Source organism: Urocitellus parryii, chromosome 11 (assembly GCF_045843805.1).
Source record: "Urocitellus parryii isolate mUroPar1 chromosome 11, mUroPar1.hap1, whole genome shotgun sequence".
NCBI classification, from domain to species: Eukaryota; Metazoa; Chordata; class Mammalia; order Rodentia; family Sciuridae; genus Urocitellus; species Urocitellus parryii.
This window is the reverse complement of record NC_135541.1, coordinates 98,803,144-98,875,232: the sequence shown is the minus strand read 5'-3', so window position 1 is coordinate 98,875,232 and position 72,089 is coordinate 98,803,144. Positions and strand designations below refer to the sequence as shown.

The 72,089-nt window shown below is 40.7% G+C and overlaps 1 pseudogene; it reads right to left on the bottom strand.

The window, feature by feature from the left end:
• Positions 1-33,503: 33,503 nt before the first annotated feature.
• Positions 33,504-36,546, bottom strand: LOC144249347 (transcription factor JunD-like; annotated as a pseudogene).
• Positions 36,547-72,089: the final 35,543 nt, after the last annotated feature.

The window sequence follows — 72,089 nt, the reverse complement described above, 5'->3', positions numbered from 1 at the left end:
TTATGTTAAGTGTAATAAGCCTATTGCAGAAAGACAAACACCACAGGTTCCCAATCATTTGTAGAAAACAATAAGTAAATATAGTAGAACAGGATGGAATAGTGATCACAAGAGAATGGGAAGTGTAGAAATGGACAGATTGAAACAGTTCATTGAGAAGCACAAAGACCAAAATGGAGGAATCACTCCTGGTACTTCTATGGCATGGTTGGGTAACTATTATTGAAAATAACTTAAAAATGTGTTTCAAAATAAAATTTACACCTGGCAGGTGGCACATGCCTGTAATCACACTGACTTCACAGACTGAGGCAGGAAGATCTTGAGTTCAAAATTAGCTTCAGCAATCCTGTCTCAAAATAAAATAACAAAAGTGGGCTGGAGGAGTGGCTCAGTACCACTGAATTCTAACCCAAGCAACAATAAGTAAGTAAGTAAGTAAATAAATAAATAAATAAATAAATTTACAAAATATAAAGATAATTAACATTTAAGGAGATGAAAATAATTATTTTTATACTATGATTATGATATATGTATATATATATATATATATATATATATATACACACACACACACACACATACATACTGAATTATCATAAGTTTTATTATTTTACTCCATAAAATGCATATATAAAATATATATTAAAAAGTTTCCAGTAACTTCATGAATCGTTATGAAAATGTTTCCCAAAACTAACAAAAGAGATTATCTGTCATGATTCTAAAGATGTCAACATAAAAGGTATATACATTCTGACAATTTTGAAGCATTTTAGTGGATTGGGTCCAAATCTTTTTTTTTCCCTCTCACAAATTACACCCAGTGATAAATAACCATTGAGCCACACTCCCATTTATTTATTTATTTGAAACGGGGTCTCCTTAAGTTGCGTACAGTCTTGCTAGGTTGTTACAGAATGGGCTCAAACTTTTGATTCTCCTGCCTCAATCTCCCAAGTAACAGAGATTACAGGTGTGTTTCACATTGCAATTCATCCAAATAAGGAATAGGAGTTCTTGCTATGGATCCAATTAAGCATCAGTACATGCTGCTCACTCTTTCAAGGGTATGTTGCCTTAAGTAGCAGCAGTTTCTTCATTTTCTGCATGATATGTTTCACAAGAAATCAAAATATAAAATTCAAACAGTAGAGAAATATATGAAAAATGTCTAGCCTTAATAATTTATGCCATGAATATTATGGATTTATAGTATTATTTTAATAAAGAAAAGAAAAATATTAAAGTTGCATTTCTAAATAGATGTCAGTATTTTACGTCACTTAATACATCAAAATATGTACTGTGGTAAATGTTGAAATATTATATATCTTTTTATTTTTTTTTCAAGAATCAGCACCTGAGGAAGAAAGAGCTTCTTTAACTCGTCCTTCCTTATAATTGGCAGCCATTACCATGAATACAATTAGTAAAATGTTCTCTCTTTGAAATGTAAATATCCCTATGAAGCTCCTGGCCCAAGGACAAAGACTTTGTTACAATAATTTATCTATATTACCATCTATCTTATCATACTCTGCATTTTCAAACACAGCCCACTCCCAACACATAAAACTGATGTAATATTTCACGGACAAAGATAATTTTATTAGAAATTCATAATACAGTGAGGTTTCAGTACCATGAAAGAACAAAAATCAATAAAATATTTGTGAGCTCATCATTAGAATTAATCATGAGCAAGTTTCATTTTTCCAGATGTTGAAAGTTGAACACCTTAAAATGCTGAGGAAAGTGTAAAAAGCAAGTTTTTTTTAAAGGATAGAACAGAGATACACTTCTCTAGAACAGACATAGAACTCTCCTGAAATAAGAAGTCCCAGGAAAGGGTATCCAAGGGTGTGGGATATTTTACTCCTTATATTCATTTTAGAATTCCTTTGTACTCATGGTCCATTATCTCCAATTCTGCCTAGGTGACAAGTGGCCAAAAGATGGGCCAATGGTGGAGTGATCCAGACAGGAATGTAGGCATTAATTAACAACTCCTTTAATACCCTGCAGGGAGAAACAATTTCATGGAGGCTGGTCACGTTTGCAACAGATTGAGGAGGAGGAAGTGTTCTAACAGTGTCAGCATTTTATTTCTTCCTGAATCTGTGCCCCATGATTTTTATCCAATCATTTATTACCTATGTTGATTGTCTTTGCCAGAGTTGCTTTGAGGAGGACAATAAGAGTAATATAACTTTACCCAGGTGATCACCCTCCAACAAGCCAGGACATAATGGCACCAAAAGAGATATCTTCCATCCTGTCTCCCCAGGGTGAAGAACCAGAGAATGAAACTAGTCTCTATCTGGTCTCAAGTAGAAAACAGGTCCTTCCGTTGTATTTTTTTTTTTTTTTTTTTTTTGGAAAGCAAGGATGCAAAAAAATCACAAAATGGTGGAAGGCCAAGATCTTCAATAAAGCACCTAGAGACAAGTTATCCACATACCCAACAATAAATGAATTCTTTCGTAGAATTCTACAGAAATGCATAAATAACTCAATTATGTATGACCTGAAGAGATTATTTTCTTAGGGAAGATGTACAGAAAGCAAAAATGCAATGTTGCTGCTCTATATGAGCAGATACGCAGGGATATGCATATAAAAAACATGAGTAATGTGCTAATCAAACTTGATTAATGAATCTGTCCTGTCACAGTGTTAGGTGGCAGATAAGCATGGGGAATGACTAGGGTTCCTCAGCCCCACCTACATTCTTTCTTTGAGGGAAACCTAAGCAATTTATGGGCTAAAGGGAGGAATCAGGATGACCAAAATGGGAAATCAAGACCATGAAGGAGTGGTTTACCATTTTGGACATTTCATTAGCCCAAAGAATGAAGGTAAGGTTAACTTGTTGCTACTTAAAATATCATGAGTGCTGTGGATTTCTCCCACTAAATGTTTCCCTGGGCTTTGAGTAAAAACTTTATGCATGGACACTAGAGAAAAAATGATGTTAAATTCAGCTGTAAACACAGGTGCCAAGTAATGACAGGTACACCCAGATAAGAATGAGAAGAACTAGTGCCACCCAATAAAATCAAACTCCACTGTATATGCAGAAGGGTCCTTGAGCTACTTTGCAGCTCAGTCCATTCTGCTCTTACAGAGTATATCCTTTTACTTTCAGTAAACGTATGGTTTTCCTGCCAAACTCTTGTACCTTCTTCAACTGTTTGTTCAGAATGTAAAAACTCTAGACAAGAAACTCCCTAGGGACACTCGGCCCACATGAGGTAGCAATAACACCTCATTGTAGCCCACAAATATATATAAATATATTTTGTCAATAAAAGAACAAATAATAAAACCCATAATGATATATAATCTCATACTCACTAGGAGGCTATCAAAGAATAAATAAAAACAAATGATGAAGCTTAATAGAGAAAATATGGGGAATTTTAATAATTGTATAATGTTGGTGGAAATTTAAAATAGAGCAGCCTAGCCCCTTCAGAATATGTGTATAAAAATAAACTGTAATCAAGATTTATAGAGAATAATAGGCATTCCAGACTCATGACAGCATAACCCCGAATAGGCAAGATGTAAATATTCCTAACATTCACAATGGAAGACAGAAGAACATGTAACAAATTATTCAGACTTTAAACATAGTGTAAAATGGCAATAAAAATAAATGGGAGCTTATTAGCTAAGGAAAAATATTGAGCCAAAGAAGGACACAGTTTAGAAGATCTACCAATAAAGAAGCTTCCAAAAGAGTCAAACTCAGGAAATCAGAGCATAGTACAGTACTGGTTACTAGAGGCTATTGCAGAATGGGACTCTGGTCAATGTATATAACATTTCAGTTTACTTCTAAAAATTTCATGTATATCATTAGGCCTAGAGTTGTCAATGTTGTAGCACTTAAAAGTTTGATAAGAGGGTGTATTTCATGGGAAATATTCTTTTTTGAAAGAGAGAGAGAGAGAGAGAGAGAGAGAGAGAGAGAGAGAGAGAGAGAGACTAAAGCTAGTTGCATGGGTGTTTACACATGGCTCCATGCTCAGAGGGTCCTTATGCAATTATTAATTCATCTTTGTGCTTATGTTTTATAGGTGAAGTGCAACAAGAAATGAGATGGTAAGCATAAAATATACATGGAAATGTATCTGCTGCCATTTTTTGTAGCCTTTTGTATATAACATTCATTATCCTCTTGCAAGGTCCTTATGTTTAAGCTGATCCTGGGATCTTGTGTTAAAAAGCATGCTTTGCTTAATTCAATTTTCTTTAAATAAAATTGTTATTTTGTTTATAAATTTTCCTTGAACTTGGCTTTTATCATTATCCCCATAACAAAACCAGACAACTACACAAGAAAATTTCAGTTCAAAACCCCTGATGAGAATACATGCAACATTTCTCAACAAAATACAAACAAGTTGAACCTAACAGCACATAAAACATATTATACACTCTAACTAAATGAAATTGACTGTAAGAATGCAAGGATGGTTGTTACACATAAACAAATCAATAATGTAAAGTACTATATAAAAAGAATGACAGACAAAAACCATTGGAATATCTCAATAATAGACATTCAATATAACTCAAGATCTCTTGATAATATAACTTCTTAAAACAGATATAGAGCAATGCAAAATGCTACCTACATAAGAAAAAACCACATAGTCAACATTATACTGGGGAAATGCTGAATAAGAAATGCTGAAATCATTTTCTTTAAGATCACAAATAAGCCAAGGTGACTAGTTTCAATCACTCTTATTCAGTGTACCATTGGAAATTCTACTCAGAGCAGTAACAGACAGAAAAAAAGGCACCTGCATAGGAAAAAAGGAAACTGAATCATCCCTGTTTACACAATGTGTATTTTTATGTACAAAATGTTGAAGACACCAGACGCAGCAGACCATCTGTTTGCACATAGCCAGGAAGAAAGCAGCTAATCCTGTGGCTTTCTGGGTCTGTGTGCACAGCTGGGTCACCCTGCAATGAATATCAACTATCAAACTGAGGCAGAGTCAACTTACACCACTTGGACTTAAATAACATCTTGTTTCTAGATTAACTGTGTAATAATTTGTTCCACTGACTTTTTCCATGCCCAGGTTTACTTGTCTAGTAGATAGAGGGCATGAGTACCCAATGAACAGACAGAGGTTTGTTGTTTTTTGCTTTTTTGTTTGTTTGTTTTGGGGAAGAGTGCATAAACTACTTAGTATTTAGTGCTTAAATAATGTGAACATAAGCAATGTACTCAGGTTTCCACATATAAATAAGAGTAGAATATACCTACATCACACAAAGTAGACTTTAAGTCAAAAACTATCTCTCAGTCTGGGGTTGAAGCTCAATGGTAGAGTGTTTGCCTCACATGAGTTTGAAACTCAGCACATAAAAATAAATAAGGTAGAGGTATTGTGGTCATCCACAACTAAAATATATATTTAAAAATCTCTCTAGAGACAAGGTCATTACATAATGTTAATAGGATCCACTTACTATTGTTTAACTGTGAAAGCCTACATTAAATTGAAGAAAAATATCAAAATAATAATATTTTATACCTCAAGGAATTTTAAAAATAGAGGCAAATGAACCCAATTTTAGCCAAAGGAAGAAAATAGTAAAGATTACAGTAGAGAGAAATAACACAGGTAGAAAAAAAAACTGAAAAGGAAAAGCACAAAACCAAAATTAAACTCTTTGAAAATGTCAGCCAAGTTTATGAAATTTTACCTAAACACACTGGAACAAAAAGACAGATGCAAATAAACTAAAATCAGAAATGAATAAAAGGACATTGCCCTAGAAAGATGTAAATTACCAAAATTGACTTTTAGAAAAAAAATAATAAATTGAGCAAGAATCTGTGGTACACACTTGTAATTGCAGCAACTAAGGAAGCTAAGACAGGAGGATGGGAAGATTCAGGACATCTTTGACAGCTTAGTGAAACCCTGTCTCAAAATTAAAAATTAAAATGGCTTGTTTGAAGCTCAGTGGTAAAATGATCCTGATCTCAATACCCATTATGCTCTAAGTTATGTGAAAAAAAATCTAAAAAATCTGAACAGATATGTAAGAATTGTAAAAATCCAAAAAAATTTCAATAAATTTCTAAAAAAAAAAGAGTCCAATACTGCATGGGTTTATTGGTCAAACCTATTAAACATTGGAAGAATTAACATCAACGCTTCTCAAACTCGTTCAAATGAAAAGTAGTAGGGTATAATTTCTATTTGATCTTATAAAGCAGAATTAGTCTGATACTGAAGTAAGAAAAAGATAATATAATTATATGTTTTCCAAAATTCATAAAATATTCAAAACCAAGATTAATGTGAACTATAAAATTTGAGAAATAAATATTTACCAAATGAAATTTATTCTATTAATGCAATGATCATAAAATATTAGAACATCAATAAATGTAATGTACTAAATTAATGTACAAAAAAACCCCTCAACAATCATTTCAATTGATATGGAAAAGGTATTTGAAAAAATTAAAGACTTGTTAATAATTACTTTTTAAGAAACTTAGAAACCTAGATAAAGAAAAGGACCTTCTCAACATAATAAAGCACACTTATAAAAAACCCACAGCTGACATCTTCCTGAATGATGACAAACTATAATCTTTCCCCTAATACAAGGAAGAGGATAGGTATACCCCACTTCCCTTGTGCTGTGCAACATTGTACTGAAAATTCTAGGTAGATCAATTAGGCAAGAAAAAGAAACAGAGGAGAAATTAAAATGTGATAGAGAGTAGTAAAACTATCCCTGTTTGCAGGTGACATGATCCCACATATAAAATATCCCAAAGTATCTGAGTAAAAAAAAAAATACCACTACCAGATCCTATAGGATCATTATATATAATGAATTATATTATATAATCATTATATATAATGAATTCATCATTATATATAATGAATTCAGCAAAATTACAGATTATGAGATAAATACTAATAAGATCATCTCTTATATAACCATTAATGAGCAAATAAACATAATTTTTTAATAATTTTATTTTAATTTGCATGTAAAAATAAAATGCATAGGAATAATTTAACCAAAGAGAACTAAGATCTGTTTTCTATAATCAATAACCACACCACCCCTCAAAAAAAAAAAAAAAAATCCAAGGTTTCTTGCTTTGCAAAACGAGAGCTACACACACACACACACACACACACACACACAAAAAATGTTTTTATCCAGATGGGGCTTATTTACCATTGCATGATGATGGAAGAAGTAGGTTTTGTTTTGTTTTGTTTATTCTTTGAGGCCACATTCTTTAACTACTCCAAGACAGGTACTGTCAGACTTCAGATGCATCACCAACACTACCAGTCTACTAAGTCATCAGTTAACTCTGTGTGTTTCATGATACCTCATCTTGGAAGCCTCAGCTCCAAATATGAGTGGAAGAGAAGGCAAAGAAGGCCTCTAGTTAGGGGCTTAAGGAAGAAATTTTTATAATATTATAAGTATTATTATCTTACATAAATGATTTTCAAAGTATACAAATTCTTGAGGAATAATAATTCAACAGCCAGTTATTTTTACCTTCACATAAATTTCTAGAACTTAAAATGTTTCAAATCCTTCTTTGGCAATTTATAGTCTCAAAGATATACCTCCTTAAACTTCTACATAATATGATATTATTTTTACTTCTAACTTCACATAAAATATGTAGTATATTTACATGAAGCTAATGACATTTTATTGTTTTGTAATATTCCAAGGTAGATTATATTGGAATTACTTTATCTTTCTCTCAATACAATATGTGTATATATATCTATATCTATCTATCTATATATATATATATATATATATATATATATATATATATATATATAATTTATTCACCTTTATGCTTATTCAAAAATGTCCCAAGGCTGGGAAATATGAAACAGGCCAGTCATTCTAGCCATTCTGGAGGGTAAGGCAGGAGGATTAGAAGTTTGAGACCAATCTCAACACTTAGCCAGCCTCTAAGCATCATACTGGGAATTTGCATCAATTTAGAAAATAAAAACAGGAAATGGGAATGGAGCTCATAGGCATATAACCCCAGAATTAAATATCAGCTATAAAAAAAAAAAATTAGTCAAAAAACAGGGATGTGGAGAAGTAGATAGTAAATTTTAAGGATAAATTTAAACTTTTAACCAAATAAAATATATTATTTTTCTGTGCTGTGGTAGAATGACATTAATATAGAAAACTGAGACATGTCTTCCCACAGTTCATATCTCCATATATATAAGAAATCATCTTTTCATGACACTTTACAAAATTCTGGAATTTCCATCTTCTCTCAGCTGTTCCTTTATTTTAGAGTAATTTATTACTAGTGCATTATTATGGGAAAAAGATATAAATTTAATACCAGGATTTTGCATACCTTGTAACTCTTTAAATAGTAAAGTTATTGGGCTTCTATAACACTACTAAAATCTTTATAAATAAAAACAATTATTCCTTTGCTAGAATATCACTATATTTAAATAAATATGAACAATTTATTATAGAAAAATCAGTATTTTAAAAATTTTTTCTTGTAAGATTTCTCACTAATCCTTCCTGTCAAATCTCAAATGAAGATTATCTCAATTGAAAGCCTTCTTCACAGGGCTGGTATTGTGGCTCAGGGGGAGAGCATGTGCCTCGCATGCATAAGGCACTGGATTTAATCCTCAGAACCATATAAAGATAAAAATATAAAGTTATTGTGTTCACCTATAAACTAAAAAATAAATTAAAAAAAATAGAAAAGAAAACCTCTTTTGCAAAAATATTATTCAGGTACAATACCAAGCCAGTCATGAAATATTCACAGACTTCATATTTTGGTGCTTATATAAGGTAAGTCAAGAATTGCCTTCATGACATAGTGTGAATTTGAAGGAATAGCAAATGGTAAGTGGATTATAGTAGTGAGAGATATTTCTCAGTGTGGTTCCCAAATATCTAAATTCAGGCTTTCATGGAAGGATGTCTTAAGTTTGGGAAACAGGGAGAGTTTCCCCATAGGAGACTCAGTGGCTGAGTGGCTATCCCTGAACACTCATGTGTCTTTCAGCACCTCTGTGAATATGTTTTAAGATGAGTCTGAGGTAGTGAATATTGTACCATCATCCAAAAAATAGCCACAAGTCTAATATGATTTCCAGGTTTTCTAAACCTTACTCATGGTGGACTGCCTCTTTTCATCCTCAGTCATGTATATGCCAACAGCACCTTAAAAAGTTGAAATTTGGTCCTTCTACCAAAGTGTGAATTATATATTTCCCTTGAATCAAATATTTAATTGCATTTACAGAGTGTAGTGGAACTTATTTGCATCAGCTATCTACTCAGAGGCAAGTGAACTGATGAGTTTTTTTTTTTTGGTTAAAGTTGTACTTTTTTGATTTCTACTTAAACATCCTGAGATCCCCCATTTGGGTTTTAACCTCATCTTCACCTGGTATTTATGACAGCAATCCTTCTAATTTTTTATGTCCTAATCTGCAGTACTCTTTGTTGTTTCCTCACTTCAGAAAACACACAAACACCCTAGATAGTAGCTCAACACCAAAAAATAATGTTAGCTCACTTATCATTGAATACAGCTTCAAATTCATCACTGAACACAACTTAAATATCAATATCTCCTGCTTTTTATCCTGCTCAGGTGGTACTTGTTTTGTATCCATGCAGGGACTCTGGACTTCCTGGGGCTGAGACCACTGTGTTTCTCTGTATTTCTTTCTATAGCTTTGCCCTGGTTTATGAATTTTTGTCAAGAATAGAGACTCTTAATTACTCTGCCTTCAATTAGAAATATATTTGGGTAAAATAAGACAGTAGATCATAAAAATCATTAATTCTGTGTTTCTTACTTTCCATGTCAAATCTCTTCACAGTTTTGACCACTTCCATAGTGTTTTTACAAATCAAAACATTTAGGGCATTCATTAAAGATATTAAGAAAAGTGTCTGAATTGGTGTCATGACCCTGTTATTTAGTGTGATTTTCACCATGTACATGCAGTTCTCTGAGGTCTACATATAAAAGATGACCTGAAGGAGTTCTGAAAATAGAAGTTCTTACCTCTAGTTAGCTAAACAAATTTTAGAGCATGAGGGATGGTTTCTGTAAATAATGACCCAGATTCATTTAGATGATGGAGCTATTTTATCTATTACACAAGTGAGAAATAATGTAAACATAAAATGTTCATTTTAGTACTACTGTTAATGGAGAAGGAGGTCATAGCAGCTGTAGTATATTTTTTCTGGAAAGTATTGAAAACATCTGAAAGTACTTCTTGATGGAATTGAAAGACTGAAAAAAATCTCAATTAGATTTTGTATTCAATGAATAATATGTGCAAAAGATATTAGTGTTAAAGATTGTTTCTGTAAGATGTGAAATCTTTATTTATTATAAGAATTCTCCCAAGTTAGAGTTATATACTAATAAATCACATATGAATAATTAACAATTCTGTACTGTGTTAAATTATGTCAATCATTTTCTAAATTCTTTCTTATGTTCACTTGCTTACTCCAACAATGCTATGAAAAAAAAATGATTATCATTATTCAATTTTATCCACAATGTTAATGAGATAAAAGTAGTTACTCATAGGGAGAAAGATATATACTAATAAATTCCTGACAATTCTTATTTGAATCAATAAACAATGAGATTTGGGGCTCCTGATATGGTTTACCTAGAAGGCTATTATTTCCACAGGTCTAACATGGAAACCAACAGTCCTAATTAACCAATGTGTCTGTTCTGGAATCTGAACATACAAATTCAGATAGAAAAGTGTCTTCCCTTGTAGAAAGCCTTCATGAAAAACAAATAAAGTCAAATAAATGATACCAATTAAATTAGATAATTTATAATATAAAAGAAAGCAAAGTTGGTACTACAAGTTTGCAACTCAGCTGAGATACAAAATCTTGATTTGGAGGAATAAGTGAAGCTGAGTGGAATTGTTTTTTTTTTTTTTTTTTTTTTTTTTTTTTTACTAATTTAATTACTTCAGTGCTGTCATGACAGCAGGGCTTCCTGAATTCTAGCCCAGTCCTCTGCCACTAGCCAAAACCCATACCTTGACTTGACATTGAAGAGGGAAATCACTGCCTGTCCAATTGAAATAAAAATATCTAAGTAAAATGTTCTAGTGACTTTAAAGGGTGAGATGAAGACAGGAAACATGTTAATAAAAATGTTAGTAATGTCAAACGCTCCAGATTTTTTTTTCTAAAAACAAATCATTTGCTCCAACATTGCCATGAAGATGAGCCAATGTTTCAGTTTTATTGCCATAAGAAATGATGCCTTCTATACCCAAGCTTACTTTAGAATCACAGCAAACAAATTTCTGCTTTGCCTCCATATTCCCTAAGTCCTTTTTTGCTACAAGGCCAGGCTCAGCGACCTCCCCACACACATCCTCATGCTCCTAACAATAGGGCTTTTTGTATTTAAAGATACTTGGGAAGTACAGGCATTCCAGGTGACTTCAAATGCAAAGCACTTGTCTTTGTATCCTCTACATGCTTCAGGCTATCACCATCAGACCCACTTTCTCAGTTTGGCCCTATCACCATCAGACCCACTTTCTCAGCTTGGCCGACTTCAAGTTTAAATCCATAAACACCATCCTGTGGTTAATTGTTTCCTTATGGATCCTCACCATGTCCACTTATAAGCACCTCCTTTTCTATATTGTAGCCACACCCAATAAGATCCAGCCTGGTATTCTCTTTTTCAATGATTAATGTACTTTTCTACCATGAATTACATCCACAGAAGCCTCTATCTCATTATGATGTTTTTAAGAGTTATTTTCTTTGTGGACCTTATGGTTCTTTCCAGTGGATACATGATATTTCTCTTATAGAGGCATAAACAATTATGCATGTCCCTTCATAGCTCTAGGTTTTCTCTAAGCAGCTCCTCAGAAAAAAATAAATAGCTACTCTAACCATCCTGCTGTTCATTAGCTGTTTTGACATCCTGTACTGTACATATAGAATCACGCCATTGTTCATAAGAATGATGTGGAGAAATGACCCCATCTTTGTGAGCATCCACAATTTTGTCACCAATGGCGATGGCATGCTCAGTCATGTAGTGCTGATCAATGCAGACACTCAAATAATAAAAGTTTCTCAAACCAAATGGAGAAACAAGTCTGCTTCTGTTATAATTGATCTAAAGCACCTTTTCTATTCTCATTAAAACAATTTTATCATATATATATATAATAAAATTATATATCCCTAAATGAAAAATATTTATTAAGTACTTTCATAGGCTTCCATTTTTTTTGTAAGTAATCTACATCACTAATAAGGACATGTGTACAATTTTACCATATATCTATATCAGTGTCTTGATTTGCATATATGAATTTTTACAGTTTTTTTTAATTTTATATTTCAGACATTAATACTTTTTTTCCCTATGTTTTTTCTTAAAATTATTTTTAAATAAAGGTCTACTTCAGGTAGAACTTTTTGTCTATAGTCATTTCACAATTTATTGTAGCAACCAGGCATCTGGAGCACACCTGTAGGTCAAGCTACTCAGCAGCCTGAGGCAGGAACACTGTAAGTTTGAGGTTACTCTGGGTAATTTAGCAAGACCCTGTCCCAAAGGAAAAACAAAAAAAGGCTGGGGATGCAGTTCTGTGTTCAACCCACTTTAAATTTATTTTCTTGTACAAAAAATAATGATTGTAAATAATAAAAAATTTTATATCAGATCACAGTAACCTCTATGGCTTTGAAGGGCCTTGTGAGTTATTTCTTCCTTTGTCTTCATCTTGTTTGTGCCTTTATTCAGTTTCTACTTATTTTTTATGTGACACCAGTATGCTATAGTTGTTTTCTTTCTTCCTAATTTCAATTTCTTATTAATTCTTTTAGTGAAGTCCTATTTAAAGTACACTGTCATTTTTATTTTCAAAAAGTTGCTACATAGTGCCCTCTCTCTAAAAATATATCAGCAGTAATGTGTGCATGTGCCCCACCTATATCCTCAGTTGACTTGAGAAGCTAGGTCAGCAGAATTGCAAGTTGGTGGCCAACCCTCAAAATTTTGAGAGACTCTTTCTCAGGTAAAAAAAAAAACAAAAAACAAAAAAAAAAACAATGGGGAATATTCAGAAGTAAAGTGTCCCTGAGTCCACATCCCTATAGCCTTGTTTTCTGGTAGTAGGACTTGGAGACATAACCTGCCTGAAACATGCTAAGCATGTACTTTGCCACTCAGTTACATCCTCAGCTCCCTATGTAGCAAATAAAGAAATTGAAACAAGAGTGAGATATCACATTAAGCAAACCAGGACAGCTCAATTTAAGAAACAAATACAAAAATAAAATAAAATAATAACAGTTGGTGATAATTTAAAGAAATTGGCATTCCAATAAATTTCTGGGAAATGTAATATGGCATACAGTGTATACAGTATACAGTGTATACTGAAACTTTCAATGCTTCAGTAATTCACCATATAATTATCACATGACCTACCAAGTCTACTCTCAGTTATATACCTAAATGCCCTGAAAATGTACATACAAACACTTGCATATGATGTTTATGGCAGCACCATTTATGGTAGCCAAAAGTGAGAACAATCCAAATCCTTGAACCAAAGAGTGTTTTCTCAAGATGTGCTATGCATATATGTATATGCCATGTAAACTAAGCAATGTTGATACATGCTACAACATAGATAAATCTCAAAAACATTAAACTCAGTAAACAAAGCCGTGTGAATATATATATATATATATATATATATATATATATATATATATATATATATATAGCATAATTTCATTCAAGTGAACTATCAAGGATATGTAAACTCACAGACCCAAATGAAGTGCTGGTTTCCAGGCCTGCGAGGGCAGGAAGAAAAGTGTTTACTTAATGGATACATGGTTTGTTGTAGTGAAGAAAAAATTAGGAAGAAGATAAAAGTATTCAATGGCAATAATATGAATCACTATTATCAGACTATAAACTCAAAATCAAAGAAACAAATAAACAACAACAACAACAACAAAAAGCCCAGAAAATAGTGACAGAAAAAAAAGTCTACTTAATTGTAGAGAATACCAGCTCTTGGTGAAATAAAGGCACTGGGAATCTATACATTGCCTTATGTATTCTGTATCTCTGACTTAAATCTTGGCTGGTAACTCCAGGAATTTGAAGCCTACTATATATCAAGACCTATTCCAGTTTCTTTATATAATCCTTACCTTTCTCTAAGATCTGACATTATGCTCAGAGACATTCTCACTTTTTATATTAATTTACTATCAGTGATTGACCTATGGTTGCTTAACTAATAAGACAATCCAGAGCTCTTTATATTTTTCCCATTGATACGGCCTCTTGATAAGTTGTTCAGGGACTCACAAAGCTGCTGAGGCTGGCCTTGAACTTATCATTCTCCTGCCTCAGCCTCCTGAGCCACCTGAATTACAGTCCTGTGCCACCATGATAGGCAGAGTCATGCTTTTACTGATGACTAAATTAGGGAAGATTTTCCAAAGTCCACCCTCTATGGAGACCAGGGATATGAGTACTTATATAAATTCCAAATTATTCTTTCTTCTATGATGATAAAAATTTTATTCTGGGTTGTTTCTATATAAAGGAGGAAGAAAGAGGCAGGATTTCCAAAGGACACAAGGAACTCGTTGGATGTGATGTCAATGTTTACTGTCTTGATTGTGGTGATGGTTTTATGCAGATATAAATATACAAAAACTCAATGTATTGATAATTCAATGTATGTAGTTTATTGTATGTCATTTTTACTTATTTTTTTAATTAATGAAAGATCTGAGGAGATATACCAACAAATATAGATGGCAAATAAGAACAGGAAAACATGTTAAACATCATGGATCACACTGGATTGCAAGTAATGCACCCATAATAAGCATGGCTGAAATTCCAAAATCTGACAATACAAACTGTTGGGCAAAGGAAGAGGAACAAGAGCAACTCTTATTTATGGCTAAGGGAATCACAAAATTGTACAGCCAACCTGGAAAGAGAGTTTGGCAATTGCTTTAAGCTATATTCTTACCATATATCTACAGACATCATACTAGGAATTTATTTATTGGAGTTGAAAGCTGGAGTCCACACAAAATTCTGCATGCAAAGGTTGATGATTTTTTTTTGATTGGGAATGTGGCTCATTGGTAGAGCACTTGCCAAGCAAGCATGAGAACTCAGGTTTCATCCTCAGTATCATACACACACACACACACACACACACACACACACACACACACATGCTGTAATTTATTTATTGATATTTTGCAAGAACATAAAGCAATAAAGTTATCCTTCAGTAATTGTTTATATATTATTAATCAAAAAATGAACTCATCAATGAATTGAAACATAACTGAGCCAGAAAACATTAATAAGCAAACAAACATGGAAAGATGAGCAGGCATTTTAAACACACCTTGTTTAGGAAAACAGCTGGGAAAAAATGCCACATCTGTTATTCTGAGTATATAGCACTCTGGGTAAGGCTAAACAACAGACAATAACAAGATTTTTTATTGCTAGAGACTCAGGACAACTAGGAAAGTGTAAAAATTGGAGGTCTTTGGGGTACTGAATCTATCTTGTAACATGCTATAATGCTGGCTATTCTAGATTATGTTTTTCCAATACTTAAACAACTGCATAGCCTGGAATTATTGTGCACAAATGTTATTACAGCAGATTGGGAGGCTGATGGGAAACAGGAAGATCACATGTTCAAGGCTGGACTCAGCAACTTAGCAAGGTCCTAAGAAACTTGGAGAAACCCTACCTCCAAATCAACCACAACTACCTCATCTCTCATGAGTTCTTTCTTTTCTTCCTCATTTTCTCTTCTGCTTTCTTCTAACCTCCCACCATTGCTAACTTCCTGGCTTTGTTTCTAGGACTGCTGTGCCAACAGCAACCCAGGCTACTCTGATCTTAGAAAATGAGAGCTAGAAACAAAAAAAGTTTTCATCTAGATACTGCTTGTTACCCTTGTTTGATAATGAAAGGAATATTAATCTTTTATTTAGAAATTCCCTCTGAATAAGACAGGTTCTGTCAGACTTCAGATGAAATGTCAAAATTACCAGTCTACTAAGAGAAGAGCTAAAGCTCTCTCTCCCATATAACCTCATCTTGGAAGTCTCAGTTCCAAATCTGAGTGGAAGAGGAAGCAGTGGAGGCTCTGAAGGAATGCATTTTGACGTCTGACTTTTACTGCTTCATAAATGAGACACAGGTATTTATTCCTAATGTGCTACAGTACTTCTTTAGTACTACAGTACTTTCATAGTACAATAATTTATATGAATTCTCATTATATCATTTTAAATTGATAGTATTATTAAAATGTATAATATCTCAAATATTATTGTCTTACATGAATAATTTTTCCAGCATAAATATTCACAAGGTATAATAATTTAAAAGTTTGGTATTTTCTAGCTTTGCATTACTTTTTAGAACTAGAAATATTTCAAAACCTCTTTTGGCAATTCCCAAGCTCACAAACTCATCTGATAAAACTTCTGTCTAATATTATCTTATTTTGTGTAGTAACCTCATATAAAATGTGTAATATACATTTACATAAAATAAGTGACATTACATCCTTTAAAATGTTTTTTGGTTTACTATATAAAAATTACTTTACCTTGCTCTTTACTACAGCTTAGATATTCAATGGAGGTTAATTTAAATTTTAAAAAATATACTAGTCATGCAGGGAAACAGCAAAATAGTAGAATAAACTTAAGTTTGTAATAAAATAAAACATACTATTTTTTCATGGTTTGGCAAAGTGTTATTAGCATACACAACCATAGGCCAAGCATTCAGTTTAGTATTTCATATATCATAAAACGTTGTTTCTTTATATCCAACATCAATCTGGAATGCCAATATTTTAGTTGATCTTGTATTTTTAGAGTTCTACCTTATGAAGGCCTAATCCTTGAGAAAGAACACAGAATTTGATAATAGAATTTTTTATTACTAGTTCATGTAGATACACTGAATTTTTTAATTTTAAAAATTCCAAGTATACAAATACACACTAAAACACTAGAATAAATTTAAGTTTGTGGTCAAATAAAAACAAACTAATTTTTCATGACATGGCAGAGTGCTATTATTACAGACAATCATAGGCTCATTTAAATGGATACTGCAAACTTCCCCCTCTATTATACAACTTTTTTTCCTTGATACCTGATATTTTCTAGACTTCTTCTCTTCTCCCAGCTGTTTTAAGAGCTTTAAAGTTATTCTTTACTAATGTATAATTATTGAAATAATTTATATAATTATGAGAATTTTCAATAAGAAGAATTAACTGGACATAACTTTCCTAGGTAGTACATATAAGAATCTACCACAGTGAAGAGCATCATCAATTAAATTAACAAAATTGAGGTCCTAATTAGAATGAGATATATTCCATGCTTGTATAATTATACCAAAGTGCATCCTAATGTCATGTATTAGATACCTGATAATTTTTAAAAATTGCTTATTTTTTTAATGTGGTGCTGAAAATTGAACCCAGAGCCTCACAAGTGCTAGGCAAGAATGCTACCAATGAGTGACAACTCAAGCCCTTTGCTTATTTTATATATATAAATGTTTCTATAACTAAAATGACAAATTGATTTATTATAATTTTAATAAATTTTCTGCAATAAAGAAGAGCAATTTACAATAACCTAGAGAAAATATATTTTCTTTTTTTTTTTAAATGTTTACAGAAGCTTTATTTATTTTTTTTTATTGGTCGTTCATAACATTACATAGTTCTTAATACATCATATTACATGGTTGATTCACGTGGATTATGAACTCCCGCTTTTACCCCATATACAAATTGCTGTATCACATCAGTTTCCCTTCCATTGATTGACATATTGCCTTTCTAGTGTCTGATGTATTCTGCTGTCTGTCCTATTCTCTACTATCCCCCCTCCCCTCCCCTCCCCTCCCCTCCCCTTTTCTCTCTCTACCCCTTCTACTGTAAATCATTTCTTCCATTTGTATTATCTTGTCTTACCCCTCCTTTCCTCTTATATGACATTTTGTATAACCCTGAGGATCGCCTTCCATTTCCATGCAATTTCCCTTCTCACTCCCTTTCCCTCCCACCTCTCATCCCTGTTTAATGTAAATCTTCTTCTCAAGCTCTTCGTCCCTACCCTGTCCTTGTTTACTCTCCTTATATCAAAGGAGTCATTTGGAATTTGTTTTTTAAAGATTGACTAGCTTCACTTAGCATAATCTGCTCTAATGCCATCCATTTCCCTCCAAATTCTATGATTTTGTCATTTTTTAATGCAGAGTAATACTCCATAGTATATAAATGCCACATTTTTTTTATCCATTCATCTATTGAAGGGCATCTAGGCTGGTTCCACAGTCTTGCTATCGTGAATTGAGCTGCTATGAACATCGATGTAGCAGTGTCCCTGTAGCATGCTCTTGTTAGGGCTTTAGGGAATAGACCGAGAAGGGGAATAGCTGGGTCGAATGGTGGTTCCATTCCCAGCTTTCCAAGAAATCTCCATACTGCTTTCCAAATTGGCTGCACCAATTTGCAGTCCCACCAGCAATGAACAAGAGTGCCCTTTTCCCCGCATCCTCTCCAGCACTTATTGTTGTTTGACTTCCTAATGGCTGCCAGTCTTACTGGAGTGAGATGGTATCTTAGGGTAGTTTTGATTTGCATTTCTCTGACTGCTAGCGATGGTGAGCATTTTTTCATGTACTTGTTGATTGATTGTATGTCCTCCTCTGAGAAGTGTCTGTTCAGGTCCTTGGCCCATTTATTGATTGGGTTATTTGTTATCTTATTGTCTAATTTTTTGAGTTCTTTGTATATTCTGGTTATTAGGGCTCTATCTGAAGTGTGTGGAGTAAAGATTTGTTCCCAGGATGTAGGCTCCCTGTTTATCTCTCTTATTGTTTCTTTTGCTGAGAAAAAACTTTTTAGTTTGAGTAAGTCCCATTTGTTGATTCTATTTGTTAACTCTAGCGCTATGGGTGTCCTATTGAGGAATTTGGAGCCCGATCCCACAGCGTGTAGATCATAACCAACTTTTTCTTCTATCAGATGCCATGTCTCTGATTTAATATCAAGCTCCTTGATCCATTTTGAGTTAACTTTTGTGCACAGCGAGAGATAGGGATTCAGATTCATTTTGGTGCAAATGGATTTCCAGTTTTCCCAGCACCATTTGTTGAAGATGCTATCCTTCCTCCATTGCATGCTTTTAGCCCCTTTATCAAAAATAAGATAGTTGTAGTTTTGTGGATTGGTTACTGTGTCCTCTATTCTGTACCATTGGTCCACCCGCCTGTTTTGGTACCAGTACCATGCTGTTTTTGTTACTATTGCTCTGTAGTATAGTTTGAAGTCTGGTATCGCTATACCGCCTGATTCACACTTCCTGCTTAGTATTGTTTTTGCTATTCTGGGTCTTTTATTGTTCCATATGAATTTCATGATTCTTTTATCGATTTCTACAAGATATGCTGTTGGGATTTTGATTGGCATTGCATTGAACTTATATAGGACTTTTGGTAATATCGCCATTTTGATGATGTTAGTTCTGCCTATCCATGAGCAGGGTATATTTTTCCATCTTCTAAGGTCTTCTTCTATGTCTTTCTTTAGGGTTCTGTAATTTTCATTGTATAAATCTTTCACCTCTTTTGTTAGGTTGATTCCCAAGTATTTTATTTTTTGGGGGGATATTGTGAATGGAGTAGTTGTCCTCATTTCCGTTTCAGAGGCTCTGTCGCTGATATACAGGAATGCCTTTGATTTATGCGTGTTGATCTTATATCCTGCCACTTTGCTGAATTCATTTATTAGCTCTAATAGCTTCTTTGTAGACCCTTTTGGGTCTGCTAGGTATAGAATCATATCATCTGCAAATAGTGATAATTTAAGTTCTTCTTTTCCTATTTTTATGCCTTTAATTTCTTTCGTTTGCCTAATTGCTCTAGCCAGTATTTCGAGGACTATGTTGAACAGAAGTGGTGAGAGAGGGCATCCCTGTCTTGTACCAGATCTTAGAGGGAATGCCTTCAATTTTTCTCCATTCAGAATGATGCTGGCCTGTGGCTTATCATAGATTGCTTTTACAATGTTGAGGTATGATCCAGTTATCCCTAATTTTTCTAGAGTTTTGAACATAAAGGGATGCTGTACTTTGTCGAAAGCTTTTTCTGCATCTATCGAGATGATCATATGGTTCTTATTTTTAAGTCTATTGATGTGGTGGATAACATTTATTGATTTCCGTATATTGAACCAACCTTGCATACCAGGGATGAATCCTACTTGATCATGGTGTATAATTTTTTTGATATGTATTTGAATCCGATTCTCCAGAATTTTATTGAGGATTTTTGCATCAAGGTTCATTAGAGATATTGGTCTGTAGTTTTCTTTCTTTGAAGTGTCTTTGTCTGGTTTCGGAATCAGGGTGATGTTGGCCTCGTAGAACGAATTTGGAAGTTCTCCCTCTTTTTCTATTTCCTGAAATAGCTTGAAAAGTATTGGTGTTAGTTCCTCTTTAAAGGTTTTGTAAAACTCTGCTGTATATCCATCCGGTCCTGGGCTTTTCTTAGTTGGTAGTCTTTTGATGGTTTCTTCTATTTCCTCTATTGTTATTGGTCTGTTTAGGTTGTCTATATCCTCCTGGCTCAATCTGGGCAGATCATAAGACTCAAGGAATTTATCTATGCCTTCACTATCTTCTATTTTATTGGAGTATAAGGATTCAAAGTAATTTCTGATTATCTTCTGTATTTCTGAAGTGTCTGTTGTGATATTGCCTTTTTCATCCCGTATGCTAGTAATTTGGGTTCTCTCTCTTCTTCTCTTCGTTAGCATGGCTAAGGGTCTGTCAATTTTATTTATTTTTTCAAAGAACCAGCTTTTAGTTTTGTCAATTTTTTCAATTGTTTCTTTTGTTTCAATTTCATTAATTTCAGCTCTGATTTTAATTATTTCTTGCCTTCTACTTCTTTTGCTGTTGTTTTGCTCTTCTTTTTCTAGGATTTTGAGATGAAGTATGAGATCATTTATTTGTTGGTTTTTTCTTTTTTTGAGGAATGAACTCCAAGCAATGAATTTTCCTCTTAGAACTGCTTTCAGTGTGTCCCATAGATTCCGATATGTTGTGTCTGTGTTTTCATTTAACTCTAGGAATTTTTTAATTTCCTCCTTGATGTCTTCTAAAACCCATTGATCACTCAGCAACCTATTGTTCATTCTCCAGGTGATGTTTGATTTTTCCTTTCTTCTTTTATCATTGATTTTCAGTTTCATTCCATTATGATCAGACAAGATGCATGGTATTATCTCTACCTCTTTGTATTGTCTAAGAGTTGCCCTGTGACATAGTATATGGTCTATTTTTGAGAAGGTTCCATGTGCTGCTGAGAAAAAAGTGTAGCTACTTGATGTTGGGTGGTATAGTCTATATATGTCAATTAGGTCTAGGTTGTTAATTGTGTTATTGAGTTCTATAGTTTCCTTATTTAACTTTTGTTTGGAAGATCTGTCCAGTGGTGAGAGAGGTGTGTTGAAGTCTCCCATGATTACTGTATGGTGGTCTATTAGACTCTTGAACTTGAGAAGAGTTTGCTTGATGAACACGGCTGCACCATTATTTGGGGCATATATATTTATGATTGTTATGTCTTGTTGGTGTATGGTTCCCTTGAGCAGTATGAAGTGTCCTTCTTTATCCCTTTTGATTAGCTTTGGCTTGAAATCTATTTTATTAGATATGAGTATGGACACTCCTGCTTGTTTCCGTGGTCCATATGAGTGATATGATTTTTCCCAACCTTTCACCTTCAGTCTATGTACATCCTTTCCTATCAAATGCGTCTCCTGTAGACAGCATATTGTTGGGTCTTGTTTTGTGATCCATTCTACTAGCCTGTGTCTCTTAATTGGTGAGTTTAAGCCATTAACATTTAGGGTTATTATTGAGATATGGTTTGTTCTTCTATCCATATTTGTTTATTGATGTTACTAAACCTGATTTGTTATCCTCTTTGACTACTTTCCCCCCTTTACTGTCCTACCTCCCATTGTTGGTTTTCAATGTTATTTTCCATTTCCTCTTCCTGTAATGTTTTGCCAAGGATTTTTTGAAGAGATGGTTTTCTAGCTGCGAATTCTTTTAACTTTTGTTTATCGTGGAAGGTTTTAATTTCATCTTCTAACCTGAAGCTTAATTTCGCCGGATACAAGATTCTTGGTTGGAATTCATTTTCTTTAAGCGTTTGAAATATGTTATTCCAAGATCTTCTAGCTTTTAGAGTCTGTGTTGAGAGATCAGCTGTTATTCTGATTGGTTTACCCCTAAGTGTAATCTGCTTCCTTTCCCTTGTAGCTTTTAACATTCTCTCCTTATTCTGTATGTTGGACATCTTCATTATAATGTGTCTAGGTGTGGATCTCTTATGATTTTGCACATTCGGCGTCCTGTAGGCTTCTAGGATTTGGGATTCTGTCTCATTCTTCAAGTCTGGGAAGTTTTCTTGTATTATTTCACTGAATAGATTGGTTAATCCTTTGGTTTGGAGCTCTGTGCCTTCCTGTATCCCAATGACTCTTAAGTTTGGTCTTTTGATATTATCCCATAGCTCTTGAATGTTCTGCTCATGGTTTCTTAGTAGACTTGCTGAGCTATCTATGTTCTTTTCAAGTTGAAATACTCTGTCTTCATTGTCTGATGTTCTATCTTCTAAGTGGATCACTCTGCTGGTAGTATTCTCAATTGAGTTTTTAAGTTGGTTTATTGTTTCCTGCATTTCTAGTATTTCTATTTGTTTGTTTTTTATTACCTCTATCTCCCTGTGAAATTGATCTTTAACTTCCTGGATTTGTTTGTCAATGTGATCTTTCATTGTCTGATTTTGCTGTCTCATGTCTTCCTTGAGACTCCAGATCATCTGAAGCATGTATGTCCTGAGCTCTCTATCTGACATTCCATCTGTTGCAGCTATTACCTCTTCTAAAGTTGAGTTCACCTGCATTGCCTGTGGTCCTTTCTTTCCTTGTCGTTTCATACTGCTGGCGTTTCTTTCTGCTTGGTGAAATTGTTGTGTCTTTGATATTTTCCCCCTCTATTTATTTATATTGCTCTTGTATAGTTGAAAAATCACCCTTGCAGGGCAGGTAGTGGCTGTGATCCTCCTCCAATTAGTGTGATCCGTCTACCATGCTGGCAGGCCCTAGGTCTGCTTTGCTGGTCGGTCAAAGGTCCACCTACCCAGCAGGCGCCAGGGGCACCTGTGTCACTCCATAGGTTGCTGGGCCTAACCTCCCGATGGGTTGCAGGTTCGCCTCGCTTGCAGGCACTGGGTGTGGGGCCGGTTCCGCCCCTCAGCAGGCTTTGGGCCAGCTCTGCTCCTGTTCACAGTCCCGCCTACCTGCAGACACTGGGGGAGGGGACGGGCCTAGCCCTCAGCCGTCTGCCGCCGGACCTGTCCTAGTGGGTCCGGTCCGCGTTCCCCGCCGGCGCGTGTAGCTGCAGTCCCTTGGCTGGTTGCTGGGCCTGACCCGCCCGCCCGTGGCTTGCCGGTTCGCCTCGCTTGCAGGCACTGGGGGAGGGGCCGGTTCCGCCCCTCAGCAGGCTTTGGGCCAGCTCTGCTCCTGTTCACAGTCCCGCCTACCTGCAGACACTGGGGGAGGGGACGGGCCTAGCCCTCAGCCATCCGCCGGACCTGTCCTAGTGGGTCCGGTCCGCGTTCCCCGCCGGCGCGTGTAGCTGCAGTCCCTTGGCTGGTTGCTGGGCCTGACCCGCCCGCCCGTGGCTTGCAGATTCGCCTCGCTTGCAGGCACTGGGGGAGGGGCAAAATATATTTTCTTTTATCATGAGCACTATTTTCTCTTCTATTTTCCATCCAAATCTTGACTAATGGTATTCTGAATTATTATTCTTTTCTTTTACAAAAATATTTTTCAAGTGCAGTTTCAATCCAGTCAAATTTGCCTATTCATAAAGGTACATAAACCAAAACCTTCAGGAATTTATTTGGTTTATATGAAGAAGAAAATGGTAATTAGTTCATAAGAGTGAAGTTTTGCACACTGGTTTGCAACTATTTAAATACAGCCATTAGTAGGAGAATGACTTTAAGTTTGAAAATATGGGCAGATTTTGTAAAGAAGAAACAATACACTGGGTGTTTCAGTGCTTCAATGAATAAGATGTAAGAGGAGTCACATAAGGAATGTCATATAACAAATATTCGACTATCATACGAACACAAGTTTTCCAATTTTTCTTAAACTTGTTTATGGGAGACAGTTTTTTTTTTTTTTTTTTTTACATTTTCGTTGGTAATGGATATTCTAACTGCAATGTGACAGGTTGAATTTGGTATGTTCTGAATTTTATAGGATATGATTTCAATCAAGGTCTTGTGGATGGAGGAAAAAATGTAAACTCTTACAATACAACATTTGAATAAAATAAAATTTAAAAAAAACTTTGAAATGGGCATGTTGGGATTATTTTCTTAGAAGATTCCTATATCTTTTTAAAAAATATTTTTAGTTGTAGATGGACACAACACTTTTATCTTATGTGGTTCTGCAGATTTAACCCAGTGCCTCACAATTGCTAGACAACCACTTTACAACTGATCGACCACCCCAGCCTAATATTACTCTTTCTGCCTATACAAACATGAAATCCACAGTTTCTGGTATATAATTTTATTGTAAGCAAAAGTATTTCAGATACTGTAGATCCAAGCCAAATAAGACACCATCTTTAATTTTAAGAAGTCTGTGGGAAAGATTAAAAATCAAACAAACACTGGCCATTAAATAATATAACTTATGATACAAAGGAAAACATAGTGTATACAGGCTCAAAGACAAGGGTAAGATCTGAGAAATTTCACGATATAAACGGGAGTAAACAAAAATATTCCTCTGAAGAATAAGGGATGTTTGAGTTAAAATTTATTATTTGTTTATTTTTTTAAATTTTGTTTTTGGGGATGCAGCAAGGGCTTTCTTTGTGGTAGGCCAGCGAAGAAAGAGCTCCACACCAGATCTTTACTTGAAATTAATATAAAAAATATGACACTGATTTATATACAATTTTTCTGTTGTTTTGGTAAATGATAATTATAAAGATTATGGAGAGTAATAGATTGACTGAAAGAATGTTCATAAAAATCCTGTTGTGATAAAAGGATCCTGTTTTTCTTCCAAGAATACCCATTAATATGAACAAATATTTCAGTTTTATTTCCATAAGAATTACTTTTTATCCACAAGCTGGCACTGAAATCTCAGGAGACATATTCCTGCTTTGTCTTTACATTGCCACTGTCTTTGTAGGGCCAAGCCCAGGCTTACTGACTTCCCAATAACTACATGGCTCTAACACATATCTTTATGATCCTCACCATGAGACTTTTGGTATCGAGAAATTTGGGGGAAGAGTAGGACAGTCCATGTGAGTTCAAATGCAAAGTGTTTGTTTTCCTGGCCAAGGTCATGAAGGAACTCTCCACCTGCACCATCTACAAGTTGGGTGTGCTTTAGGCCATCATAATCAGCCTCAGTGGCTTCTCATGGGCCTGCTTCAAATTAAAAATCACAAATATCATCCCATGGCTAATTATTTTCTTATTGATCCTCACCATGTCCCCTATACCAATGAAACAATTGGAAGCCACACAAAATTCTGTTAAGAATATAAAATGGTATAGCAGGTATAGGAAAGAATTTGGTGATTACTAAAATTGTAAATATAGAATTACCACATGACCTACCAATTACTTTTCTACCTGTATTTCCAAATGAACTGAACACAGATATTCAAACACCAAATAAAATCTAGCTTGGTCTTCTATTTCTCACTCACCACTATTCATTTCTGCTCATGAGCTAAAAGCACAGGAGCCTCTTTTCTTGAACTGATGGCATTCAGTGGTCTCTAGTTTTGAGACTGTGTGGTTCTTTCCAGCAGATACGTAATAATTTTCTTTCAGAGACTTAAACAAAAATCATGTTTCTTCTAAGCTTCAGATTTTCTCCATGAAGCTCCCCATAAAAAAAGAGCCACTCACACCATTCTGCTGCTCATCATCTGCTTTGATATCCAGTATTATTTGGACTTCATTATTTCACTATTAATAGGCATAGTGTGGACAAGTTTTCTCATCCTGACATGTCTTCAAAAGGCTTGTGATCAGGGCTGAGGATGTGGCTCAAGTGGTAGCGTGCTCGCCTGGCATGCGTGCAGCCCGGGTTAGATCCTCAGCACCAAATACAAACAAATATGTTGTGTCCGCTGAAAACCAAAATATATACATATATTAAAAAATCTCTCTCTCTCTCTCTCTCTCTCTCTCTCTCTCTCTCTCTCTCTCTCTCTCTCTCTTCTCTCTCTCTCTCTCCCTCTCTTTAAAAAAGGCTTGTAATCAATTATGATGGCATGCTCACTCTTTTGGTGTTGATCAATGCTGACACTTAAATAATAAAACTATGCAAGTGTGGAGGAGGAAAAAAGTTCAGCTTCTGACAAAGTGGAGGAAAAAAGCTCAGCTTCTGACAAAACAAATTTGTCACTCTTATTAAAATAATATTCTCTATTTCAGAACATTTTACCTCTGATGAAAATCAATAAAGTAGGATTAAATTTTCTACTAGATCAAAGATATCTAAATAGCTAGCAAATAGCTTCTGGATTTTTTTTTCTGTATCTGGATCAGTTTTTCAACATTTGCTTTAATTTTCACTATATCTGACACCATTAGAATATCATAAATTTTTATAATTTTTATTCACTTTGTATCTTAGACATTTATATTGAGTCTATTTTTTGTCTTCTTGCATTACAGTTCCTGATATTTTTTTCAGTGAAATTCTATTAGAGGATTATTGATGCTTTTCTGTTTTTTTTTCTTTTTTGTCTATTAATATATGCATGCTCATATCAAAACTATTCAGGAGTCTGCAGGAGTATTGCAAGTTTGTGGAAACCTTGGGTGACTTAGTGACATCCTGTGAACAAAACAGGTAGGAGATGTATCTCATTCTTGGACCACTTTAGTGTTCACTTTCCTTTACCAAAACTAGTACAACAACAACCTGAACAACAGAAATCCAACAAATACCATGAAAGAGTACTCCATGAAAAAGAGAATGCCTTCACTTTTTAAAAAATAGAAGTGTTGGGCACCATATGAGAATTCAACTCAATAACACCAATAAAGAAAAAGTCTTGAAAACACTGAAGTCTATAGAATTATAGTTAGAGATGACCAAAAGAATTGGAAGCTACACACACTTCTGTTAAAAATATAAATGGTAGAGTAGGTATAGAAAAGGATTTGATGATTGCTAAAATTTTAAACATAGAATTACCACATAACTTACCAATTTTATTCTTAGCTATATTTCCAAATGAACTTAAAACACACATTCAAACACTTGAACATGAATATCAATGCCATCACCCTTTACACTAGGAGATATATGAAAATCCAAATTTTCATCAGAAATAGTAAACAAATGTGTCTATGTATTTATATGTATCCATGTCTGAGTAAGCACATGTACATATAGATATATTCATACAAACAAATCATATCTATATATAGCATCTATATATATGTTTGAATATTACTCTGCAATAAAAATGAAGTACTGATACAGGCTACCATGTAGACAAATATAAAAAATATTAAGAAAGTAAGCAAAATCAGACATGATATTTAACCTGTGTTATAACTATATTTATATCAAATATCCAAAAATTGGAATTCATGGAGTTAGAAAGGAGAGAGTAAGTTGCCAGGGGCTTGGAAGCCATTTAAGTGAGTGGTTGTTTAACAGATTACATGGCTTATTTTCAGTAATTAAAATGTCTAAAACAAGGTAATTCTTGTAATTATACCACAACATTTTAAATGACACTACATAATTTATTTTTGATGGGCACTTTTATGAGAATTCAACTCAATAACACCAATAAGGAAAAAGTCTTGAAAACACTTAGGTCTATAGAATTATAGCTAGAGATGACAGAAATGAACTATGGAATTGAACATAACTTTCTTATCTTTGTATTGAACACATTACAAGAGTAACTGCATCATGTAGAGCCACAAAAATAGAATCCTAAATACAATGAGTTATACTCTTTGTATGTATAATATCCCAAAATATATTCTACATCATGCATATCTAAAAGGAACAAATAAATTAAAATTAAAAAAGAAACTATGGAGTTATAGTCTCCCACATGTACTATGTATCACCAAGATAAAGCGTGAATGGTAACACTAGATACCAGAATTCAAGAGCCTTCTCTATGTCAGGCAGTACTCTTGATTCATTATTTACTTTGTCCATATCTTTCCAGTATCTTGCATCCTGATTGGAAGGCTTCTGATCTTACAGATGAGTACACTAAGTTTGAGGTCACCATCACTGCAGACTAAGTCTCTGACAATTAATTTGTGTCATTTCCAATTTACTGAATCATGTATCAAAATTAAAAGTCAGTCTCCCCCCCCAACTCCACCTGTAGGAGGAGGAAGCAAGAGGTATAAATTACAACAGGGCAACAAAGCCATCTTCATAAACTATTAATGTTTAAAGCTTGATTGTGGTCATTGTTACACTGATAAATATATATGTCCAAACATGAAAAAGTATGAATGATATATGTGTATAGTTTATTGTATTTCAGTATTACCCTAATACAATTGTTTTAAATTTAAATGAAATACATATATTACTCAGAAAAACAAGTATATATTTGGAAAGCATAGAAAAAAGATGCTAAACATTATATGTTATCAAGAAATTACAAATTAAACACACCTATAAAAATTTACAGAATTTTAAACCTGACAATATCAAGAAATGGCAAAGAGGGGCACAAGAATAACTCTTATAAATTGCTGTAGGAATAACAAAATTGAACAGCCACTCTGAAAGACAGTTTGGTAGCTTCTTAAAAATTAAATATAGACTTAGTATGGCCCACTAATTGTACTTCTCAGGTTATTTCAATGAAATTGAAAGCTACGTCCACAGAAAACCCACATACAAATGTGCACAGAATCTTCATTCATGATTGCTAAGAGCAGGAAGCAGCTAAGAAAGACTTCAGTAGCTATTTACCTCTCATTAATGTAAATATATGAAACATCCATACACTGGAGGGTCATTCAAAAATTTTTTAAAAATGAAATTTGCTATTAAACATGAAAACACATGGAGGCATCATAGATAAATATTGTTGGAAAAGAATATATTGTCTGAAATGCACAATTTTGTGATTCCAAATTTGTGACATGCTGGTTCCTAGAATGGGAAAGAGAAAATCCTCCATGATTGGCATCTACAGTTCATTTTTTTCCACAGTTCTTAAACTACCTGCTCATGGCTAAGCTGGACTGTACAGAAGCTGAAGAAATTATCTTCAAGCACAGATTGGTTCATAATGACAATGTATATCTGCTAAGTATTCGGTATGATGAGGGTGAGAGAATGAGAAGATGGACTACAATGGGAAGGGGTAATTGGAAGAAAAACTGGCTCCCTCAGGAAGAAGGTGCTTTAAACTGTCTTCATTCCCAAATGAGAAAAATCATTAGTAAAATTTGTTCCTTCTTTTCTCTCTTCTCTACTTTCTTCCTTCTTCATTTCATTGGTTATTTTCTTCTTATCTCTCACTCTCCATTTCTTCCATGATTTCTGTCTAAGAGAAGATGTCTCAGTTCACTCTTCATATTTACTTGTCAGAAACTAGTAATTTGGAAAATAAAGCTCTATGGGAGGCACATCCATTTATATTGGGTGTCATTACACTGAATTGTTTTCAATTGAAAAACCTGAAAAATATATTTTAAGAGTATAAACACTCACATAAAACATTAGTGTGTATTATTTATTTGTTTATTTATTTTCTTATACAACAAGCTATACATATCCCGGGTCTAGTGAGAGGCCCTACATTGTTTTGCTAGGAAGAGAACCAGAAAAAAAAGACAACATCAATAAAAACCAAATTATTATTATCAAATTACTGACTTTTCTATAATAAAAGAAGTTAATAATAATTTAGAGAAAGTTACTTTATCTCTTCCTGAAAAATATTTAAACTTTCAAAGGTATTTTCACTGATTTTTCACCCAAAGATCAAAGGATAATTTTATTCACTGAAAACTTTAAAGGAAAAATGTTTTCCAAAGGCAATTTGAATTCACTCAATCAATGAAAATGGACTTTGGGTGTTCAGGAAATGTATGCATTTTCTATAGAAATTTTTGTAATTTTAAAGGAGAAAAGTAATTGGATCATCAAAGTACAGCTTTACCCTAAATATCTGAATTCACATATTGATGTCAGAATGGTCAAACTTGGAAAATAAAAGAAATTTTTTTGAAGAAGATTCAAAGCCCTGGGTGCCTACTTCTTTTAACCCATGAGTCTTTCAGGCACTGAGTGACTATGAAGACAGATTTAAAGATAGGTCCTCAGTGCAGTTAGGTAAATCCGATCTCATATCCAGTAAGATAAATAAAATGGAGGCCATCTTAGAGAATGGAAACCAGAGCAGCCCTTGGGGAAATTGAAATGTTAATGTTCTCTAAGCCTGGAGACCATCCTAAGTAAATGTTAATGAAACAGCTCCCAGCAAACAGGGAAGTGCTAATCCCAAAGCTGCCCCAGGCCCTTTCTGCCCAGATTACTCCTCCAGCTCACCTATCTCCCACCTTTTGGGCCTTTCCACCTGGGAAACAAAAGACATGAGTGTGGGAAAACTGAAAGAAGACTTTAGCAATAAAAAAGGGAAGACCTCGTCCTTCTACGGATTCCGTCTTTTGGGTCTTCTTCTTTCTCTTGGGAGAAGTCTTTTCTGCTGTCCTTTAATAAAGCTTTACTTTTCACTCTACACTTGCCTCAGTGGGCTTCTCTAGTGTTATACTGCAGCATTGGGGAAGAAATGACTCCAGGTAAACAGTGGTAACAACTATTCTCTGAGAGGCACCAGAGTTAATGAACATTGCAGCATTATTCAAAGTGTAGCCTGAGAAGACTTTCTGTTATTACTGAGTTTATTCATGGGAAATAGTCATTTTTTTTTCCCATTTTGGCCATAGATGTGTCAAAGACAGTTTAACAAGTTGAACTTGACAGTTCCTTCTTCCCAGCCTGGTTCATTCATTTCCCTTGAAATGAAGCATTTTATTGAATTTATTAAAAATATGTTTGTAAACTATTTCCTTCTACTCTGTCCTCACCAGCAAGGGAAGTGATGATATTTGCTTACCTTTGTTGCTTTCTACAAAACATCTCTAGGCTTCACATCTGGGTTTCCTGCTAAATTCAGCACGATGTTTATGATATGTTCCTCTTATTTCCCTATTTCTTAACACTGTAATAGTATCTTAGATTCTCCTGCTTTACAAACACCTAAGTATCTTAGTGTATTCACACACATGAAACATGTTGATTCCACTTTTCATGGAACTTACCTATTAATTCAGAAGTATTTCATAATCTTCATCCTTCTTTCATAGGGTCTGTCACTTACTTTGACTGAGCCTCTTGTATTTTATTTATTTCAAGGTTTTTACATTTATTTAAGGAGCATTATGTCAAAAGTACGAATAACATTAAATTCCATTAGAAATAAATTTGATAATATTGGAGAGTTAGAGTGTTAAAATATTTTATCTCATCATTCCATACTTCCATATAGAGACTCTGATAGAAATTACAGCTACTTTAAGTGTTTTATAGATCAAAAAAATTAAGATGTGAGCTAAAAATCTTGAATTAAGTACCCCAAATGGAGTCATGGCTGTGTTATTTAATGCAATTTTACCAAGTTACCACGAAACTCTGGACACACACACACACACACACACACATTTTTTAAAAAAAGGAGTCTTGGAGGTATCAGTCCTCTCCTCGGGAAAGCAAAAAAATGTTTTAAAAATATTGTTATTTGAGGATTAACATTTGTCAAAGCAGGCTAATGTTAGGGTAGTCATTTCTCCTCTAAAGTATGAAGTCTTGAATGTACTACATTAATTCTCCCAAGCCAGGATTTGTCATAAGCCTAACAAGTAAGAAAAACCCAGTATCAGAGAAATTTTCAGCCCAGTTCTTTAAGAAGTTGAAAAAAGAATGAATACCAATTCTTGTAAAATTATTTTATAAAATAGAAAATAGCAAAAAACTTTCTAACCTCATTCTATGAAACTAATATCAACCGAATGCAAAAACCAGACAGACACATCGAGGAAAGAATATTTCAGGCCAGTATTCCTGATGAACAGAGATGTAATAATTATCAGTAAAATTATGACAAGCAGCATACAAAATCATATTAAAAAGATAGTGCAATCTGATCAGTGGGGTTTGTCCCAGGGATGCAGGGTTGGTTCGAAACATGAAAATCAATAAACATATTTTTTAAGTAAATAGATGTAAAGACAAGAATCAGAAAATTATCTAAATAATAGTAGAAAAAGCATGTGACTACATACATGATCAAAACACTAGAAAACTATGTATAGTAGAAATATATCATAAACTATAAAAGCTGTCAATGGTAAATACAGGGAAACATTATTTTTTTATTTTCTTTGTATTGTTATTTATTTATTTATTTATTTATTATAAGTTTTTTGGCGTAAGGAGACTGTGCAAACAGAAAACTGGGCAAACAAAGGATTACAAACAGGAATGTGCACTCCTAGCAAAATAAAAAGAAAGACAAAAACTAAAGAACAAACAGGGAGTGGTGGTCAGAAGGACAGAAGAGGGTAGCCAGAGCTAGGAAAAGTCATAGTGTTTTTTTTTCTTCTTTCCATTTCTTAAAAAAACAAAAACGAAAACGAAAACAAACAAAAAAAACAAAAAAACAAGGAAACACACATGCACACACAACCATTTGTTCCAGAGTAGAAACATAAATAGAGCAGAATCAACACTTTGTTCTTCTTTCTTCCAAAGGCAAAAAAAAAAAAAAAAAATGAAGTAAAAGAAAAGCCAGGCTGGTGGCTGCGCCCCACAGAGCCCCTTCCACAGTGGTGTGTACAAAGGGACAGCTGGAGCTCGGGTTTGTGCAACACAGGGCCACACAGAGAGGCAGCTCCAGGAAAGGGGTGGTGTCATGCGCCCAGGGAGCAGGGGGTCCAGCTTATTGAAGTCCAGAGCTGCCCTCAGGGATATACCTGGGGACCGTGCCCTCTCCAAGTCCTGGACACCCTTGGGGAGGGTGTCGCCAGGACTGCTGGCTCTCCAGATCCAAGGCACCCATGCACCACCCCTCGTGAGACAGCTCCTCAAGCAGGGAGGCTGCGCCCGCGCTCGGGCTCAGTATGTGGGCACCTGGTGCTGGGGCAGCAGCTGGCAGCTGCTGTTGACATGAATAATAACTTTCTGCTTGAGCTGCACCACTTGCTCGCTCAGCAGGTTCCTGATCTGGCTCTTGAGCATCTTCAGTTTCTCCTCCAAGTGTGAGATGCGCTCCAGCTTGCGTTTGTGTCACTTGGAAGCTGCCATGCATTTGGCCAGCCTCTTGCGATCTTGCTCCTGCGTGTCCACCTCGATGGGCCACAGCTGCGGGCTCTTGCGGAAGCTTGGTGCGTCGGCCACCATCTGTGGCTAGTCCTTGAGCACTGCCAGGCGCAGCGGCCCCAGTGCTACCGGGCAGATGCAGTGGGAAGGGAATGGGATCAGCGGTGAAGGCCACAGTGGCAGCCCCCAGCACCCCTGCGAGCCATCCGCTAGCTGCTCAGGTTAGCTTAGAGCGGTGCCTCCTTGTAGCCATCTCCCCGAAGAGGGGTGAATGGGGGGGGCTAAGCGTGGATTCCGTGCCAGAGGGTCTTCCTTCCGTGCAGCAGCAGAGGCTGCCCTACCAGCAACAACCTGGTTCTGTTTGTGCAAATCTTCCAGGGCTTTCACAAAGCGCTCTGTGAACTCTTGCTCCTTCCTGTTTGCCACCTTGGGGTAGAGGAACTGCGTGCTTGCCTGTGGTGGTTACCAGCCCTTTGGACTTGGTTATGAGGCGCTCCAGCTCAGGAGAGGCGAGCTTGAGCAGCTCCAGGTTGAGTGAGGAGGGCGAAAGGCCGGGGGGCCACTGCACTGGGGGCGCCCATCCCGCCCAGGGAGGGCGAGGTAGCCCAGCCGCTGTCTGGAGCCGCAACACCTGCTTGCTCAGGCTCAGTGTCAGCGCCTCACAAGCAGCCCTGGGATGCTAAGTTGCTGCCATTGCCACTGATGCTACTACCCAGGCTCAGGGCCTCAGCGCCTTAGAGGGGTGTTTCTATCCTCTGGCTCCCCCCCCCACCTCAAAGCACCGGTAGGAGGCAGGGGAGTGGCTGGGCCGCTGTGCCTGGCCCTCTTGCAGTGGCTCCTCAGAAACATTGTTCTTAAGGGAGAAAAATTTGAAGTATTCCCTCTATAATTCAAAAAAAAAAAAAGATCACCCTTTTTTGTCGCTTTTTTTTTGCCACTTCTATTCAACAACATCCTTGAAACTCTATCCAAAACAAATAGAAGAAAGAATGAAAGTTAAATGAGTAGGAAAAGAGGAACTCAAACTATCACCATTTGCTAATGACTTGCTTCTATATTTAGAAAATCCAAAAAATTTCACCTGAAAACTTTCTTGACTAATAAATAAATTCAGCAAAACAAACACCCATAAAACAAATGCATTTCTATACTTTAAAAATGAATCCACTTTAAAAAAAATTAGGAAAACCACCCCATTAACAATGGCCTCAAAAAAAAGAGAATAAAACAAAATACTTGGGAATCAATCTAAAAAAGAGTTAAAATACCTCTACAATGAAAACCACAGAACACTAAAAATACAGATTGAAAGTCTTAGAAGATGTAAAGATGTTCCAGGTGCTTAGATAGGCAGAATGATCATAGTCAAAACAGCCATACTAACAAAGTAGCTATACAGATTCAATGCAATTCCTTTTAAACTTCCAATGACATTCTTCATAAAACTAGAAAAAGCAAGCATTAACTTAATTTGAAAAAAAGATAGGAGAGCCACAATAGCCAAAGCAATTCTCAACAAAATGAGTGACTCAGTAGGCCTCACAATACTAGACCTTAAACTATACTACAGAGAAATAGTTAAAAAAATTAAAAAGGTACCAACAGACATGTAGACATATATCATACTAGAAAAAGATGCCAAAAACATAAATTGGAGAAAAGATAGCCTCTTCAACAATTGGTGCTGGTAAAACTGGAAATTCATATGTAGAAAGATGAAATTAAAACTTTATCTCTCACTGTGCTCAAAAATCAACTCAAAGTAGATCAAAGACTTAGACATGAGAATGGAAACCATATGACTAACAGAAAAAAAGAAGGTCCACATTCTCATCATGTTAGCTTAAGGACCTGACTTCTTGAATAAGATTCCTAAAATACAAACAGTAAAATTAGTAATCAATAAATGGTATGGATTCAAAGAAAGAAGCTTATTCTTCACAAAGGAAACAATCTATAACATGAATAGAGAGCCAACAGAATGGGAAAAAAATCTTTACCACCACACATCAAATAAGAAACTGAACAGACACTTCACAGAATAAGAAATATAATTGATCAACAAACACATAAAACAGACCATCACCTTTAGCAATTATAGAAATGAAAATCAACGCTTTTTCAATATTTCATTGCACTGCAGTCTTAGTGGCTATTATCAAGAATACAAGCAATATTTTTTTAAAAGAGAGAGTGAGAGAGGGAGAAAGAGAGAAAGAGAGAGAGAGAATTTTAATATCTATCTTTTTTTTTTTTTTTTTTTTTTTAGTTATCGGTGAATACAACATCTTTGTTTGTATGTGGTGCTGAAAATCGAACCCGGGCCGCATGCATGCCAGGTGAGCGCGCTACTGCTTGAGCCACATCCCCAGCCACAGCAATAATTTTTTTTCATTAGGATGGGGGACAAAAGTTACACTCATACATTGCTGGTGGCCACATCAATGTAGAGTAGTTCAATTCACAATAGCTAAACTATGGAAACAACCTAGGTACCCTTCAACAGATGAATGGATAAATAAAATGTGAATATATATATATATATATATATATATATATTTGTGTGTGTGTGTATGAAATATTACTGAACCCTAAAATAATAAAATTATGCACTTGCTGGCAAATGGATGGAATTTGAGAATACCAGGCTAAGCTAAACAAATCAATAGCAAACTTCCAAAGGCTGAATATTTTATCTAATGTGCATATGCTAATTCATAATGGAAGGCACTAGGGAAGAAAAAATGCACTTTGGATTAGAAAGCAAGAAGTGAAGGGAGGCAAAGAGAAATGAGATTTTGAAGGATTATGAAATGGATTAGATATCATTACCTTGCATGCTTATACAATTACATAAGTGGTGCAATTCTATAATAATTGTAACAAATGCAAAAAAGATAGAATAAACTATAAGAGCTAAAACACTGTTGTACTGAAATAGAAGGAAATATACAAAACAATGCACAGAAGAGAGAACAAGGATAAGCCCAGACACTCACTGCACACTCATCTTTGAGAAGGGGTCTAATAATACGTAATGGATAAAGGATAGTCTTTTTACAGATGATGCTGAGGGCACTCAATATTTACATAGGGAAGAAAGAAAATACTGGGGTCCCACTTACCAATCTCTTCCCACCTACTAAGGTGACAGATATGATCTTTCTCTAATTTGATCACTACACAGTGTTACGTGTATTAAAATATCATGCTATACCACACAAGCAGATGAAGTCGCTATTTTTTCAATCTAAAATTAAAAAAGAAAGAAGAGCATAAGTTTGTGAGCAATGAAAACAAAACACAGAAGAAAAACTTTACAACACTGCTTTAGAAAATGGTCCTTTGGCTATGACAGTAAAAGGACAAGTGACAGAACCATAAAAAGACAAGTAGAATTTCATTAAGCCAAAAGCTTCTGCACAGCACAGTAAAGCATGAATAGAAAAAAGACTCAACTGTTTGAATGAGAAAAATTACTTACACATCACCTGAGAAGAGTATAAAGTCTAAAACACACAAGAAAATTGATATGACTCTATTAAAATTAAAAACTTGAGGAAAAACCAGTAAGCAAGCTGGGCACAGTGGGACATACTTTAATTCCAGTGGTTTCAGAAGCTGAGGTGAGAGGATCACAAGTTAAAAACTAGCCTCATCAAATTAGCCAGGCCAAAAGAAACTGAGTCAAACCCTGTCTCTAAATTTAAAATAAATAAATAAATTAAATTCTGTGGATGTAGCTCAGTTGTTAAGTGCTGTGAATTCAATCCCTAGTGGCAAAAAAAATAAAAGAAATGTAAACAGAGAGTAGCATGTTGTTTTCAAAGAAATGTGGTTAGGGTAAATTGGAGTGCTGATCTTCAGTGGATATAAAATTTCAATTGCATAAGATATTTGCAGAATAATTCTGTACTTACACTTTACAATAGTATAATGTTCACTTATGTTTTCTGAGTACATATATCCTACTTAGTGTTCTTACTATTGTGCAAGGTAGGAAGGAAGGAAGAAATGGATTAAGGGAGGGAAGGATGATGGAAAGAGAGGAGGGAAAGGGGGACTAGCCCCATGATGCTCTTCCTACACAGTCAGGATTCCTGCTCAAAGTGGACCTGTCCTTGATTGAATATTCTGCTGCTTCTATCATAAATTTTATTGATATTATCTTACTACTTGTTTTTCTTAAGTAAATTCCAAGAAGGCAATGGACCACTGGTATGAACCCAGCACATAAATGTAACCTGCAGGTATACTGCATTTGGCCACCTCATGCACACTGAGTTTTCATTCCCATAATCACAGAAGTCCAGTGGGCCAAGGAAAAAATGGGAGCTAAGAGAAAGTTGGGTACAATGTGACCATGTCCTATCCACAAGTAAGTAATAAAAGGGAGGGTAATGAAACCCAGGAAGGCCACACAGTAATGTCCACCAGAATTAGATTCAAATACAGAAAGAAGACAGCTTTTTCACTCAAGGTACTTCTCTTTGTTAGCCCACCTCTCCAGCTGAGAATGTAAAGGGAAAGGGAAACCAGGGTGACCCACAGTCACTTTTCTTCTAGTTCTTTCAAACTCATTAACAAACCAGGTGGAGAAACCTTCATAGTTATCAAGGTGTAGTAAAAACAATTGCACTTGTTCTGTGTAACATATTCACTGCTTTGGCATTTATGAACACAAGATGGATATTCAACCTCTACAATATGACTTGTTTCTAAGTTTGAATTTAGAATTGATATAGCATTTTTAAGGATAAATGTTAGAAGTCTTGCTAATAATTTTAAATGCTGTAATAAGAAGGACAACTAAAAGATGACAAAATATACCATGACATGTGAAGAGATCACAGAAGAAAAAAAATATATTTCTGTGGCATGATATCAATGGCCCAGGTCACTTGCTTTTAGACAGGGACTCCAAATTTTTATCTTGCACTGGGCCTGACAAATTACACAAATTTTCCTAAAAATACCTGTAAAAATGTGTATATTTCCCTGGAGAAAGTGCTGATTCTAGGATCTGGTAAGATCCTAGAACAAATAGTGAATGAATAAGGTAAAAGTATTATATTCCGAAAGATAAACCTGGAATAAACTACCTTGACAATGGATGTACTGTCACACTTCAAATATTTCAGTGACCATCAGGTAACCTCATCATGCTGGGATAACAAGGCTTTTCAAATCCATACTATTCCATCCAAAATTATTTAATTAGTTCTCTTTACAGGTGACTGACAATGACCATTTTCACAAGCAGAAAACAAATCATAAGGATAATCTCTCCCTCAGTGTTGAGTGCCTACCTTTCAGTGAGCAAATAGAATAATTAATTTTAATTTGTTTTTAATTAACAAATATTTATTGCATATGTTAATGGAATTGAGCATAATATTTCCAAATGCATGGTTACACAGTGATCATATCTAATTATCTATCTTCTACTTTCATCCCTTGCCTTGCCCCAGCACCCATCCTACTCTTCAGAAATTATTATTGGGCTGCCATATTACTTTTAAAAAATCAACTCTAGGGTGTAGGTGGCAAACATGTTAATAGAAAAAAGATTTCTGCAGTCACAAACAAGTATTTGCAGGAATGAACTCTCCCCACATCTCAGAGACCATAAATGTTAACACCTGGCTAATTCTCCCTTTATCTCATTGTACACAATTAGAAAATCAATCTCCAGCTAGTGCCTTCACAATGCTGACCTAAATTTTTCCATAAATCATCCGATTGGCTTCAGTTCCAACCACCTAAGAACAGGGGTTTCATTGAGATCATCAGAAATCAGTATGGCACCAAATCTCCTTTGCCACCCTGAAGTTCACTTTTTAGTGGTTTTCAGAACAAGAGGTTCTGCCTTTCTTTTTGAAATTATCTCTTCCAGAAATCCATGTCATTACATTTCCCTGGATGCATCCTTAACTGGATGCCCTCACTCTCTGTATCCTTCATAGATTTTTCTTCTACATTGTTAAATATAGGTTTCTCTAAGCCCCACCTCAGAGAAATGCTCCCTGTACTTCTATATATTTATCCATACTCAGGGTCATGCTCAGTCTCGTGGCAGTATTTTCTGAAATCCTCTGTCTCCCAAATATCCATTTTCTTCCCAGTTGTCTCCTGTAACCTTCAGACATGTTCATGTGGATATCTAGGAGAAATCACAAACATCAACGCAAAGCCTTCCTCAAGACTAGCACTCTGTTCCCTGCCTCATGTAGTCTTTCTACCCCATACAGGATTGGGTACCAGCAACTACCCTAGAGTGCTCAAATAAAAAATTCGGCAATTTTCCTTGATCTTTTCACCATTACCCTCACCCAACCCATCCCCAAACCCTGCTTACCTTAAAGAAAATATTATAAAAATATATGTATGTGTGAGAGAGAGAGAGACAGAGATACACATATTCAAAATTATGAATATATAAGAATACAATTATATGTATATTAAATATCTATAAAATATATAATTATATATAAATAAATCAGGTTAAATTACTTTTATTACTATTACCAAGTCATGCAATCATGTTACATCGTACATATTATCTTGATAATCATACCCATGGGTACAAGTTAAGTTCTCAGGGTGTGCCCACTGGGTCTGGGTCTGGAGAAGCCCACTGAGCATGTGGGTGTGTGATGCCATGGGACATGCAACTCCAGCCCTGTCTTGGGGGTTGAGGGCTCAGGGCACAGCCCGCCCACAGGAGCAGTCACCCAATGACTCTCCTGAGGAGGTGCATGCACAAATTAGCTTTGGAAAGACCACCACTCCTCTTGGTGCTGGGAACTGAACCCAGAGCCTTCCGCCCTGGGAGCAGGTTCTATACCACTGAGCTCCGCCCCAAGCCACTTTACTTATGGAGAATGGATTAGAAGTGGGCTGGGCAAGATGGAGGCGGGGAGGTAATGATGTGAGCCTGGAATTAGGGTGACCTGCAACCAGGAAGTGCCCTAGAGGGAGACAAGGGCATTGACATGAGACGCTGGAGGAGGCAGAACAAACTCAGATCAGATGGCTCTTCAAGGTGGTGCTCAAAATGAACACACAGAGGCCAGGTAAAGACTGACCCTTGGCAAGCCTTTGCGTGGTGCTATGCCTGCTAAAGGGACAGTGTGTCTGCCCTGCCCCCCACCAGGTATCGTCAGCACCCAGGTCTGCACTCCTGACCCCCTTGCCTGGGTCTGCTCAGGTACCCACCCTGTTCCTGACTCTTCAGCCCCCGGCTGCTCCTTACCTTCTGCCACTGCTCTTGAACATGGTGCTCACCTCCCTCACATGCTCCCATCATCTCTGTCCCTCCTGCCCTCCTGCTGGTCAATGTCCAGTTCCTTGTGTCGGGCTAAACTGCAAGTCCACATAAGTATTTACTCTGAACTTTGGACGCCACCGTCTGCCTACAGTTGGCAAGATGAGCTTGCTAAGACAAAGACCCTTCCTTATACTACTAAAAATCCCTCCTGCCCTAAAGACGGAATTCCATTTTTGTGTCTGGAATGTAAGGCTTTTAAGGCAGAGCTCACCTCATGTCTGATGCCTGAGGAGCCTGGGGACCCTCCACCAGGAGCAGTGCTTTCAGATGCCTCTGCCTCAGAGCTCCTCCTGGGTTGCTGACTGACTGCTGCTGTGGCTTAGGACGAGTTCTGAGCTTACCAGGGCAGGGGGGTGCTCATGCTTGTCTCTTGGCAAGGGGTGCAGCCTCTGAAGGCCTGTGGCAAGCTGCAGGCAGCCCTGGGCCACATGTGGCACCTGAGGCCACAAGCACTTGGAGTGAGCAGAGGTGAGAAAGGAGACATGGCAGAAAGTGGCAGCCCCCAGGTGTGGTGAGCCGTTTCTGTGAACTGTGGCCGCCATTACAAGATGGCGCTGGTTTCCCCTGTAGTCTGTGACAAACAACTCCTTATCAGAATGAGTTGGCACGCTGTGACTTGGCACCCTATGAGAAAAGTCCACGTGGCAGTTGTGCATTGGGGCTTTATCTGCTTTATTAAGGCTGGGGCACACGGGAGTAGTAGTAGTGGCAGTAGTAGTAGCAGTAGAAGTAGTGGCAGTAGGAGTAGCAGTAGAAGTAGTAGTAGGAGTAGCAGTAGAAGCTAAAAGACATGTCAATACAAAGGCCTGAATAAACAGCTGAAAGAAGAAAAAGTATCAAGGACCTGAATAAACTGCTGAGAGAAGATTCCCGAGTTGCGTCTTCCTTGCGGGCAAGGGGTCGCGACACCCAGGCACCACCCTTCCCACCAGGTGTCCATTCCAACAGGAAGAGAGGGTGTGGGTGTCACAGAGCTGGGGCCTTTCGAGAAAATGAGGCAATGCAAAGACCCCTCTTCAAACCCAATTCACAAGACAGAATTAAAGACAGGTAGTCAGAACAGAGGGTCAATGGAGAGAATGGAGGCCAATTTGGGTTTGGGAAGTTGGAGGGTCTGAAATGTTAATTTCTTCAGAGCCCTTCCTCCACCCTGCTCCTACCAGCTGCTAGGGTGACCTGTCCCAGAGATTGTTCCTCCCTCCAGGGAGTTATAAAAGTTAGTGCACCCTGGGCCTCTTCCAGCCCAGATCACTCCACCAGGCCCCTCCAGCCCCTCTCTTCTCACCTTGGGGCCCTCCCTCCGAGCATCTCCTGGCCCAGTCATTAGCAGGAAGAAGAGAGACAGGGGAAGACCAGGAGAACAAAGGAAGCCTGTGGCACATAGAAAGGCGGACACTCTCACTTCTTGGGATACCGGGATAGCTATGGCTCCCTGCTCCCTCCCGGAGAAGTCCACGTTACCCTTTTTAAATAAGCCCTGTTTTATACACTGGTGTGCGTCTCTAATGCTGCACTTTAACATGTGGGGAAGCAGGATAACTGGAGCTATCAACTCGTGTAACCAAGTCGGAAAGATCCCAGACGTTGCTCAGAGTAATAGGCTTAGTTCAGTAGTTCATGGAAGGGAGAGGGAAAGGGAAAGGGGACACTCTCAAGGGAGGAGAGGGACAATGCACCTGTCCTGCACTCCAGTTTTGTTGGGGATTCAAGAGAGGTTTCCAGAGTCCTCCTCAGGCTCACTTCTTTACTTTTGATTGACAGCAAGATGACATCAGATTTTCAAGTCCCCACTGCATTGACAATTTTAGGTCACTTTGTTTGGCTTATGCTGACTGGTTCTAATTGTTTTCTTACCCATAAATTCTTACCGATTTTATAGTTAGGAGGAACTACCCTTATCTCCCAGAGTTTCAGGATCCTGTCACAAAAGTCTCTTGGGTTCCTCCCATTGACATTATCTCTGGCCTGCATTTCTCCTGCAGATAACAGGTGGTTGGCTGAGGAATGTGATAAATACAGCCCACTCAGGCCAGGCAGGGCTGCAGGTAAATTGCTTCTTGGAAAAGAATGCATATGGGATTGCACAGTGGGCCCAGTTTACCGAATTATCCCCTCACACTCACATTCCCAGCATCCTCACCCTACCTGGCACACTGACACACATCTGAAGGTCACTGGTTTCTGCGTGGTTGATAGCAGTGCGTTCAACAGAACTTCACGGGAAGGAAATGTTCTATTTATGATCAACGTGACATCCCCCATAACATGGAACCACCAAGCTCCATGGTCAGAGTGACGGAGGACCTGAAATTTAAATTTAATCTAAACTTAAATGGCACCTGACCTGGGCCACCACATAGGGTGGTGTGGGTCTGTACATATCTGCATTGAGCTTAAGATGCCAGACACAACCCGATGTTTCAGCCAGGACTTCTCTACAGCAGGACAAGGCCGGTGTGGCCCAGGAGAGAATGGCCTCCAGAGAACACAGTCAGGTTGCCCAGGCCACACCTCTGACCAACACGGTGAGTCCAGCACACCAGCCAGCACCCAGTGGCTGGCCGGCCATCAGTCCAACCCTGGTGCTCTGCTGTGCCAGCAAGGAGGGCAGGTCCTGAAGGGCCCTGCATTTCTCCGGGCTTACTGTACATTCTAAGAGAGGCCCTGAAAAGTAAGTGCAAATTTTGCTTCTTTTATTTGGTTAAAAAAAACTTTGCAATAAGAAATTTCTATTCAAAGGCAGAGAAAGAACCAATAACATGGTCTAAATTTGAACTTCAGTCTCTTGGAGTCTGATGGGTTGACCCCACCACCTTTGCCCACATCACACTCCCGCAGTGGTTCATGTGGGCACCTGAAATTACTGAATGCCCCTTCCCAGGCAAAGCAACCACAGATGTGTCCGTCACACAGCAGGATGTCTCTGGGGCCAGACTCAAAAGCAAACATGAGAATGTTAAACCTGCCAGATTTCCTCTTCCCAGAGGTAGGGAGACCAACCACAGGAAACAGCCCTTCCCTGTGGTCTGGAAGACTCAAGGCCAGAGAAATGGTGACTGAAACTCCAAGCCTGGGCTGAGGACTGCGGCCACAAACAGCCCTCATCCTCCTGTGGGAGGAAGTGCGGAAGCAACATTCCCTGGGGACTCCTTTGAGCCCAGAGGCCGTGGTTTCCTCCCCTGAAAACAGCCAGGCCTCCCTCAGCCCCAGCCTTCAGCTGTGGCCCCACAGCCAGGCCCAGGCCTCTGGGAGGGATGTGAGGAGGGCAGAGGGCAGGCCAGGGCTTCAGAGTGCTTAGGTCTGGCTTTCATTTTTATAGTACATCAGGACCAACGGCCACCACGGCACTGCAGCAACAACTGACGCTTACAGGTCCAAGACTCAGAAACGGCTTCTAAGGATCTAAGGAAAGTCATGCAGGTGTGAACAACACTAGGCCCTGTCTTTTCAGAAACTTCTGGGCACAAGGCTGGGAAAGGCAGCCTGGGCTGCACGTGGGTGGGTTTTCTCTTATTATTAGAACATTGGGATGCGGGTTCAACCTGGCCTAGTGTGTGTTCCTTTTGGTTTTAAAACAAAAAGAAATCTTCATTAGAATATGTTGGGTCCTGACTCAAAGAAACCATTTCTGAGAAAAAGGGAATCTATAAACTGAGCAATAGAAGAAACCAAAGATTTGTTTTTATAAATGTTTTTTTTTAATTTTTATAGTTTTAGATGGACAGAATGCCTTTATTTTATTTGTTTATTTTTATGTGGTGCTAAGGATCAAACCCAGTGCCTCACACATGCTAGGCAAGTGCTCTGCCACTGAGCCCCAGCCCCAGCCCTATAAATGTGTTTTTAAAAAAATGCTTTTGTTCTTGTAATTCCAAGCCACTGTGGTGGGGGTGTGGGTGTTGAGTGAGGCAGGAGAATTTCAAGTTGGAGGCCAGCTTCAGCAACCTAGGGAGACCACCTGTATCAAAAAAAGAAAAGAGGGTTAGCTCCAGGCAGAGCTGCTAGGGTTTAATCTCTGCACCACCCCAAATGCTTTGTTAAGTATGGGAAGATCTTCACTGTTAGAAAACGTCCATGTGGTTGAAGATATAAAATAAAGGGTGTAGGGGTGAAATGGCTGCTGAGCACCTGTGTCCTTGGCCAGCATGTCTATGTCCCCGTGCAGCCTGGAAACCAGAGCTGGCAGGAGGAGTCCCATTACTGGTGGCCTTCTGTGCCCATGGAAGCACAGCATCCCTCTCATTCTACTCCTGGGCCTGTGAGGGTCACCTTGGGATGTTCCTGCCAACACTCTCTCCCACTCAAGAGTGTAAAGCTATGCTGCCAAGGCTCCTCACGGACCCTTGGCAATCTATGAAATTAACAGAACACCAGAAAACTTGAGTGCTTTAATAGTGACTTGTACTTGGGATCCCTGGCCTAGAAGACCACATTTTTTTGGAGCGAACCAGGGGCACTTAACCACATCTCAGCCCTTTTCTTCTATTAATTTAGACAGAGTCTTGCTAAGTTGCCAGGGCCGATCTTGAACTTGCCATCCTCCTGCCTCAGCTTCCTGTGTTGCTGAGATTACAGGAGGGCACCACCACGTTTGGTGTATCATGTTATTTGTGACACAGCTATCAATAGATAAAGACCCCCGGCGACCTGTATCTCTACCACGCATGCTACCATCTCCCTCACGTCACTTGCACCTAGCTCCTGAGGAACTCATCAGGCACCCAGCCCCATTGTTTAAATACAGAAGTTAAGGGCTCCACTTTAGACAGAAGGGGCTGCCCCACCTTTCCTAACACTGGCTAAGTGACTGTGGCTGGACAAGTCATAATCTAAGCCTGACACTCTCTTTCTGAAAATGGGTATAAAATTAGTGCAACTATTATTAGCTCATAGAACTGTAACAGAATAAGAAATGCTAAGTGCCTGGCACATTGTACCAAGCACCAAGTAACAATTTCTAAGGTGTCTGTTACTCCTACTTGTGTTTGTGGTCCCCACGCCAAAGCAGGTTCTGGTAGGAGCTTTATCTTAACTCCTGTCTCGTTGTGCTCATCACAGTGCCTGGCTCAGAAGAGCTCTCAGTATAGATTGTTGAATGGATAAATGCATCCACCCATCCATCTGCTCACCCAGTCAACAAGCATGAACAGCTGAGGGAGCGGCTGTGGAAAGGCCCAGAAGCTCATGTGTTTGAAGAATAAAGAGGCAGCTGTGGCTGGGGTGGAAGAAATGAAAAGGTTTTATATTTTTTTCTGTTTGATTAAAAATGACCACACAATAATATTCAGAAATTAAAAATGATGTATTAAAATATTCACAGAAGTACAATTGAAAAAGATCAAAAATAATAATGAATTGACATTTTTTCCCTAGTTGGATACATTTCCATTGAGCAACTAGATAGTTCGGAGTTTTAATTTCCTAGGTGATCCCTTTTAGGTGTCCCTTCACAAGACTCATGAAAAATTTGGCCTCTTTCTCTGGTTACAAGTCTGGCCCTGGTCACAAGGGCCAAACAACCAGAGGGAAGTGGTGGACCAGGGGGTGGATGCTCTGCTCCTGGATACCAGCCTCTGGTAAGAGGCTTTTCCAAGCAGCTTCCAGGGCAGGCAGGCTGGCCAGGACAGACCCAGCGCTCTGGACACTCGCTGCCCTGGGGGAAGGGTCAGGAGGGATCTTCTCCCATGAGGCAGAGGCAGACAGTGTGAGGTGTCCACTGGGTAGGGAGGCCAGGAGTCAGGGAGGGGAGGAAAGAGAAGTGTGTGGAGCCCACAGAGCACCGGCCTCCCACTCGCATGGTCCTACAGGAAGGAGAGAAGGCAGGTTCACACCTGGGCTCTGGCACTGGGCCTCCCCACCACACTCTGGCCAGCCACCCACGCGGGAGCCTGCTGAGGGCTCCTGAGGTCTTGAAAACAGGCAAAGGTCTCAGGGTCAAAGTCCAGGGTGCTGGGTGCAAATGGCAGCCAGCTGAAGGGCAGGTATGGCCAGCAGATGTCCACCAAACCCGTCTGGGGCTGGCGAGTGCACACAGTGTGGCTGCAGCCCGGGAGCAGCAGGCAGGTCTCAGGGAGCAGCAGAGCTCAGGAGTGGACGGCAGGCTCCACAGCAGCCCTTTCTCCACTCACCACCTTGGAGTACCTTTAACCCAAGTCGTGCCTTTTCCCTTTAAAATGCTCTTAGGATGCAGCTTCCCACCCTTCCCACAGGGGACCGAGGTGGGAGGGGGAGCAGCTCTCAGGACTCCAGGGGAAGGGCCCACGCCCCTGCCACCACATTCTAGATGACAATCTTCCCATTGCCAGGGCTCCGGGCAGTTCTAAAGGGGAAAATGTTTCTTTTAAAACAAAGCAATCTGGAAGATGGGAGAATGCAACCTGCACTATGGTCTCAGGAGCTTTGCCAGCCCAGGAAAACTTGAAAACGCAGAGAGGTGGCAGGGCAGCCGTGGAGGAAAATGAGAAAACAGATCCCTCTCCTTCCTCCACCACTGTTCACTGTTTCAAGTAACGAGGGGCGAAGGGGGGTGGGACAAACCAACCACAACACCAAAACAGGAAGAGAAGAGAGCACAGGGGGCCACTCTACTCCCACTGATTCCTAAAAGTCTTGACCCCTTGAACCTTAATCGTCTTGGGGTTAGGAAGCTTTGGGGAGACCAGGCCGACTGCCCGAGGCTGCTTTGCTGGAGGCCTGAGGTTTCTGAAGGAAGGTCATCCTATGCAGTGCAAGGCCAGGGCCATCTGACCACAAGAGCCATCTGACCACCAGGGTGATCCAGGCAGCCCAGTTCCCTTCCCATATCCCCTGTGGGGAGGGAGCCAAGGCCTCTCTGGCTTCATGTGTTATGGCCACTCTAGCCCAAGGAGGAAGGACCGGGGCCAAGAATGTGATTGATACCTTTCTCCTCCACAGGTGCCACACTCCTGAGCTCAGCCTGGCCTTTCCATCAAATCACCCCCATGTGTTGATCTAAGGCACCTGGAGGGGAGCAGCACCAGTGGCACCTAGTGGCACACTTATCCTTGCTAACCTGGTGTCATGAACCCACACACTGACAGGACATAAAGGGTGTGACATTTAAGTAAGTTGACACAACACATAAAATTTGCCCCATGTTTTAGAAAAGCACCAACACCAATTTCTTGAACTTTCTGTAAGTGGCATAGTTAACAGATGCTGTCTAAAAGCTACAACCAAATGAACATTTCTTGCGCGTGTGATAGGGCCCCTGGCTGCGTATCCACCACGGGATCTCCTTCCTCCAATAACAATAAATGCTAAGACTGGTTCAGCCCTTGGATTAAAAGGCCACGTCCACTGGAAACACAGAAGTCTGCTACTGTCTCTGAAAGACAACCACATATAAATGGTGGTGACAGGAATGTTTCTGAAATATCCCAACTCTTAATGACCCCGAAAGCATGCACAAAAACGGCAAGACGTTTATACGTAGGCAGATTCACACCCTCACACCATCTTCTCGACATGCAATGCTGGCCCCACAGCAGGAAGATTAAATAGAATATACATGTCCTTCATCCACATCCTTTCCTCCCTCTGGGTCTACACATGTGTGTGTCCTTGCCTGGGTCCCCAAGGCCATACGTGGTTATGGGCTACATTTTCTGCACAAGAGTCCAGTTTGGGTTTGTTTCTTGTCCAGGATGCTCTGGGTCTTAATTTTTCTGGATGTCCGCATACACCACGGATTCCAACTTGTTGATCTGGTCACTGTGATGGCCGCTGGAGTGGTCTAACTGCACATATATGACTGGGCCCTGGAAGAGAAGCAGAATTAGAGGTCTTGGGCGACCACGTGCCTGCGGGACACATGTCTCAACCACGGTCGGGTTTGTGGCTCTGGTTCTAAAGCACAGACCTCCCTCGTCTGTGTGTCTGCAAGAAGACTTCCCCTGCAGGACCTCCTGGACCCCTGTCCACCAATGCTAGGCACAGGTGGTGCCTCTAAATCCAGCACAGGCACTTTTTTACACTTCTCTCCTACGTTTGGAAGCTTATGTAACAACATAACACTCCTCCTCAGGAATATCCCTTGCTTTAGTAACACAGAACTCTGCAACCTTAGCAATAGCAATCAGTCTTCAGGACCAGATGGCATGTCTGTCAACCTGAGACCTGTGGAAACTATGGAAAACACACTGGGTGCCACTCAAAGATACCATCAATTTGAACTGGTCATTTTAGATAAACAGGTACTGTTATTTATTTATTTTTGTGTATGGTACTAGGGATTGAACCGAAGGGTGCTTTACCCCTGAGCTATATCCCCAATTTTTTTCTTTTTATTCTTTCTTTTGAGACAGGTTGCTAGGTTGCTCAGGGTCTTGTTAGATAGACTGCTTGAGGCTGGCCTCAAACTTGGGATCCTTTTGCCTCAGCCTCCCAAGTTGCTGGGATCACAGTGTGCACCACTGTGCCCACTATCTTCAGTATAACTACTGATGGCACAGTGGTCCTCAGGACTCCAAATACTGTTTCTTTTATTTCCTTTTTCAATCTTTTGGTGCTGGGGGACAAACCCAGGGTATTCTGCAAGAAAAGCAAGTGCTCTACCACTGGTCAACACCCCCAGCCCCTTCTTTGACTTCTAATATCAGAAAACTATTCTTCCTGGCTTAAAATATGAAAAGAAAAAACTAAAGAATCACAATCCATTGAAATATAAAGAAAAATCCTTGATGGACTAAAGCACAGGTCTCTTCACGGCAGTGAAGCAGCTGCTCAAGTCAGGGCCCAGCCCAGGGCACACAAGGAGCAGCAGCCGGACAGCAGGTGCCTGCCTCCAGGGGAAGCAAGCCCTGGGCGAAGGCTGAGGTTCCCCCGGCCAGCTGTCTGCATGTCTGACTTGTCCAGCAGCAATAACAACACAATAGCATCCCAGCCAGGAGCCCTGACAATGTGGAACTTCGTGTGTGTGCTGCGGTCTTGGGTGGCTCAAGCTCCGACTTCCCCAGGAGAGCCAGGCCCAAGGTTCGGGCTGCGAGCTTGTAACGTAGCAGGGCCCGTGTGATTCACAGGACAGTCCCCCAGCACCACATGTGGCTCCAGCGGAGAGGCTTCGCGCATCAGTTTCTTCATCTCTAACATGGCCCTAAGAACAGCATCCACACATGAATCCACAGGCTGAATGAGGTACTTAGGCAACCCAGGTCTGTCTAACAGGCCGACTAAACATACACCAGTTATTATCAAGCTGCCATTACCCGGGCATCTTATTACATGAACACAATTTGAAACAGGCTGAAGTAACTGATGGGGTAACCGGGGGGTCGAAGCCCAGGTGCAGGCATCTGGGTGGGGGTGCTCTCTCTGAGGCCCCTCGTGGGTGAGATCAACAGACCACACTGTCCACACCGAATCACAGAGACCTCCTACCTGCATCCCAAAGCTGCAGGAAAACCGAAGGCTAATCCACAAAGATGCAGAAGACGCTCAGAGGACAGCGTTCCCACAGCTGATAACAGAGCCCTGCCCATGACGACCGAGGGGAGGGGTCCGCAGGGTGCAGCAGCATCTCCGCAGTGCAGTCAGCACCATCCACTGAGCAGGATCTACTCTCTACTGCTAGAATCAGGGCCAGTCTCCTGACCTGCTCTAACCCATGGAATAAGGCCCGAGGGACATCACCACTGTCACACCTAGACCTCCACAGGTCTCAGGTCTCATAGCTTCTACTCCTGCATTGGTCTTGGGACCCGCACCCAATACTCTGTGAACAAGCCCAGGCCAGCCTGCTGGTGACATGAGACACATGGCCCAACTGTCAAAATGTAAGACCACACTATGGCTGCCCAGCTGGTCATCCCTCCAGCCAACTGCAGGTGCACAAGTCAACTGGCTTGCCCCATCAACAGGAGAGCCTGAGCCAAACACATGGCAGCTCTTACATAGGAGGTGACTGAGAAACCATGTGAGTGAGAAATGCAGAGGAGCCAGGAACAGAGGCAGCACAGAGTGCACCTGCACCTGCCAGCAAGCCTCAGAGGCCAGAAAGTCCCTCCTAGAGAGAAGGCCCCATTCCTACCTAGGACACTGGGTGGTTTTCCTTCAAGATGATCAGCTGTCTGAGGTCACTCCCTCTCCCCCTGGGATTTGACAGAGTGACTCAGGTCAGGGACCTGTCAGTAGAGGCCTTGGCAGAGGTGGGTCCAGAGGAAGGGAGGAGGTACCCTGAGCTCAGGGAAGTCTGCTCCAGGGGGTGCTGAGAAGCTGAGGGTACATGGGGTCCCCACGGAACTGGATTTTGAGGGCCAACGAGACTACTCAGGACTGCAGAGGACACCATGAAACAAGATCAACTTGGAGATAACCCTGCCATTGCGGAGACAGTCACTTTCGTACGCAGGAATAATAAAGAGAAGGACAACAACAAGACCACACCAGCCTACCTATTTTTGCAGTAAATCTCTTCTTTTGGTACTTGGGCTTCCCAGTACCCCTGCCACCCAGCGGCCACACCCAGGGCCGCCACTGAGGGGCCACATACAGACACTCCTCCCCCACACTCTCCTTCATGTGCTTTGTTTCGATATTTTCCCTCAAATATTGACTCACAAAGGGCCTTAAGTACTGAAAATGTTTCCAGAAACAAATGGCCTGACATAGATCGATCCTTTTAGTGATAACTGGAGAGAAATGTACCTCTGAATTCTACTTGTATCAAATTTATTCCCAAGTAAAAACATACTGAAAGGTGGGCCAGGAAGAGAGGGTTCTGGAAGAACAATGAAACCTGTCTGCAAACACACGGGTGCCTGAGCAGGCACCGCGGCTAGCCAGGTAGCGCCTCCCCACCCGGAGGGGGTCACTGCGCAGGGGTCTCTTTGAGCACACGCTCACTGCTGTTGACAAAACACTCTCAGTACTCACTCCAGTGTTTGAAGAGCCAGGTAAATGGTAGCACCTAAGTACCATGGCTCTCTGAGGCAGAGGGCTACCTGCTCCCTGATTGAATGCATCCTTATATTTTAGAAATAAAGAATCCTTTAATCAGTAACTGCATTCTGTAGTTAACTGTGAGTATAATTGATTAGGTAAAATTGTGAACCAGAAACAGCACATTCTTATTTGTGTGTGGGGGGGTACTGAGGATTGAACCCAGGGCTGCTCTACCACTGAGCTCTAGTCCAGGCTTCATTATACTTTGAGACAGGTCTTGCTAAGATGCTGAGGCTGGATTTGAATTCGTGATCCTCCTGCTTCAGCTTCCCAAGCTGCTGGGATGACAGGTGTGTAGCACCTCACCGGCTCCAGCAATGCTCTTAACATTGGATTATGCAGATCTTCTTCAACCCACACAACAGGGATAATTCTAGCACTGCGGTACTGCACGGTGGTTCCTTCCCCTTTCTCCTCCTCCTTCCCCCTCTCCTCTCTTTTGTAGCACTGTGTGTTGAACTCAGGAGCATTCAACCACTACGTTGCATGCCCAGCCCTTTTTATTTTATTTTGAGATAGGTCTCTCCAAACTGCAGCGGCTGGCCTTGAACTCATGATCCTCCTGTGCAGCTCCTGAGTGGCAGGATGGCAATGTGGCTGGCCTGCTTTATTGTCTGTGGACTGAACAACCCCCTGTTCAGAGAATAGCAGAGGGAAGTCCTCACAAGTTGTCTGCAGTCTGTTGAGACAACACATGCATGGAGTCTGCCCTCCTGCGATGCTGATGGCTGCACCCCTCACCCTGTCTAGAGCAGCTGAATGACTCCATCCCTGGTCCTTGAGACCTCTACATGGAGTCTGCTCTCACCCTTATAGCACCTGAGGGGAGGCTCCTTGCAGACACCTCTAGGCCATGCTTTCTGCACTCTGTCCCACCCAAAAGCACACCCACATGGCTCCGTGAGGAAGCTGAATGAATCTGACACCCCGACTCTACCTCACCCTTCCCCACCTCCCACACAGGCCACTCAGAGGTCTTCCTCTTCTAAGTCCTGGAATCTGCAAATTAGGTTTAGGTTCCAGTACAGGGCAACAGCTTTCACCTGGGGAACAGAGGTCATAGCTTTGGCAATACCACATGCAAAAATTAAGCCAATTGGCCAGACAGAATGGTGTTTTTCTCCACTCGCTAGGATTATCTTGTATGTACTTGAAGTTTCCCCAGAGGAGACCCTGAGCAGCTCATGATCTATAGACAAGTGACTGGCAATCCTCTGTCCCTTCAGCAATGGCAGAGGGCACATTTTCAACACCAGAAGTTAAGTCCCGAGATCACGGACTTCGGCAACCCCAACAGCCAGCAGGCAGTCACTGCTGCCAGCCTTTCCATCGGAGCTCCAGGGGGAGGTGTGGGCACTTCTTGCTACGTCAGGGCATGGCTGGGGGCACTGCCCGGAGAGATGGACCAGTGCCAGATCTTCCCGCTTCCTCTTCTCTGGAGCCCTAGGGCCATGGAGAGCTCCACTGTGTGATGGCACCCAAGCTCCTCTTACTACATTGACGCAGGAACACGGGTCACATTCCCAGCACGTGGACTTTGCGATGTTCAAACCACGGTGCTTCTCTGGGTGTTGTTACTTAAGGATGGGTGATGGACTCTGTCCCTGCAAACTGCTCACAACCTAAAATGTGTAGCACTGCTAAAGTAGGGGCGAAGTTCCAAGGACGTGTGACAGGACAAGAGCAACACAACAAGGTGCATGGGGGTGGTGCCTTGAGGGCCTGCTCCCCAGGTCCTCCTGACGACCTTCCTCCTCCAGTGCCCCACGTTGGGGTATCAACTCCACTTTACAGACCACTAGCCCAGGTCTAATAAGCACCCACCCGGTTTCTAACTAACCCCCGACACAGGCCCTGCCTGTTCTGCCCTCAGCTGCCTCTCCAGGCATCCAAAGGTGAGAGGAAAGCCGTGCTGGGACCTTTCCTGAAGACCCTACATGCCTGTCGCACAGTCAGCCTGTGGGCTCAGGAGCAGGTGGGAGGGGAGCAAGGCGAATGCCTAAAACAGCCGAAATGGAAACCGGGCAAGTGGGCTTCAGGCACACCACAACCAGGGAACGCAGTCAGCTCAGGCCACCCTGCAGGGAAGAGGACTTCACAACAGGGCTTGACCGTGGAGGGGCATAGGAAGTGGGCACCAGGAGCAGGACAGACACTACTCATGTTCTACTGGAGTAGAGCCTGCAGCCTACAGAAAACCAGGACCACACTCTTTCTGGAAAAGGACAGTTGAAGAATGGACTGTCCTCACTGGACAGCAGGAGAGAAGCCTTTGGCAGGCCTTGTGGGGCAGAGGGCACTCCTACTGACATTGTGGTGTCAGTCCCCTTGGGCTGGTAGTTCCAGGAGACGGACGTGAACCCACCAGTCACGTTAGTGGACTTGAACTTGCACACGGCAGCTTCCCTTGTGTCCCGTTTGCTACAAAGATTTCTTTGGGTGTGTACACCTCCAAGGCTGACACACCAGCTGTCCCTGGAGAGAAGGAAAGCACAGGAGTGAGGCTTGGTGTGACTACCATGCGCACACTCACCAGGTGACACAGAAGACAAAAGGAAGTCGGCAGACACAGAAACTCACTGCTGTCACACCACACTGCAGAGCAGGGTGGTACACGCCCCTACGCCCAGCGACTCAGGAGGCCGGGGCAGGGCAAGCAAGCTCCACACACCCATGGAACCTGTCCCAAAACTAAAACTAAGAAAGTAAAACAGGGACTGGAATGTAGCTCAGCGGCAAAGTGTCTGCCTTGCATTCGCAAAACTCTGGGTTTGACCGCCAGTTCCAAAAAAAAAAAAAAAAAAAAAAAAAAATCCCACCAAAAAAATAAGAAGATTAAAACAAAAAGCAAAACAGAACTATAAGTTTCTGGCAGGATACTCTAAAGATTTCCTACAGAGTAACTGCTGATGGTCTTAAGTTTTAAAGGTTTTTTTTTTTTTTTTTGGTACTCTTTTTAAGATTTTTTGACAGCAGGATGCTTTACAATTCCTATTACACATATAGAGCACAATTTTTCATCTCTGTGTAAGTTTTATAAGTTTTACTAAACCTAACATTTATGTTTTCAGAACCAACAGACATTTTAAAAGCAGTTTTAGGTTTACTGATTAAATGGGAAGTGGAGAATTCTCACAAATGTCCCCACCGGCTCCCGTTAGTCATGTTGTTCTCAGCTGGTCAGCAAGCCCATCACAGCACTGCTGACTAAGGCCCACAGCTCACGTGAGGGCCACTCTGTGTGTACTCTTTCGGTACGATGACATGTGCCCACTATCACAGTGCCACACACAGCATCTCTACAGCTGGGCCCTGGTTCACTGTCCCCAAGTCCCTGGCGACCTTTCTTGGCCTGTTTCTACCTTTGCCAGACGCTCTACAGCTGGAACCAGCGTGTACCCAGCTGGCAAAGTTTACTTCCACTCCCGTGTGGCCTCTGTGGCATGGTGTCCCTGGCGCATGGAGTTCCAGAATTCTCCTTCACCCACTGAGAGCCTGCAGGTGCCCCCGTGGCCTGTCTGCGGCAAAGTGAGGCACATCCTACTCCTCTAAGCAGCTCTCAGATTTGCACTGTGACCCCCGGGACTTTCTTCACCTACATTTAAAGCATTGGACTATATGTTTATAAGCTAAGAATTTTAGGGCCATATACGTTTCTTTCTAACCTTCACTTAGTTTGAGTCTGTTTTTTTGAGTAAAGATTCCCATTTTAGCAGCAATCCATAATAGTTCCTGCAGTGGCCTCTGATTTCAGATCCTGAGAACAGAGCTGTGTTCATGTAGCCAGCAATGGATGTTTTCGCTGCCATGTCCTGGGCTCAGCTAATGGAAAAGCTTCAGTGGGCAAAACACACGCTGGTGCACTGAGCTCGGCTGCTCCTTGAGGCTCTTTAAAATTCTTAGCTTAAACTCACCCAGCCCTTCAAAATAAGAGATTTTAAAACAAACTGTTGGTAGTGAATATGTGCAGTGTTATGATGATTCTTAAAACATAACAGGCAGAAAAAGAGCGATACTGACGTCAGGACTGATGGTCAGTTTCAGAATCTTACTGAGGCCTTAAGGATGATTCTGGCCAGAGAGAAGAGGGCACTCCCCCATTCCTCCCAACCATCTTCCAAATATTTATTCTCAGGACACAATGGGCACTTTTGGCTATTCTTTTAAATAAACTGATAGCCACACTACATCAAGCAGATTTTTTCTGCTAAAAGAGGGTGGATTATTATTATAGGGAATGATAGATTATTATTTGTGGTCCAAACTTCAAAACAAGCCCTTCTTTCAGACCAGAAGCAAACAAAAGAAGTCCCTTGCTATTGTGGGGAGACAGAGAAGCAGCCCCAGGCACTGGAGTTCAGACCAAGCAGGAAGCCAGGAGAGCAGTTAACCAGTTCATGCAGGGAAGGGCTAGTTAGCAGCCCTGACTCACTCTGCCCTGTTGACTAGTTGTCTCCACAGAGAGCCCTGCAAGGAAAGCCAGGCTCTAAAGTCACAAACAAGTTTCCTAGGGATTCTTGAGCCAGATCAAGGCCTGGCTGCAGAGCTGTGGGCTCGAGGCCAAGCAGCCACGTTTACAGTTAATGATTTTGAGCAGAAATACTATCCAATATGCCTAGCCGGCTTTAGGCACTCTAGGCCAGGCCTGACCTAGTTGTACCAAAGCTGGTTACTAGTTCGTGCCTTTCATTTGAACCATCCCATCACTCTGGCTAATGGGAACATGCAGCTCTTGGAGCCAGGACTGAGTCCAAATCTAGACGATCGGCTAGTTCCAGAAAGAGAAAGGGACTCCGACCAGTGAGCCCACTTCCCTCATCCCCTGCTGACCATCGTCCTCCCCAGGGCGCTCTGGCTGCCCTGGCCATTCGCCCTGGCCATTAGTCAGCTCCTGGTTTCCGTGTTTACCTTCCCTTTTCTGGTGATCTGGCTAAGACTGGGCCTACCCCGGCCAGTCACCCAAATGGCCAAACCTAAACCCAGGTTTTTCTGGCTCGGCATTGCTGACAACTGGGCCAGATGGTGCTGTGTTGTAGGGGAGTGTGTGGAGCACAGTCAAGTGTCAGGACTGTGATGGTAACCTTTCTTCTGCCCCAGGCTGTGACAGCCGCAGGTGGGTCCCGGTGCTTCAGACTCTGTGTCAGGGCCTGCATCCTCGCCATTCCTCACAGTCAGGCTTTTATACGTCTCCTCTGGCTTCCCAGTGTCCCTGACACCTGGTTCACTGATCCTGCTGCCTGGTCTGAAGCTAAAACCCACCGTCCCCCAGCCACCCCAGCACACGCTCCTCAAGTCCTCCTGTATGCACTGCTTCCCTTCCCAGCCTCCAAAGCACACAGCCACAGGGTGGGCTTCACCCTCCACAGGCGGTCGCTGACCTCCAGGAGACCCTGCCTTTCTCACCTGCAACTCCTGCATACCAAGTGTGCATTGGCCACTCCCAACAGCCCTGCCTCTCATGAAGGCTCCTAACACGCCCAGCAGTCCGTCCACATATCCCATCCACCCATCACTGCAGCCAGACCAGGGACAGTGCCTGGATCTAGCTGGCCAGACTCAGCTGCCCACCAGCCTAATAAGCAAGCCAAGGATGTAAAAAGGAAAAGCGAATTTCACACAGCTTGATCGAACCAGGAGAAGCAGCTAAATTTCTCTGCCTGTCCCACAGATTTGGTTCTGTCTCACTGCAACAAAAGCCAGTGACACCCACATGGAGATTCGCCAGGCTGTGTTGGACAGAGAACATCAAGTTGGGCTTCCCTGGCACCAGGCAGGCCAGAGGGTACTTTTCCCGTTTTCATTCTCTGCATGAGGCAATCTGGGATGCAGAAAAGCCCTTCCCAGCCCACTTTCCTCCAAATCTCCACCTCTGCCAGCTTCTCCTTCTTACTACTGACTGACTTCCTGTTTCCCTGAGAATCCGAACACCGGGAAGGGAACTTCTCACACCCCCAAGCCACCTCTGCCCCCACAGCATCTGCCCACAGGTCCTGCCTTCCCTCCACGGGCAAGCGGGTAGTCTGCAGAGCCACCTGCAGCTCCTCTGCCCTGCCACCCGAGGATGCCGATCCGGCAATTCTCCCTCTTGCCCCTGACCTTTCCTTTGGCTGTGAAATCAATACTGCCAGCCATTTAAGTGCCACATTCACACTCAATCCCAGTTTTAAGGGCAAATCTCAACCCTGCAGCTGTGGCCCTTTCGTCCTCTATTTACAAATCTTAAAAGAACTGTATGCCCTGCTCACCGTGTCCAGTCTCCCATTGTCTCCTGAATGTGGATATTCAGCCTTCACCTCCAAGACCACACTGGCGACTACACTGGTGTTGTCCTTCTCAGAGGCTGCCGCGACCTCCAGGTGGTTAGATCAGGATTCATTCTCAGCTCGTCTTACACACCTACTTCTGGATCCTGCTCCCCCTTCATTCTATTCCTATCCTATTGCCGCTCCTTCCCTGCTCTCCCTGACCTCTTCTAGTCAACACTCCTCTGCTCGTTCACCCAGGCTCAGACTCCGAGCAGCTCCACATGCCAAGCACCTTACCAGTGTCACTTGGCTGCCTCAAACTCAGCTCCTGAGTCCCACCCCTCAATGTACCTTCCCACCCTCTTCTCCCTCAGCACATGGCAATCAGCCTTCTGGGACCCTTCCCTGACTCCTCCTGCTCACCACAGCCTCCAAAGCTGTGGGCAAAACAGATGATCTCTACTGAGACCCGTGAGTAGAGCACAAAGCTCCCTGCCCCACCAAGTCGTGGTCTTGCCCGTAGACTGCTGCAGAGCCTTACCCACTGGGCACACTGGTGTCTTACCCACTGGGCACGGTGGTCCACAGGGCCAGAGGAATGATGTGAGAGACCCAAGTTAGATCCTGTCTCTGCTCAAGCTCTCCATGGCTCCCACATCGGGATGGGCTCAGTCCTTGCATTCTGTGGCCAAGTCTCGCAAACCTCTCAGACCTCATCTCCCACCATCCTACTCAGGCTCCAGCAACTACCTTGGTCACCTTGTGATGAAGGTGACCATTGACTAAGGTACCTCTGGACAGAGGATGCTGTGGATGGGGAGACTGGGAGCCCTGGGACACTGTGACACTATGGGGGACAAGGAAGAGAATGCCTCAGGTAGGGAGGGTTCAGTGGGAACGCTTGCTTCAAGGTGCACATGGTTTCCATGCACCTCACTGTCTGCAGAATCCAAATGCCTTTTCCTCTCTCTCTTTGTGGTGCTCAGGATTGAACCCAGGGCCTTGTGCATGCTAGCAAGCACTCCACCACCATGCTATACCCCCAGCCTGGAATCCAAAGGACTTTGGCCAAGCTCACTGCAGCAGTCCCTGACCAAGTGCATGTGACCGTGAACAGCACCTGTTAGAGATGCTCTCCTGTGTGGGAAAGAGAAACTGCACACAGGTTTCCCCCTCAGCCTGCATTCCATGCAGCTCAAGCAAGGGGCAATTTCACTGGTTTCTTAAACAATTAGGAATGGTGCACTTTGTCCAGCCCCACCCCCACCTTCTTAAGTGACTGAGAGTATTACGGAAATACATAGTAAAAGTATTGTGGATTCAGGCAGCTCTCCTCAGAGCCATAAAAGGGAGGTTTTACGGGCTAATTAAAATGGTGAAAATGCAAACATAAAGAACACTGAGATATACAGAAAGTACTGTTCTAGTCTACATTTCATGTCACTGAAGACTGGAACCCCAGTCTGAATAAGAACAGATTCTTTTCAAACCTAGGATTTGCAATTATGGCACAGTGGCCAAGAAGGCTGTGACATGATTCCAGCCTTGGCCCAGAACCTCACAGAGAGAAGAAGCAAGATTCCTGCTGACTTCTGGGAAAACCAACAGCCTAGGGAATGAAGTGAAATGAGAATTGATGGCCAGCTCTAGGTCCTCATTACACATAAGCCCCCATATGTAGGAGCCCCTGCATGGTGACGTGGGTGGGCCTGCTTTCTCCCTGGGCCTTCTCCCAGGAGCAGAAGTCTGCTGAGTCATACCAGAGTTTAAAGAGTAGGAACGAAATCAGAACCAAAAGGACCCTTCCCTTAGCGTTGTCCAGAGAACAGGGCTTCTAACATGCACCTCACCACTAAAAGGTAGCATGTAGTCAAAAGTGACAGTGCCACTCAAGCCTGGACCCAGCCCAACCATCGACACCTACAAAGCCATCTGAGAAGCAGTCAACAGGTCCTTTGTGCACTCTGACTTCCAAGGCCAAGAACACTTGAGTCTACACCTGAGGGGGGAGGAAAACCAGGAGAGTGTGCTACTGTACACAAAACCAAGGAGACATGAAATAGCCTGCCATGAAGAGAAGGGGCAAAAGGCAGTGTGTGCAAGGGAGGCAGGCAGATACAGGAAGGAGGTGAGCCAAGTTGAGGGTCCCAGTCTATCTTGAAGGAATGGGGACGAATGTGGGGCTCAGAGGAACAGCCCAATTAAGGCTGCCCACAACAGAGGTGGAAGGGCAGATTTTAAGGACACACAATCAGCTTTAGGGAGACCATTTAGGAGGGGGGTCCTGCAGTAATCTGAACTTAAAATGATTGACAGTTGTCACAGCCCAGTGGAAAGGAAGGGTGGAGCAAGTAGAGGCATGTTTGGTGGGGAGGCAGGGTGAAGGAAAGGATCCTAGGATGAACCAATACAGTCTGGGGCTCAGGTGAGCGGGGGGAGGAGGGGAGGCAGACAGACAGCAGAATAGGAGAAGGGTACCCAGGAGGGGACCAGAGGACAGCTGGGGTGGGGGAGATGTGCAGCTGAGTTTGAACACAGAGCTCTAGCTGCTCCTGGACACTCAAGCAGATTTGTGACCGTGGAGTGATGTCAGCTGGCTGAGAACCTGCAGTTCACAGAACCAAGGATACATGTGGGAGTCACCGTTTATTAAACAAACAGTAACTGGACATCTGTCTCTGCCAGATGAGCCTCTAAGTCAAACCTGGATGGGATCAGCAAAGATGCACACACAGCAAGCCCAGCCAGAGACTGGACAGGACCGGCTCAAGGAAAGCCAATGCTGGGGCACAGGCAGGGAGCACTTGGCAAGGCAAGGGAATAGGATCCTGGGTCAATGAGGCCAAGGAAAACCGTGGCCTGAAGCAGGTGAGTTGGCACCACCAGGCTGCCTCTGGCAGAGTGAGAAGCAGGTGAGGGGGTCAGGAGTCAGGCCACACTTAGTGGAGCTGTCCCCGAGGCCTGTGTGTTGACAGCCTGGTCCCAGCCCTTGGTGCCATGGGAGGTGGTGGGACTGTCAAGCAGCAGGGCCTAGTTAGTGGGAGGAGGGGTGCCCTTGGATGGGAGGGGGACCCAGCTGCAGCCTGCCTCCCTCCCCTGGCTTCCTGGCCATTTGGGGGTGAGGGCCTCACTCCTCCTTGTGTCCCACCATGAGTCACGGTGCTGCCACAGGACCAGAAGAGCAGAGCCAAGCACCCCGGACTGCAACCTCTGAAACCCTGAGCCCAAACAAACCCCTTCCCCCATTAAGCTAATCATGTGGGGCAGTGGCTGGGGATATGGCTCAGTGGTTAGGTTCAATCTCTGATACAAAAACAAAGAAACCATTTTAAGCCACATAAGTTCTCTCCAGTTTCTAAAAGTACTACAAATTTTCATAGTAGATGGATCATTTCCTTAAAAGTGATGTACTGTCCTTTAATATTCTTGACTTAGAGTCATTATTTACTTGAGTACAGGTATCCTATCTGAGGCCACCACTAGAACACAGGCACCCCTGTATTCTGTGCCCAGAAGCTATTTATTTAGTTGAATAAGTAAATAAAGAGGTTGTGAAAATAAATTTACATTTTATGGGGCTGGGATTGTGTGGCTCAGCAGTAGAGATCAACTATCACAGCACTCCCCTAGCACTCACCTAGTAGTCGCCTAACATGGGCGAGACCTGGTTTGATCGTCAACACCACATAAAAAAATAAAGGCATTGTGTTGTGTCCATCTACACCAAAAAAAGTAATTTTTTTAAAAATTTACATTTAATGAACTTCTATATGTAGCTGTCTTTCACTTAGTATTTGTCTTTAGTTCCTCTTTTCTGGTAGCATTTGAGCTCAGTGAATATCCAGGAGTTGAAGTGAAATACAAGTAGTAAAAAAAAAAGAGTATATATATAAAATATATTATATATTAATATATATAACATATATATATATATTAATATATAATATATATATACACACATACCTATATATCTCACAAATATATATGCACACATAAGATGTGATATATGTATGTGTACATATATGTGTATTATATATATGTGTGTGTATATATATATATATATATATATAGAGAGAGAGAGAGAGAGAGAGAGAGAGAGAAAGAGAGATTGTGTGTGAGAGTGTGTATATGTATGTTTATACACTCTTTGACAAGTTTTTCTTTTGGGCAGTGCTGGAGAGTCAGCCCAGTATCTCTTGCATGATACGCAAGTGCTCTACCATTGAGGTGCACTACCTCAGCCCCTTCAAGTCTTTATTTTACTATAACAATCAGTAAATAAGTAAAAAGCTAAGGAAATGGTTACAAGATTTGGAGCCTTTCAACTGCAGAGGTACAGTCTAAGTCTAAATGTGGTCAAGAAGCATCAAAAAACAAAAAATATAAAACAAGTACAACAACAACAAAAAAAACATTACTTTTAATATATATTAATTTCAAAATCATGGCAGTTAGTCTATGAATGTCAACTTATTCTTAAATCTCTGAAGAAATATAAAATGGTAATTAAAGAGTGAAAATAAATTATGCCTGTAATCCCAGTGACTCAGGTGGCTAGGCTGGAGGATGGCAGTTTCAACACCAGCCTGGGCAACTTCATGAGACCCTGTCTCAAAATTTAAAAGGCTGGAGATGTGGCTCAGTGGCAGAGCATTCCTGGGTCCAATCCCTGGTACAAAAAGAAAAAAGACTCTGCATGAAATCACACTTGGAAAAAACTCTTTTTTTTTTTAAAGAGAGAGAGAGAGAGAGAGAGAGAGAGAGAGAGAGAGAGAGAGAGTTAGTTTTAATATTTATTTTTTTAGTTCTCGGCAGACACAACATCTTTGTTTGTATGTGGTGCTGAGGATCAAACCTGGGGCCGAACGCATGCCAGGCGAGCGTGCTACCGCTTGAGCCACAGCTCAAGAAAAAATTCTTCCAACAAACATTTGCTGAGGACTTTCTATGTGCCAAACCAATTCTAACCATGTTGCAAACAACTGACAATCTGTCAGGCAATGTCTATGCCTCACAGATATTTTACACTTATTATACCCACTATGATAAGGATATTGTCTATAAATTTAAAAAAACATATCAAATTCTGATGGAGAAAAAAAGAGAAAAATCAAATAGTTAGAACTTAATAGTTAAAAATCATAATAAAACAGTAAACTAAAAGGGCTAGCAAATAGTAATCTCCTGGGATAGATGGTCCTGAAGTGATACCTGGTGACCTCCATGTGAAAAGGAGCTAGTCCTGGGCAGTTGGGGAAAGCCAAAGAGCACTAAGATGGCAAAACAGCTTGAGTACAGTCAACCAAGGGGTAAGTGGCATAAGCTAAAGTCACAAAGTGGCAGAAACTAGATCTCACAGATCTCTGAGGGCCATGTAGGAAAGTCTGAGAATGGGGAGCCATTCAGAATTTTAAGCAAGCAAGCAATAATCTGATTTGCATTTTAATAAAATTCATTTTTGTAAATGGATAAAAGTGGATTGAGGAGGAACTGGGGAGGCCAGCTAGGTTATCCCAGTGAAACGGGGAAGAAACAGTGACTTTGCCTGGAGTGCCAGGAGTGGGGGGTGGGAGTAACTCCAGATGCCGTTTGGAGATGGAAGAACTGACTGGATGTGGGGAAAGGAAAGGTGGAAAGAATCAAAGTGGAGTCAAGGTGGAGCCTGGGTTTCTGAGTTTGAGCGACTAGATAGAGAGCAGAGCTATTTACTGAAATGGGTTGTGCAAAAACAGAAGGATTCTTCACCTACTGTGTGCTCATTCTACCTGGTGATTACCCAAATACCAAATCTGGTGAGTCCATATCACATCCACTCTCCTCCTCCGGCCAGTGCCTTACCCACAATGCTGCATTCTCTCCTGGTGTCTGACACCAGCACCTTCAGTGCTCCTCTTCCTCAGAGCATCTTTCCCAGGTTCCCCTGAGCCCTGGACTACCCTTGGGCCTCCCTATCTCCTTCAATGCATTCTCCCTGGACGAGCTTGTCCAATCAACCCAAGTTTTAACTGCTAGTCACACAAACCTCGCAAATCTGTTGTTCCAACCTGAGCTTCTCCTCACTTCCAGAACCATCTACCCTACTGTCTCCCACATCTACACTTGGACAATTCACCAGCATCTCAGACTGAACATACCAATGTACCTCCAGGGCTGCCTTCTCCCAACATTCCTATTTTTCCATTTCATATGTGAAAAGTACCCTTTCCTGAAACAGATCCAGCCTCCAAGCCCCAAACCTATGGTTCATGTTATCCACCTCCCAATTCAAGTCCACACCAAATCAATTTCCTATCAAATTCACTTCCTCACTAGCTCATCCATGTGTCCTCTCCTCATATCCCCTGCCTTTTATCCAGGTCTCCATCCTCCTCCCCTGGGTTATTAGGCCAGCCCTCTAGTTTCTCTGCCTCACACCACCCTAACCATCCTTCATGGATTTAGGAGTGGCAGGTGAGGTTCCTGGTGAGCGGGGCCTCTGGCTGGGTCTCCCACCTCAGCCTCCCAGCACACTGAACTACCCACAGGTTAACTCACTATTCCAGGTGCAGTTTCCTCAGAAGCCTATGCAGTTTAAAGAACTCTTGCTCCAGTCTGACCTTCAGTCTGAAGTGATGGCCCTCCTTCAAGTTCCCACTGCACCCGTTTCAAAAGACATCTTGCAGTACCTATACAGTATTTCTCCCACAGAACTGTGCGTTACTACAACCAGATGGTCCTTCCTTGAATAGTTAGGTCCTTAACAATGAAAAGCTGCTTAATAAAATGTTTGCTGAGGAACTCTATAGATCAAACTTAAGAAACATCTTCTGGCCAACCTCAGGGATGCATGCCTGTCCCCCTCAGCTACTGGACAGGCTGAGGCAAAAGGATCACTTGAGCCCAGGGTTCAAGGCCAGCCAGGGCAACCTAGTGAGAATCTAGCTCCGAAGGGGAAAAAAGAATATTAGCCTTCCAGTAAGAGAAGAACTGTTATGTGAAACATCCACAACCAAAATAAATAAGTAAATGATTTGGCAAGAAGAAACATTCAACATTTTCTAAAATTAACCAGCAACAGTAGCTGCTTTCCACATACTGGCATTCATCTCTCATAACTTAAGAGGTATGTCCAATGTATAGATGGCTATTATTTTGGTGATCTTTTCAATACTCTGTTTTCCAGTTGTGCCTTAAAAAAAAAAACCCTCTTAATTGGCTTTATGTCTTACTCTAGAATTGGGCAACACTTCATTCCAGATGTTCTCCAGTTCTGCTATTTTCGTTACCCTGCATTTAACAGAGATTGCAGTAAGTGCTTCCATGTTGTCTGACTTCTCATGCAAAATGATTCTGTCTGAAACACACAGATTTCTGATAGGCCTCAGTCTTAAGCTACTTTCTACTAGTCTACTTGATTAACCACCACCATCACATACATCTCTCACCAAACTTTAATCTTTCCTTTTTCATCAGAAGAGATAATACAGAAGACTCATGTCTTCTATATACAAAAGTCATCTTCACCTGTCAATCCCTGCTGGGTACAGGCTTTCACATTCACACTTTACAGCCCCTGGAGACAGTGGTTAAAAGGAACATTTGGCAATCCAGAAGAATTCCATCTATTTTCCCAGGTTCCAAAGATTCTACTAAGGACTCTTTCATGAGACACATCACTGATAAGCTCTGATATTCAGATTTTGTGATGCAAGTGATATTTTGCAAAACAAAAGAAATGAAAAGACCTATGGTTTCTTAGCAGTTGGCGGTCTTCATAAACATTACTTCACCAAATTATGAGACAGCAACAAGTACTTTGCTTTGAACAACAACACAGGAAAAGTCCTGTGGCAGACACTACTTAAGATATCCATAAAACAACTCATCCAGTTCACTTAAATTGAGACTGAGGCTAAACCTGAGTCAGGATATTTAGTGAGACAAAAAAAGTTCTTTGTTTTGTTTTGTTTTGGATCTGGGGATTGAACTTAGGGGAACTGGCCCACTGAGCCACATCCCTAGCCCTGTTTTGTATTTTATTTAGAGATAGGGTTTCACTGAGTTGCTTAGCACCCTGCCATTAAAAAGAGCTTAAAAAAGTATGCATTTTTAAATGCTCAAATTATGGTGACTATTTCTGGAATTATTGTGGATTTGACCAAATTGTTTTAAGCCAGGTCATCTCACTGGTATTTAGGGCCCTTTGCATTCAAGTCCAGAAGTAATGTAAATTTCTTCTGCTGCTTTGCAGATGAGACAATGCGCACTGAGGGCTCTTCTACCACTGAGGCTTAAGAGTGGACCTGAGTGCCCTGGAAATAGACCTTAGGAGGTAAAATAAAACACTGGCTCAAACAAGGAAGCGAACCAACAAAAGGCCCCACAGACCGAAAACCTGCCACCTTCCACCACATCCCAAAGGTGGAGCCGGCCAGGAGCTGGGTTCCCTGCGCGTGCTCCCTGGAGGGCCTGGTATGGAGAGTCCAGGTTTAGGTGGAGGCCCTGTGGTGCGGGCTCCAGGACCCTCGAGGGCCTCGGAGGCTGTAAGGTGGTCAGCGACCCTGCTGCGCCCCCAGGCCCTGCGGAGAGGGGCTCCGCGCCGCCCTGCAGCGGATCCGGCCACGCACCCTCTCGCCTTGGCGCCCTGAGCCCACAGGGCCCGCGACCCCCGTAACCCCTATGACCCGCGCGTGCCGGCCCCGCACCCGGGTCCCTGGCATCACTCACACAGCACGAGCTCGCCTGCCTGCGTGGCTGGCCCAACGCCCCATTGTCCCGGGCGCCATGGAGCTTCGCCCTGGCCGACCGCGCCATTTCAGCTCTGCTCGGCTTTTCCCGGCCTCGCTTGGGAGAAGGAAGGAGTTCATCTAGCTAAAAAAAAAAAAAAAGAAAAGGAAAGAGAGAAAGGATGAGATGAGAGCGCAAGCGAGGTGGGGAGAGACTTCAGGTCCAGGCCTCAGACCCGGTGCTCCTGATCTGCCCTCCCCAGCCCTGTCCCCAGGTCTGTCCTTTGCCTGGACTGGATAATTTCTGTGCTACACTTGAAAGATCTGCCAGCTTTGAAAAGAAGTCCCCATGTTGTCCTGGTCCTACATCTGACCTCTTGCTTTGGGAAAGAAAATGCAAGCTATAGTCTTCCTGCCCAGGATGACTTCAGCTTTTTGCAGGGAGAGGAACTAGGGATATAAATGAGGGCCTCATGCATGCCAGGTGAGCACCTTTCCTCTGAGCCAGCCCCTGCCCCTATTATAGCTTTATAATATAATTCTGGGCCCAGATTGCCAAGGGCCTCAATCACTTCCAGCAGAAATGTGGCTAAGGGAGGCAGTGCCTGTAGGATACAGCTGCCACCATCCACATGGCTCCACTAAGGTCCTCTTTTTTTTTTTTTTTTAAAGAGAGAGTGAGAGAGGAGAGGGAGAGAGAGAGAGAGAGAGAGAGAGAGAGAGAGAGAGAGAGAGAGAATTTTAATATTTATTGTTTAGTTCGGCAGACACAACATCTTTGTTTGTATGTGGTGCTGAGGATCGAACCCGGGCTGCACGCATGCCAGGCGAGCGCGCCACCGCTTGAGCCACATCCCCAGCCCCTCCACTAAGGTCCTCTTAATTCCCCCTTTTCTCTGCTGCTATGATCCACCAAAGTGAGGAACAAGCTGTCTCCCTCAGGTAGCACTAGCTGACCACTTGGGGGCAGCCCAGGCCCACAGCCTCACTGGTATAAAGAACCAACCATCAGCCCATGCTAACTCCAAGATGCCTTTCCATCAGCCACCTCACCAGAGCCTTCATAACTGCCACAGTCTCCTCAACTCTAAATACCATGATGCGAGGCAGATTCATGTCTTGCTCACAATCAGCTCTGGTCCAGCTGTTTAGCATCAGGCCATCCAGGTCACATGGCCTGGTGAAGATCCTTGAGAGTGAGAGGTCTGGATGTCAAGGCAGTTCCCTGACCACCCTCACTCCTGATGGTTTCTGGTTCAGAATAGAACTCTTCTGTCATTGATGGGACAATCCCCCCCCCCCCAGTTCTGGATTCCTTTGGGACCTGTGCCAGCCTCTCCCTGTGTACCAGCCGGGAACTGTTGGCCTATTTCAGATCAAGAAGCACACATCCCCCCTCAACAACCTGAACTTTTGACCTCCCCTTCTCAGTGCTGTCTGGGCAGCAGCCAGGAATTCTTGTTCTATTGGGAAGGTTCTGGGCTACTAGTTCTTTGCTGCTCCTCCTCCTCCTGCTGCTGCTGGGGATTGCATGTGCTGTTCTTGGGTGACAGGTGTGAGCAGCTTAAAACCAGTTTAAAGTTCTGCTGGCTGGTGGCTGGGGTGAGGGTTGCTGTAGGTTTCCTCTGCCTCAGTCCAACACTTTTGTTTTACTAATGAACATCAAGAAGAAGCAAGTATGGGGCTGGGGATGTGGCTCAAGCGGTAGCGCACTTGCCTGGCATGCATTCGGCCTGGGTTTGATCCTCAGCACCACACACAAACAAAGATGTTGTGTCCACTGAAAACTAAAAACTAAATATTAAAAAAATTCTCTCTCTCTCTCTCAAAAAAAAAAAAAAAAGAAGAAGAAGAATAAGCAAGTAGCATGTACTGAAGAAGACCCAGAGCCCCAGTTGAAATGATCACAGTGCTTTTGCTGGAACCCAAGTTGCTGGAGTCAGTACAGCAGGGAGATATCAGCACAGTGTTTCAAAACTGAATGTCACATTTGAATCCTGAACTAATGGGAATGAAGACATGGTCTACAGTCACTCCCACCTCTATCAAAGCCTTCCTACAGCCTCTAGAGCACAAGGCAGTGATAGAATTCATTTTCTATTTTTGCTCCCTTTTTATGCTGTTTATGAGGCAGTACTCACTAGTGGCTTTTATTTTCTGTACATTTTGCAATAAACCCCAATTATTACATACTTTGAAATAGCACAAGATAAAAATATTTAATATTAATTTGATTGTATTTAAGATGATTATATTCACCAAGTATCCAAAGCTCATTCCTTTCTTTTTTAAAAACAGCAATTGTCATTTTCTTTGACCTCCCTGTTCTGCTCTAACCCCAGACATTTTAATAATGATCTTTCCTATTACACAAGTACTAGCTGCCTACAGATCTAATGGTATATCATAAAGTAAAAATCAGAATGAGGAAATTTCATAGCAAAACCTTTCCCATAGGTAGAAAACTTACTAAGAATTACAAGTAATGTCAATATGAGTGTGTAATTAATTATACTAAAACAGTTCTCTGTAGAGATCTGAGTCTCAGCATCCTCATCCCCAAGATCTGGAGAGAGGAAAGATTCACACAAGGGGCTGGGGATGTGGCTCAAGCGGTAGCGCGCTTGCCTGGCATGCATGCGGCTGGGGTTCGATCCTCAGCACCACGTACAAAGAAAGATGTTGTGTCCGCCGATAATTAAAAAATAAATATTAAAATTTAAAAAAAAAATGATTCACACAAGGCAGAGCAGCCATATGAGCAAGGAGAGATGTGTAGAGGAATGGATTGGCTTGACATGCTGCTTGATTAGTTAATGATACCCCTCAGTCTCTTTTACCTGAAGAAATTGTAGGTCTACAGTAGGTCACAAAGTTTTATTTGTTTAAATTTTTAATTAATTTATTTTTTTCATTTTCCATATTTTTATTGGTACATTATAATTGTATAAAATGATAGAATTTGTTGACTAATATCCATACATGTACAAAATATAACAATACAATTTGGTCAATATCCCTATACCCCCAACTTTCCCCCCTTCCTCCCTTTCTCCCACCTGCTGGGTTCCTTTCTGCTACTGATTTCCTTTTAATTTTCATGAAATTCCAGACTTCAAACTTCTTTTTCCATTTTTCTCTCTAGCTTCCACATATGAGAGGAAACATGAATGACACTTGACCTTCTGTGATTGGTTTATTTCATTTAACATAACAGTTCCATCCATGTTTCTTCAAATGAAATAATTTCATTTTTATTTATGAAATAAAATTCCATTGAGTATATGTACCTTATTTTTTATCCATTCATTTGTTGTAGTACAGGTAGGGTGGTTGCATACTTTGGCTATACTCTATACATGCTATGCATGTATCAATGTGGTATGATGACTTATGATTCTTTAGGATAAATACTGAGGAGTGGTATAGCTGGGTCACATGGTGGTTCCATGCCTAGTCTTTTGAGGATCCTCTGTACTGATTTGCATACTGGTTGTACTAATTTACAATCCCTAAAACAGTGAGATCCTCTCCAGAATTTTGTATTGTTTGTATTTTTTTAGTTCAATAAACAAAATCATTGCTTTTATTAATATTAAAGCATAATATGAAGCATAATGAAGTTATCACAGTGTTCCACTACCAATTAAATACAATGGATAATATTACAAAATAACATTAAAAATGATACAAAAGCAAAAGCTAGGGAAGATTTTGTTTAACGTGACAAGTGTGCTTTTCTGTTCAACAGCTCTTTCCAGTCTGGAGCACAGGAAGATGATGCTACCCACATACCTGCAATGCCATGCAGTCTGTCTCCTCCCTTTGATTTTAACTGAGTTAAGATGGAAAAGCCCACCTCACTCAAACTAGCTGTTGTGAATGGTAGTAATTGCAGGATCCTTTGTGTACTTAATAAAGAAAGGCTCCTTCTATCTTAATTCAAAATGCTGATAAATTTAGGATCTCATAATCATTCTTCAACATATATGAAGAACTATGCTGCAATAATTGATTTTCTTCTTCAGGTACTAAGTTTAACTTGATCATTGATTCAGGGTTTTGAAAAGCAAATGGAAAAGAAAACTGTTCTCCCTTATTGTCTCAAGTTTCTCTTCTGGAGAGAAATGGTTAAATGTTTGAGATAGAGAAGTGAGATACAACAAGACTTCTAATTTCATTTCCTTCAAATTGTTTTATTAATAATGTTCTCTTCAATATGTCATAAAAACCTTGGGAACATGTAGTGACTAGGACGATTACTTTTAAGCCTTACTTGCCTTGACAACAATCTCTTTGAGAATGCTTGGATACATTCAACATTTTGGATAATACCATGGTTTTTCCTATGTAGTTTTTAAACTCAGTTCATTAAAATGCAAAAATGTCAGTTAAATATGCCAATTTTGTTACCCAAAAATCATCTTCAAAAATATTGGCTAAATGAGTTTTTTTTTCCAATGAGAAAACTGTGAATCTCATTCCTTACTATCTACACCCTGCTTAGATTTTTTTCTTGAGACAACCAATGTGGGTGTAATTAGTTTCAACTTTTGAACACAATCTTTCAAGAAATCAGCTATGCAGTGAGCTTTTTAAATAAGATTAAAAACATTTACTGCATTTTCCAATACTTCCATGGGATTGTGTGGAATTGCTCTGGATGCTAAAGCTTCATGATGTATACATCATGAAAAATGAATGATTCCACACAACACTATTATTAGTAACTTCTAGCAATTTTTTTAATTACTCTGCTGTGTTTTCCAGTTATGTTTGTTGTTCTGTCAGTTGTAATTCTTGTACACTTCTTGCAGTTTAATTCATATTGACCAAATGTGCACTTCTACAATTCTGTAAAAATCTCTAATTCACTTAAATGAGAGGTTAAATTTAAAAAGCACAAAAAATCCTCCATGAAATCATCCTGCCATGCATACCTGACATAAACAATTAAAATTTTAATTTTAATAATGATCTTCTAATATCAGTGCTTTCATCTAGCTGGCCTGCAATATCTACACTAGATTTCAATTGAGTAGGAAGTGTTGATTCTAAATGTTTTGCAATAGTACAAATCTGAAGAGATATTCTTTTGTTAGTAGGTATAGATTTATCAACTGACTTATCATCAAATATT